The sequence below is a fragment of the Temnothorax nylanderi genome, unplaced genomic scaffold (genome assembly GCF_030848795.1).
Source record: "Temnothorax nylanderi isolate EJ_2023f unplaced genomic scaffold, tnyl_v1.0 TNYL_tig0817_pilon, whole genome shotgun sequence".
NCBI classification, from domain to species: domain Eukaryota; kingdom Metazoa; phylum Arthropoda; class Insecta; order Hymenoptera; family Formicidae; genus Temnothorax; species Temnothorax nylanderi.
Genome location: NW_027249879.1, coordinates 629 through 64,287, shown reverse-complemented (window position 1 = coordinate 64,287; position 63,659 = coordinate 629). Strand labels below are relative to the sequence as shown.

The 63,659-nt window shown below is 37.1% G+C and overlaps 5 protein-coding genes and 1 long non-coding RNA gene across 13 annotated transcripts; 3 read left to right on the top strand and 3 right to left on the bottom strand.

The window, feature by feature from the left end:
* Positions 1-9,426: 9,426 nt before the first annotated feature.
* LOC139785509 (UDP-galactose transporter senju-like) lies at positions 9,427-13,190 on the top strand. The gene is made up of 8 exons (XM_071724667.1): positions 9,427-9,603; positions 9,744-9,858; positions 9,949-9,995; positions 10,101-10,240; positions 10,324-10,467; positions 10,570-10,776; positions 12,423-12,543; positions 12,790-13,190. The coding sequence occupies exons 1-8, from the start codon at positions 9,516-9,518 to the stop codon at positions 13,188-13,190; spliced, it is 1,263 nt and encodes a 420-aa protein (XP_071580768.1). The 5' UTR covers positions 9,427-9,515.
* A 7,829-nt stretch (positions 13,191-21,019) lies between these two features.
* Positions 21,020-22,813, top strand: LOC139785510 (uncharacterized). The gene is made up of 4 exons (XM_071724668.1): positions 21,020-21,433; positions 21,515-21,771; positions 21,853-22,015; positions 22,105-22,813. Exons 1-4 carry the CDS (start codon positions 21,394-21,396, stop codon positions 22,257-22,259), a joined length of 615 nt encoding a protein of 204 aa, XP_071580769.1. The 5' UTR covers positions 21,020-21,393; the 3' UTR covers positions 22,260-22,813.
* Positions 22,814-22,970: 157 nt separating this feature from the next.
* Positions 22,971-24,347, bottom strand: LOC139785508 (putative nuclease HARBI1). Its single transcript, XM_071724666.1, has 4 exons — positions 24,298-24,347; positions 24,053-24,193; positions 23,703-23,970; positions 22,971-23,504 (listed from the first exon to the last, which is right to left on the bottom strand). The coding sequence occupies exons 1-4, from the start codon at positions 24,318-24,320 to the stop codon at positions 22,971-22,973; spliced, it is 966 nt and encodes a 321-aa protein (XP_071580767.1). The 5' UTR covers positions 24,321-24,347.
* Positions 24,348-32,505: 8,158 nt separating this feature from the next.
* On the bottom strand, positions 32,506-34,161 carry LOC139785507 (uncharacterized). Its single transcript, XM_071724664.1, has 6 exons — positions 33,828-34,161; positions 33,389-33,647; positions 33,258-33,320; positions 33,034-33,172; positions 32,803-32,974; positions 32,506-32,717 (listed from the first exon to the last, which is right to left on the bottom strand). The coding sequence occupies exons 1-6, from the start codon at positions 34,159-34,161 to the stop codon at positions 32,506-32,508; spliced, it is 1,179 nt and encodes a 392-aa protein (XP_071580765.1).
* Positions 34,162-37,692: 3,531 nt separating this feature from the next.
* On the top strand, positions 37,693-42,914 carry LOC139785505 (uncharacterized). 8 transcript variants are annotated; one of them, XM_071724662.1, is made up of 14 exons: positions 37,693-37,801; positions 37,869-37,987; positions 38,116-38,240; positions 38,309-38,466; positions 38,901-39,016; positions 39,082-39,191; positions 39,257-39,378; positions 39,465-39,835; positions 39,910-40,273; positions 40,352-40,543; positions 40,638-40,956; positions 42,133-42,293; positions 42,396-42,475; positions 42,626-42,914. In XM_071724662.1, the coding sequence occupies exons 3-9, from the start codon at positions 38,122-38,124 to the stop codon at positions 39,931-39,933; spliced, it is 1,020 nt and encodes a 339-aa protein (XP_071580763.1). In that variant the 5' UTR covers positions 37,693-37,801; positions 37,869-37,987; positions 38,116-38,121; the 3' UTR covers positions 39,934-40,273; positions 40,352-40,543; positions 40,638-40,956; positions 42,133-42,293; positions 42,396-42,475; positions 42,626-42,914. The 8 variants fall into 8 exon arrangements, with proteins under 8 accessions (XP_071580763.1, XP_071580758.1, XP_071580760.1 ...); XM_071724657.1 differs by having other exon boundaries at positions 38,061-38,240; XM_071724659.1 differs by lacking the exon at positions 37,693-37,801 and having other exon boundaries at positions 37,833-37,987; positions 38,061-38,240; positions 40,638-40,843.
* Positions 42,915-59,650: 16,736 nt separating this feature from the next.
* LOC139785511 (uncharacterized) lies at positions 59,651-62,792 on the bottom strand. Its single transcript, XR_011721970.1, has 5 exons — positions 62,763-62,792; positions 62,277-62,627; positions 61,602-61,768; positions 61,214-61,525; positions 59,651-60,840 (listed from the first exon to the last, which is right to left on the bottom strand). It is a non-coding gene; the product is annotated as an uncharacterized lncRNA (long non-coding RNA).
* Positions 62,793-63,659: the final 867 nt, after the last annotated feature.

Here is a 63,659-nt window from a genome sequence, read left to right as displayed (position 1 = left end):
TCATTGCAACGTTATACAATCTTAATTCTCATTGCACTATACATGTGGAACAAAGATACTCTTTTCGCTTATCAAGGAATACATTATCTGTTCCTAAATATAAATAGAAAAGGATTCAATTAAAGTATAAATGATCTATTCCTAAATGTAGATAGAAAAGGACTCGACTTAGCTACTTATAATTCCAGCCAATCTATTTTCAAGGATTCAGATTTTGGATTCAAAGGGATAAAGAGGAATTCCAAATCTTGAATCCCTGCCAATCCTTTTTTGTTTGCTGGGTGAATTCCGAACCTACGGTCCGGGTCGAAGTTATGAATTTAAACGCTTAATGAAATTTCACAATTATTTATTGTATCGAATATTTCAGAAAGTTTTATGAATATGTATTTTGTGAAATGTAAGTAATTAATATTCGAAAAATATATGCAGTACAATAGTTATATAGAAAAATAATATTACCTTCACGTGATAAATAAAAGTTTTCAAAACTTCAGACTTGTTCGGATTCCAGCATTTTCCAACCTTTGATCGACTCGTTAATTTCGTGATTTTTCGAAAAATGCACGGCAGTACGATTAAGGCAAATAAATTTTTATCCTTTGAAGAAGATAAATTTCCATTAAAGAATTTTACATATATTAATAACCCATTAAACGAGATCGCATACAAAAATTTTGAATGCGATTTGATACTATTCCATGCAATTTCTATTCCTGCATGATATCTCACATGTAAATGTGATGCACGCTTTTATACGAGCACTAAACGTACATAACCTAACAAAAATGATCAAAGTGAATTTTTAAACGATTTAGAATTCAAAACGTTCATACAGTGTATTCCTTAGGAAACGATGAACTCTGATACAACAAAAAAACAAATCTTCGATTACATCGATTACATCGATATGAATTAAAGACATTTAATCGTTAATTGAGGATTTTTTTTCATTATGTGAACGCATGTGATCGCATTAATTCGAACTTACTTTTCTCTCGAATTACAATGGCGTACAAAAACATAAGAAGTCAAATACGAATTGCTGGAAATGAATGCGATCGGGAAAGAAATTACATGCAAAATTTTCATTTTGAATGCGATCCCGTTTGTTGGGAACTTATTTACATAGAGTTAACGTAATTTACCGTCTTTCACGACGTTTTCTGTTTTTTTTAACAGTTCTTTCAACTCTTTGTCGGCTTTTGTTCCCGCAAGACGTAAGATTTTTTGGGCGATTGGTGGCCAATTTTGAGAAAATAAATTTTCTGGTTTGTTGAAAATAGAGCAAAAATCAGCTTCTAGCTACAAATGAAATATAATTATTTCATACATATACAAATAATAATATAACAACAAAAATAAAAAATTGACCTACTAATATGTATCCAAGTGGATTCCTTAAATTGATGAAGGTAATAAAAATTGTTTTAAAGTCATTTTTTTTCGTAATATGCAATCCTTTCATTTTGGGACGTACTTATCCATTTTTTTTATACTCTTCATCTATTACTTGAACTGGATTTTGAAGCTCTTGTAAGCCAATAGATAAATTTTCCTCTAAAATAAAACATTAATGTTCTTTTGTTCGGTACATAAATCATAGTATGGGCAATGGGAAATGAAGAAGAGATTTATATTATGAGTTTATGAGTACAATATTCGTAACACGAGCCGAACATCAGTGTTGAAAACATTGTACGAGTTGTTTTGAGTCTCCTCCTTCACGGGGCATATGATATTTTATGAAACAAACGCGGAAAATAGAGTTTATTGTCCTTGGGAGGGATGACAAGTTCTATTATATTGTATAATGCATGTCCCAGCAAACGGAAAAGAATACAAAATTTCAATTCTTCCAATTGAGTTATTTGACCGAAAGTATTGAAATGTACTGAAAATAATTGAGAATATGAATTTATTTTTATTCTATCCATTCTCCAAATAGGACGTGACATAAAGAATAGAAAATAAAAATTTTCTATTCATCACAAAAAATTGGGATGAATAGAAAAAGGCATCCATAACTGCATGTATTTACAGGAATTCAAATCATAATCGGCCAATTCCTTCAATTGGATTGAAAGGAATTATAAATAGAAAAGAATTTCAAAATGTCAAATAACTGAATTCAGAACCTGAAGTCTGAATTGTATACAATACATTTCAATCTTTTTTCGTTTGCTGGGGTATCACATAATAGTATTTTATGTAACAAGAGCGTAAAATGCCATTTTTCACACTGACATGTAACACATGATCAGATTGGACAGTGCGTAAAATTCGGATCCATGACATAACGTCCCAAAAAAAATATCCCGCGACAGAACATCCCACGTCAAAACGTCACAAGACATAATGTACCCTCGGCAAAATTTCCCACATATTCCCTCCAGTACATTACCATTTTCACGCGTCCGGCACGTGATAGCGCGTGCGTACATATTAACCAATGGCACGCTGATGGAACATTCAAGACGGTACCAAGCATATTTACCCAATTATACACGATTCACGGGCTTCATGAGAATACAACAATTCCATTGGTATACGCACTCACCAAAAAAAAGTCGCACGAAACTTACATCGAAATTTTGAGCGCGTTAAAAAATCTGCAACGAAGACTCAAACCAACCGCCATAACAACGGATTACGAAATCGATTTCATACAGGCGTTCCAAGAAATGTTTAAGGACAGTACAGTGCATGGATGCTATTTTCATTTTTCGCAGTGCATCTGGAAACATATTCAAACGTACGGATTACAAACAAGGTATGCGCAGGACGAGGAATTTGCACAGCAGCTAAAAAAATTAATTGCACTAGCATTTGTTCCAGTCAATGATGTCATTTCCACTTACGAACAACTCATTGACACCGAATTCTATACTTGCAACGAGGTAATATTACAACCTCTACTTGATTATTATGAGGAAACATGGATCGGAAAACAGAATCGAAGAGGAAAACGACGAGAAGCACGCTTTCCAATTGTACTCTGGAATGTCTATAGCAGAATTCGGGAAAATCTGCCACGTACCAACAACGCAGTTGAAGGGTGGCATCATGGATTCGCGGTACGTTTGCAGGGACATCATGTTACAATCTGGAAATTCATCTGGAAACCTATTCGAATATAAGTATGTAATAAATAAAAAAAGTTTTAAAATAAAGAAAGCTGTAAATGAAACCCATGTGGCTCTTCGTCTCGCGTGGACGTCCTATCGCAGGATATTTTGTCACGGGGATATTATTTTTTTGGACATATTGTCGTGGGATATTCTGTCGTGGGAAATTTTTTTTGGGACGTTCTGTCTGACTACCGTAAAATTCGTGTCTTTTTTTGTGGGTCATTTATGATGTCACACACGTGCGATGACCGCGGCAAAAATATATTTTACGCACTAAAAATGTTGCTTTAAATTGAATTTTACACTTACTACATCAAAAGTACTATTAATATATTCTACATGTCATCTTCAAATATATGAAAATTTAAAAATTTGAAAAATATATGAACAGTTTTGACCTGATTCTGAGTAGTTTCGTTTTCTTATGTTTACTTTGCCGATCGCTATGGACTTTTCACGGAATCTGTTATAAAACATTTGCAATGCACCGTGGGCATTACTGTCACTGCTTCCAGGACTATAAAAGGTTTCTTTTAGGTAACCTTTGAATAGGTCTGCTGCACTTGCCGCCAGTAATTCCAATCTTGAGGGTGGTATGCTGCACAAAAATGTCAAAATATTGGAGAACAATCGTCATATTTGTAATGTAGTGGAACATGGGGAACAGTGAGACACGTTTTTTTGTTGGTCCAATCTAGCTTAAAAATGGACAATTGTCCAAATTTCGAAGATGGATTTCGTTGTACATGCATTAATCCAGTTTGTTTTTCGTTACATGTCTTTGACATTCTCAAAAATGATTGGGAATAGTGGGACACTGCAAAATTTTTTGCAGCATCGATTGACACTCCTATTAATTACCAATATTTTTTAACGAAATTGTCCTTTCTCCGCTCGTCTGATTAAACTTAAACAACTCGAAATTAATAAATGTTATTGTATTTTTCAAGGATGTTAAATATAATAAAATAATTGCCATTTACAATGTTACAATAAAAAAATAGATGTTTACTTAAAAAAAAAAAGAGTGCTTACTAATATGATTTGGTACGTTTATATTCGTGAAAAATTAGCAATCTTGCTACGGCGTGAACGTCAAAATATGTACATTTCTTTCTTTTCAATAATGCAGCACGCTTCTCTGGGTCTTTTTCATAGTTAAACAGTTCTAATAGAAACATTCCTTCTCCAGATTCACTTAAAACTTGATAGACATAATTGTCTTCGGGTGAACAATCTAAAACAATGAAGAATTTTGGGTATCTAAGAAAATGAATAAAAAACAATTAAAATTCATAATAATTCACAAAGTGTTATTGCAAACATATATTAAAAAAACCTTCAACATTTATGAACTCATCCGGTGAAGAAATTTCTGTTGAAGACAATAATTTCTGCAAATTTTCGTCTACGATTTTGAGCACATGTACGGAAGGCTTTTCTGCATTCGGAGCACTTTCTGGTATAACAATATTGCCTGTTAATTAATAACAAAAAGTTCTCATTAATTGCAATAAACAAAAAACATATATGCCCAAAAATATTCATTGTTTGTATTCATTATATATTATATTAAAAATGTTCACACTGAGAAATATGTTCTATTAGACACATTAAATAATTTTGCATGCGGAGCAAATTTCTTCAAGAGTCCCAACAAAAAATACGATGATTATGGAATGCTCCTCTACATTCAATTGTACTCTTCGGTACACAATTTCAAATAATCTCAAGCTGAGCTTAATCAATTACTACTGCTGAAGTTAAACAACACCTTTCCCTACATCCGGTGTTAAAAAATTCACATGGTAGAAATGACTGGACTCATGTAGTCTGAAAAGAGATTAATGCTTCTATTGTATGTACAATTAACCTGTTTTGAAGCCAATCGTGTCAAATATGGTACATTCTGAAATTGTTGAAATATTCTGAAATGATATAAAAAGGATATGAACGAATTGTGCTCTATAAAATCTGCATTTTGCAGTTGAATGTAGGCAAACTTAAGTAACAATTTACTTCGCATACCTACATATTCAGATTGAATACAGCTTTGCCTACATTTTATATACTTGCACTCACTCGATGCAATGAAAATGAGATTAAAATGATAGGAGCAAACCATTAACTGTAGGATCGGTGACATTTTGGAAAGAACTCGAAAATGATGGAATTACATATTCAACTACCATTCCAGTACTATGGTCGCCGCTGACATTCATGCTTGGCTTTAACTATACGTAAAAAAAAAAAATATTTTATAGTAAAATTATTTTAATATATGCAATATATATGCGAAGATATTCACAATTTTAAGTAATGCGCGGTGATATACATATAACCTCAAAATTGAAATCAATGTAGATTTATGAATGCTTACTGCGCTATACTATATACAACCACGCTGACCGCGGGGGGACGGATACTGATGAACTCGGACTCGGACAAAAAGTCAATCCACGCGTTTTACAGTCTCAGACTGTGAATGCGTTAGGATGGAAGTATGGCTCCGATCACACTTTTGCAGTGATATTTGGTAAGTATCACACCTACTGAGTGGCGGTATTAAACCATACTCTGCTAGTTCCTATCCTTACGAAAAAACTACACTAGGGTATTTCGTATCCTGAATTCGGAAACCAGTCAACAACAGTATACTAGCGAGCGAAAGCGGTTGGTATGATTGTAAATAAGTAACCTACAGTGTGAAACTTGAACAGTTCTCTCCGTGTAGCCATTTCTGGCTTTCAGCAGAAAAGTGTTGCATATATATATATATTCAGAAGAAGTTTATTTAGTGCTATTTTACATATCTAAATAGGTTTTAGCCCAATATTCGCAATATAAATGATTGTTGGCAAAAAATAAGTCAGAGTCACAAGATGTGATTTTAATATGTACTGTCACGTCTTTTTCACTCCCGGTCGTACCCGGGGCGTGCGACGGATCAAAAGGGGTCCGGGGAGAGAAGGGTGATGGGCCTCTCCGACGACTCTTCGCACGGCTCGGTAACCCGACGCGAAACTTTAATATTGGGCGCCAGACGCGTAGACACGCGTCCACGAAATACTCCAATACCGCGAAAGTCCGGAAACACAAAACGCAAGAGATCCGGCGTGCGAGAAAGCGGCCAGCTCGACTAATGATTGTGGGCGGGGTTGATAAAAGGGCAGCGCCACATTCGGCAGGGTGACGCATAAATCACACACTCACGTAATTAATTAAGTTGGAGAACAATGTTTATTGTAGAGAGTCGGGTGGTTAATGAACAAAAAAAGGAATGAAATTATGAAATTCAGACATTAATCGTATAATTAATAGGCAATATATAAAACTCGGCCGTTAGATGATTTGACCGGTTTTGAGTGACGAAGTTAGACAACGTAGCATGACAAGATATTAATCTCGAGCTTGGATGAAACATGATAGAATTGGACAAGACTGGTAATGCGGGCGTCAAAATAAACGGAACAGATTAAACAGTAAGTTGATTTGCAGTAAACGCGCCGGCTGCGCCGTTATCAAGTAAAAGAACAATAGTAACAAATTAAACGCACAAATAATATAGGGTATCGGCGAGAGACATAACCGAATACGAAATAACCGGAGTAAGCGCGAAATAATAGTGTCAGCAACACGAAGTGTCGCGAAATAGTAGTGGGTCACGCTCGGAGCGCGTAAACGCCACGTTCCAAGCCACGCAGGGATTCTGCCGCCAAATTATCTTAATCTAACGCAAGTGTCTTAATTCTTAATCTAACGCGAGTATCATATTCTAACGCGAGCGATAATTGTAGCGCAAGCAACGTCCAAGCGCTACACGCTATTGCCAGCAATACTTTAACGCGAAGAATGAGGGGCTGAGGCCCTCGACATAACGCAAAATACTGTAGCTAACGCGAAAATACGAAATTTTCGCGAGTAACAACGCAAGGTGCTAGAACTAACGCGAAGAGACGACATTACCGCGATTAACAACGCAAGATACTATAACTAACGCGAAAACACGAAATTACCGCGAGTAACAACGCAAAATACTGTAACTAATGCGAAAACGCGAAATCACCGCGAGTAACGAAGGAACGCAATAATGAACGCGAATGCCATTCTAACGCGAAACGTATCCTAACGTAAACACGGACTGAGCGCAATCCTTCGCACACGAAAATCGAACGGAACGCAATAATAGGTCACCGCGAATCATACGTTAACGCAAGGAACAGCCAACGATTAATTTCTAACGCACTTAATATCCTAACGCCAAAATCCACCGAACGCGAGTAACCTTCCAACGCGAATAATCTCTGAACGCACTTATTCTAGCGCGAGAAACGACCAAATGCAATTACTAATCTAACGCGAATAATATCTCAACGCAAGTACCATCGGAACGCAATTACTCCTGCGCGAAAAATTACCGAACGCGAATGATACTCTGACACGAATATCCTAATGCACGAAATTTGCCGAACATGAAATATTCGAACGCAATTACTGCCGCGTGGGGAATCTAAGTCCCGACCGTGCGAGTTACGACGCATAAGGAAACGCGCGGTCGCGAGAAGCGGCGAATTCCCGATATCGGAACTCGTCATCGACGCATCGGCCGCGATCTCCAGAGGCTCGCAAATTTTTGGTCACGATCCCGTGGCCACGAGACCATTCCGGTGCCCCTCGCTGTCGTTCTCGATCGCGAAATCTACGCCTGGTCGGCGAGCAACGTCGACATTGAATTATTCCCGAGCGAGAGCGCAACCCGGAGGGCGGTGTATCGTGGCTTTACATGCTGAGTATTACCGAGGCAACCTTGCAGCCGCTCACTTCGGGTAAGCAGCCGAGAGCGGGTGACACTCTGCGGGAAACGCGTAAGAAGGCGGAGGTAACGACCGAGCCGACTTTCGACGGCGGTGGAAGCCCAGGCAGCGGCGTGGGCGCAGAAACTCGCGTATTCCATTATGTCCCGTTTAGGAAAAAACGACGCCTGCGCGACAGCGAACGCATCCGGTGCAAGATGAGAACAAATCGCCCGGCGAGCACGAAAGAGAGACTCGTCGTGAGGAGTAGGCGTCAAATCCAGGCGACCATTCGGATTACTTATTCCCCCTTAGACTAAGACTGCGCATTGCCCATATGGCTATTTCTTCTCTTATTGGCATTTAAGTATCGCGTTAGGCCCATATGGCCATACGGGGTTATAGGCCCATTAATAATTGCGCGCGCGGTCCACGGGGCCAATCTAGGTTAAGTATTTTGTTGAGTAGACCGCTGACCGGTTGACACATTTAATCTTGACGGTTCACTGTTTTGGATAAGGTTTGTTTTAACGCACAAAGGTCGGCACGGTAGTTCGTGCGTATATTAGGTGAACCGCGACAATCTCCAGGAATAAGGTTCGGAGGACCATCAGCCGGACCTGGGAAACACACCTACAAGGTCGGCGTTGTCGGCGGGACACAAGTTCCGAAGGGGAACATCTTCCCCGAGAACAGAGGCCCAAACCACAATCCGTGAGACCTGGGACACCAGCCCATAAAGTCGGCGTCGTCGGCAGGTCACTGGTTCCTATGTGGAACATCTTCCACAGGAACGGAGGTCCGAAACCATATCCGAAGGACCTGGTAGACACCGAAATGGGGTCGGCGTCGTCGGCAGATAAGTGGTTCTCTTTTGGGACATCTTCCACGAGAACAGAGGTCGAAATCGTAGCCAGCGGGACCTAGGAGACACGGCCACAGGGGCGTCGTCGTCGGCAGAACATTATTTACCATCCGTAACGTCTTCCACAGGAACAGATGTCCGGACCGATTTTCCGAGGACCTGGTACACGCACCCAGGGGGTCGGCGCCATTGCCCGATCACCAGGGTACGGATCATGAACATTATAGACAATAGACAATAGACTGCAGGGAGTGGGCGATCTAGTGAAATTCATTAGTCTATGGTCATGTTTGTAGTACCGTATCATGCATTTTTTTCCGGGTGCGGCACCCGGCACCGAATGACAGCCATTCACAGCTCAACTTATCGGAACTTATAGACAAGGATAGACGTGGTAATAGGTTATAATTTTCAATCTCAATTTCAAAGGTACGTTATTGTTTGTGCACGTCTTCTGAAGAGTGGGAACATTTCATTTCGTACATATTACTTATACAACTGTTTATATTAGAAAATGAGGTGACAGCATTTTTACATTTTTTCAATTATTACTAATTATTTTACATTCCCACTCTTCGTAGTAGTATCAGCCAGAGTATCCGGCCAGCGGCCTTTGCTGGTGCGCGTTCACGTTGACGTGCATACGTAAAAAACCGGAGAAGGAATGACTCTCAAACATGATGGCCCAAAATTGTTCAAGCTGAAGTGACCAAGAAAAGTCGAAGGATGGGAAGGATAAACTGGGGCGAATTGTTTCCGGGAAGGTGGAGTCCTGTTATTTTCATCTCCTATATAGCTCTCTGCATAAACCAAGGTACGTTGAGCCACATGTTTTGTAACCAACTTTCATCTTGCTTGCTGTAAGCAACAAATGAGAAAAGTAAAACAGGAATTTTATTAATTAAACGTGAATTGCCACTAAATTTGACATCGAAATGCAATAATCTCCTGCAGGTATTCTCGTGACGTGGTCTCAGAAAAGCGGCCGCTACGAATATAATATTGTGGCAGTTGTGCTGATGACAGAAGTTCTAAAATTGGTCATATCCACAGCGCTCTACTGCAAAGAGTAAGCAACTCGAGAATTCGTAGTTTGTTTACAGAGCTGGACTTCATCTTAGCTTGATTTTTCTTATCGGTATTAATTCTGAATTTGCAGTAATAGCATCCTAACGCTTCTCCAGGAGACGAGGAAGAATAAAAAGGGTGAGATTAAAAAATAGAGATAAAGAATTCCAGGAACTTACTATACAAATGCCCAGCATGATCAATTTCCAAAGGATACTAAAGAAAACTTGTGTCAATTTTTAGTGCTTCTGCTATATATGATACCTGCGCTTTTATATTGCCTGTACAACAATCTAGCATTTGTCAATCTGGCTAGATTCGACCCCACGACTTACTACGTCTTGCTGCAACTCCGCGTTGTACTTACGGGAATCATTGTCCAGGTATCAATAATATTGCTTTCAGTGTAGGAATAGAGAACAACGACGTGTTGAACGGATAATGTAAGAATTCTGATTTCTTCTAGGTCATATTTAGCAAAAAGTTGTCCGCGACGCAGTGGTTTTCCCTAGTGATCTTGACAGTCGGCTGCATGGTAAAGCACTTCGACGCCCACGTCCTTGGCACGGAATTCCACGTAGATATTTTTCTACTTCTAATTCTTGCACAAGTGAGTCACCTATCATTGATATATATATATATATATATATATATATATATATATGTGAATGGAGACACGATATGTTATCTCGAAAAACATCTTGCTTTACAGACAACATGCTCCTGCTTAGCCGGGGTGTATAACGAATATTTGCTGAAACGGCAGGGCGCGGACATCGACATTTTTATACAGAACGTATTTATGTACATCGACAGTATTTTCTGCAATATTGTGGCGATTGTCCTGTTAAGCGCGTTCACGAACGGCGTCAACGAAACGCTGACCAATGTCGAGATCGGTACGTTTCTGCAGCCGAAAGTAATACAGACATATGTAGGCGTAATACAGACATATGTGGGCGTAACTTTTCAATGAGGTATTAAACCATTCCCTTATTTAAGCGGAAAAGTTCTGTGAATTGTGATTCGCACATAGCAAATGGATCACTTACGTCTCTTAACAAATGCCTCTTATTCCGATATGTTAAAATATCCTGACGCCTATCTTCTTCTATTTCAGCAAGAAATAGGGCATTTAAAATATGCTCTGGAAGCATTTCTGCAATGTACATTTACAGAGATGCAAATTCCAAAATTCACACATATTTTCAGGATACTTGAAATTTCAATCCTTTCTTTTACTTGGCTGTGTACAATCATAGAATATAAAAATAATAAATGAAATGATGATATACATACCTATTAAAGTTAACAAAAAACTCCTCAACAAAATCTTTAATCGTATACTTTTTTCGGTAAGAAAAAACTTTACAAAAATTATAAATTTAAAAGGTTAACAATTTAAATATACCAATTTAAATGGATAACAATTTAAATCCCCGCCTTCCCAGCAAACAAAAAAGGATTGAAAGCGTCAAAACTTGGATAGACAGGGATTAAGAAGGATAGTAGGAATTCACCGAGTTGTGAAGTGAGTCTTAATTCAATCCTTTTTTCTGTCTATCCAAGTTTTGACGCTTTCAATCCTTTTTTGTTTACTGGGAAGGTGGGGATTTAAATTGTTATCCATTTAAATTGGTATATTTAAATTGTTAACCTCTTAAATTTATAATTTTTGTAAAGTTTTTTCTTACCGAAAAAAATATACGATTGAAGATTTTGTTGAGGAGTTTTTTGTTAACTTTAATAGGTATGTATATCATCATTTCATTTATTATTTTTATATTCTATGATTGTACACAGCCAAGTAAAAGAAAGGATTGAAATTTCAAGTATCCTGAAAATATGTGTGAATTTCGGAATTTGCATCTCTGTAAATGTACATTGCAGAAATGCTTCCAGAGCATATTTTAAATGCCCTATTTCTTGCTGAAATAGAAGAAGATAGGCGTCAGGATATTTTAGCATATCGGAATAAGAGGCATTTGTTAAGAGACGTAAGTGATCCATTTGCTATGTGCGAATCACAATTCATAGAACTTTTCCGCTTAAATAAGGGAATGGTTCAATACCTCATTGAAGAGTTACGCCCACATATGTCTGTCCCTGCACATGGAAGATCCGTAGCTCCAGAATTGAAGATATTGGCTGTGCTTCATTTCTATGCTACAGGAAGCTACCAGAGGTCAATTGGGCAGAATTTTCTGTTCCCAATCGCTCAGTCAACGATGTCGGGATATGTCGCTATGGTGACCCATTTGATATGTAGACACCTAGGGCAGAGGTGGATTGTGTTCCCGACTGACCGAAGGGTCATTGAAGAAAAGAAGAGAACATTTCTTCAATCATTCGGATTTCCGGGCACGATAGGCGCAATAGACGGGACGCATATTGCGTTGATAACCCCAGCAGAAGAGGAACATAATTACTTGAATAGAAAGGGCTTCCACTCAAAAAATGTGCAAATTGTAAGTTAAATATATACGCAAGCGGACATAAAATGAATGACTTCATTACAGGCTTATTTATCATAAAAACAATATGATATATTGTAATATATTGCAGATCTGTGATGCTGATTTAAATATTCTCAACGTGAATCCGCGACACGCAGGCGCAACACACGACTCCTACATATGGAGGAATTCTGCAATTCTTGAACATTTACGTAACAATTACGAGCACGGTAAGGTACAAAAGTCATACATACATATACATATACATATACATATACATATACATATACATATACATATACATATACATATACATATACATATACATATACATATACATATACATATACATATATACATATACATATACATATACATATACATACATATATTTTACATACATATATTAACACAAACGATTAATGCATTATAAGTGTATATACAACTTTCAATGACGTGTATTTAATTTGCTGTAGGAGACACCAACACGTGGCTCATTGGCGATTCTGGATACCCACAGCAGCCGTGGTTGATGACTCCTATTGTCAATGCCCAACCAAATACGCCTGAAAGCCGCTATACAGATGCTCTTGTTAAAGCACGTTGCTGTGTAGAAAGATGCATCGGAACTCTCAAATCTAGGTTTCGGTGTATCCTCAAAGAGCGAATGTTACGATACAGTCCTTTGTCGGTTGGAAGGATTATTGTTGCCTGTTCTGTGCTGCATAACATTTGCAATAGTGGACGCCTTGATGTTTTGAATGATATACATCCCGAAGGAGTGCAAGAAAATAACGTACAAGAAAACATGCAGAAAGAAGATTTGGCAAGTGGCCAGCAGGCCAGACAAAGATTAATTAACTTGCATTTTCAATAAACAATATTATTTTTTCATCCATACAGGGAAAAAAAAATATATATATATATGCATGTATACATATACATATATACGTATACAATCCCACAAATCCACATTTATTTTTCTATAAATTATACTAAATTATTTACAGCGTTGATATTAGCAATAAGAGTTTTGTCTTTTAATTAATTCGATAAAGGAATTTAATATAGTGTTTGAGTTACTTTGTTGTTAACTTTTTATTATATGTATATATATATATTTCCGCGCGAGAGTTGACATGCCGCGCGCGCGGTAGATCGTCGTTGTTGGTCGTTGTGTCAGTGACAGTCGCGCGTGCGACCGCATCGTCCAGCGTTCGCCGCATCGTCTCAGCGTCATTGTCGCCGGCGTTGTAGTGGTGGTGGTGTCGGTGGTGGTCATCGTCGTCGTCGTCGTCGTCGTCGTGGTGGTCATCGTCGTCGTCGTCGTCGTCGTCATCGTCGTCGTCGTGGTGGTCGTGGCCGTCGTCGTCGTCGTCGTCGTCGTCGGCGCGTCGAGGAATCGGCGCGAGGACGCCGTCGAGTCGGTAAAATGGTCGCGCTCCCCCGCTAGCTTTTCTAACCCCCCTGTCGCTATTTATCGCTCCCCCGCGAGAAACGCGGCTTGGTTAGGTTGCTCGAGGGTCCGCGCTGATCCTATGGCACCGGAACTCCGTCACGCGTGTTCCCCGTGGTTGCCCGCGTTGACAATATGACGTGCCGTTGGGGAGTTTACGATTTAGTTAACCTCTGTATTCACGTGCCTAAATTGTTTTATGGAATAGGTCTAGGTAAAACAATTATTTTTTAATGTTTCGCATAAAAATTTTAAATAAATTTTTATATTTTTCTCTTAAAAAACAATTATTAAAATGTATCCTATCATTTTTCAGGATTAGCTGTACGTATATGTATTGAAAATGCAGTGTGACTGATCAGCCCCGGGGGGGTGACGCTTAAACCCCGGCATTTTTGAGATTTCAATTTTTGCACCGTTGTCGTTTTTGCTCTATACCGGTTAAACAAAGCGACGTAGATAAAAATTTCCTTAATAAATTTTGTAGCTAAAGGTTCACTCTTTACAGTGGTATACCACATTTAACTTCAATTATTTATTTTGTTGTTAAAAATCGGCTCCGAAAAAAAACTGACCTTTTAGCCCCGGTCTCCCCAGTAATGAATGTATACTGCAAAAAGGAACAATGTAATCGTACATTTTTCATTAATTCCATTTTTCAGAAGTCGAGCGGTTTCAACTATAAAAGTTGTGATGTCGACAACACATACCACAAATTTACTAAAAAACATCTATTGTTTACTTGAATTAAAATAAATAAGTATTAAAATTATAGAAGGAAAAGTAGAGAGAAAGGGAGACAGACAGACAGACAGACGTACGTACAGAGAAAGAAAGTGAATGTTTATCAAATTATAGTAGGTGAAAAAGTAAAAAATAAGTATTTCTTTACGAACATACTTCAAATTCCAAGCCGTATTCCTGTAGCCCTTCGTCCCCATCTGCTGCAGTCATGCCCATTATATTTAGGAGGCGCATCTCCTGATCTGTAAGGTTTTCCATCACCGGGGCCCCACCTCCAGTAGCTGTGAAGTCTTTCTTTAATTCAGCATACTGCTTCTTTACCCGGCATTTCCAGTCTGCGACAACTTGTAAAATCCATATATCCATATATCCATATATTCAATGAATGCTCGCTGCGGTTACTATGCAGCTAACAAAATTGTCAATTTATATATCTTTTTAGATCATGTACTAAATAAAGCTATTGTTTATATAAAATCGTGTATACTTCATTTATATATATATATATATATATATACACATACATATATTATCTTTGAATATTATTATTGTATAGAATTATATTATTGAGCCTCAAATGTTAAAAAATCTATGAATAATTATAATTTATTATAATTGTTTACACACCTGTTTCCATTGTTTTACTGTCCTCGTCTCAGTCTGCAGGGCATTCAAAACGTCCACCAACTTTTGCCACTGTTGGTGCAAATTTTCTTTGCCCCTGGCTCCGACAAATTTATTGGTTATGAGCTCGCTATGTTGCTCGCTATAATCGAGGATTATTCCGAAATGCTCTTCCGTGGTTCTCATCTAAAAACAAAGAAAAATTTAATTTATGTATAAATCACCAATCATTAATAATATAAGTTAATGAAAACATTGAATCTTCAAGTTATTAAAGAAACCGATGTATTGATCGTATAAAAAATTTATCTCACATAAACAATAATATTTTCATGTGAATTTTGTAAAGTTTTCAGAATATACAAACGTAAAATTGTTTATAAAATTATAACTTTACCACAGCGGTTATTATTTCCTTTAAGTTGAGCTGTCTTCTTCTTCTTCTTCTTCTTCCGCTTATTGGCACTTAAGGGGATCCTAAATACCGACAAAACAGAGCTCGTTCTTTAAAACGGCTTTATAGATCGCAAAATCCTTTTACAGGAGTAAAGTATAGGTACTAATGAAGAGTGGGAATGTAAAATAATTAGTAATAATTGAAAAAATGTAAAAATGCTGTCACCTCATTTTCTAATATAAACAGTTGTATAAGTAATATGTACGAAATGAAATGTTTCCACTCTTCAGAAGACGTGCACAAACAATAACGTACCTTTGAAATTGAGATTGAAAATTATAACCTATTACCACGTCTATCCTTGTCTATAAGTTCCGATAAGTTGAGCTGTGAATGGCTGTCATTCGGTGCCGGGTGCCGCACCCGGAAAAAAATGCATGATACGGTACTACAAACATGACCATAGACTAATGAATTTCACTAGATCGCCCACTTCCTGCAGTCTATTGTCTATTGTCTATAATGTTCATGATCCGTACCCAGGGAGTTTGGCGAGGACCTTCGCCGAGAACAACTACCCGGGGAGGCATTGTAAGCGCCCCGGAAACACGTCTAAAAGGTCGGCGTCAACGGCAGGCGATGACGAGTGCACCCGGACATCTTCCACGGGGAATTGACCCAGAACCGTCATCAGGAGCATCTCCGACGAGGTGCGCACGAGTCGGCGTCAACGGCGCACGAAATCGGCCAACCGAGGAAACCTGGTGCAGCGGCACCGATAGAGGAGGATCACCACGTCGCGGCGCAAGTGGAAATTTCCACGGGAAACCGCGTATAACGGTCTGGAAACATGTCAGGTGGCGAGTGCGTGATAGTCATGTTGTTTTCGCGTGATCGCGCTGGGCGTACGTGCCGAATACAATAGGCGAAAAGAGAAAGTTCTGACGTCACAGCGAGCGGCGAATAACAACCGGAGAGTAGGGATGGTTTAGCATAGTGGGGAGCCAAAGCGAGAGCCATTGCTCGAGGCAGTCTCTCGAGTATAGCCATAGCGAACAGACGTGTCTAGAGATAATAGCGTGTAGCGCGAACATAAGCTACGACATTAGCTATACTTAACTTAGGGATACTTAACAATCGGGAACTACCGCGTAATTGCGCGTTAAATACTCGCTCGATAATAGCGAGAGGTACTTATTAGTTACCAAAGTAACTTTCAGTGATAGTCGAATATAGCGGTGACGAATAAGTGCGTATCGAGTACACTACCATCGCGGACATCGATTCTCGCGACTACAAGATATTGTACGAACAATGTTGCTAGTTGTATTTAATACGCTGGGATCAATAAAATCAGCGATTACGGGAAAGCTCATACCTAAAGCGCGATCCACATCGAAGCGCGGCGACACCATTGTGAAGCACCTTTATGAAATTGTGAAACGACCTGTAGAGTTGAAATAACGATCTGAAATTAAAGAATCGTTAATTCTGAAACGAAGTCTCAAGATTAATTACACAGGACCACAAAAAAAATCGATGAAAGGTTCCTTTGATCAGACCAGGTGTATTATATGTTTTTGGGGTCGCTGAACATGAATCTGAAGTCCGTTTTGCTCCATCACGTCAGGATTTTTTCCTAACCTTAAAAAACATGGCGGATATTGACGGATTTACTTAAATCTTGGTATCCAGGGGTTTTTGGGGTCGCTGATTACGAATTTGAAGTCAGATTTTCAAAATCCAAAATGGCGGCTCAAATATGGCGGTCGAATTTTTAAAATATGATTTAATTTTTATGAAACTTGATATCTAGGAGTTTTTGGGGTTGCTGATTACGAATCTGAAGCCAGATTTTCGAAATTCAAAATGGCGGATTCAATATGGCGGTCAAAATTTTGAAAAATGTTCAGAACTCGATGAAATTGTCCGTACAGAGATTTTTGGGGACGCTAAATCCAAATCTGACATCAAATTTTAAAAATTCAAAATGGCGGATCCAATATGACGGACCGATATTCGAAAAACAAGAGAAAAGTTCGATGAAATCGTACATTATTACGTTTTTGGCGTCGTTGAATCCAAATCTGTTGTCAAATTTTTAATATCCAAGATTGCAAATCAAATATGGCATCTAGAATGGTTAAAAGGTCCGGAACTTGATAAAATTGGTAATATCATGTTTTGAGGTCACTGAATTGGAATCTGTCATCAAATCAACACCTTAGAATTCAGATTCTTAAATAAAAAAAACTTTCCAAAGAGGTAAATATTGTCTTATTCTACTCTCAGCATGACCCAGAGAAAACGACGTGGACGTGGTAGATTTCTTTCTCCTTCGGGGTACTTGTTTTGAGTGCGCCCCCTTGCCTCTCACTGTTTGAGGTGTGTAATTAACGTCAGTCCCCTTGCCTCTCACTGATCGGGGTGCTTGATTTATGTGAGTCCCCTCGGCTCTCACTACTCTTAAATGAGCTTATGACTTTGTAAACAGATATTTTATGTGACTTGACTCTTAGAGTGATAACGAGTTCTTTTATTTGCGAATGATCTCCGTAGTGCTTTTCTTTTATGTTGGTTTGGCGTGTCTCTGTTCAAAGACCAGCAATAGTCTGCCAACATGCGGCCATCCCAAACACCCTGATACCATGACGGCATAAGGAGCGTGATCCAGGGACTTTGCCAGATCACGGAACAACTCCGTTGCCCGCCGTCACCACGTGGAGGTGCCCTGGATGCAGACACACGAAAAAAATGTGAGATTCGGGGTTTCGGCCTCACGTGCATGGAATCTGAAAATCTGACTTCAAATTCGTAATCAGCGACCCCAAAAACCCCTGGATACCAAGTTTCATAAAAATTAAGGGTGCGGTCCAGTTGTTGCTTCAAACGCTACAGAGCATTCGTAGCAGCGCTATGGATAGTCCACATGGCGCTTCAGAGCGCTCTCGGCAAATCTTACACGTCATCAATGACGTCACTGTTTTCGCTTCCACCGTGCTACAAACGCCTCACCTCAAGAGGTAGGTTATCGGAAGCATTTCGGCCATTAGCGGGAAATATTAAAAGTGTGGCCGTGATAGGTGTAAAAATTTATTTAAAATGCCGGAATTACAGCTTATTGATGAGGAAACAGGTGTCACATATCTGTTTAACCTCACTGAAAATGAATTTGCTCGTGCTTCAACAGGTTAAATATTATATTATATTATATTATTAGTATCTTTCTAATTTGGAATATATTTATAGGTTATACTGTAACCGGACGGTACAATTTCGTGCCCGATTCACGCGGCTTTGTGTCCTTTTAACGGTCGCCACTCGGTTTGACCTATGTTCACCGAGAAGGTATAGGTAAGTGTTTCCTAACTATGTTTTATGAATGTGTCATCGAACTAATTATTCCCCTTTTTATTTTCAGGTTCCCGCCACGGATGGACGACTTCCAGCGTCGCCCCTTGGATCATCGACTCCAATCGCCGCCGTATCTCCACGCAGGACGAAGATGGCGGACCACCGCCTCTTCCGGTAAGTATCGGTACGTCGGTCAACTAACTCCTAAATTTAAATAAATTTTCAGGTTCCCGCGACGGATGGCGCGTCTGTGCCGTCTCCCCAGTGATCACCGGTAATGACCTTCGATCAGGATCAACGAACGGCCGAGATGTCTGACCATCACCCCGCATGGGTAAGAATCTGTCAAAGAATAACGCAGGTGTCCTAAGGCCAGCTCAGCGAGGACAGAAACCTCGCGTAGAGCAAAAGGGCAAAAGCTGGCTTGATCTCGATGTTCAGTACGCATAGAGACTGCGAAAGCACGGCCTATCGATCCTTTTGGCTTGAAGAGTTTTCAGCAAGAGGTGTCAGAAAAGTTACCACAGGGATAACTGGCTTGTATACGTATGTTGGTCAATCAACTATGTTAATTAATCAAAATTTTCAGGTATTCGCAACGGATGCCTCGTCAGGGTCGTTGCCCGGTGGATCACAGATGATTTCCAGCGCCCAGGATCAACGCCCGGTCAAGATGGCTGACCTCCGTGCACCTGAGGTATGTATACGTAACTCGGTTAGCTAACTTTTTAACGACCGCACTTTTCCAGATTATTCGAACGAATGGCCGATCTCCATTCCCCAACGATGAATCACCGACGATAATCTCCGCTCTGGGTCAATGATTCTCCAAGATGGCTGACATCCGCTTGATCAGGTATAAGGGAGATAATCAACTGACAATTCCTTTTATATTTTACAAATAATCAATTTGTTTATTCGCAGGCTTCGGTTTACACACACTTGGATGTTCACAATATTTCTTTACACAAGATGGCGTCGCACATTCGCTAAACGCACGTAAGTCCTTTGTTTCGGTAACACAGTACCGGTCGTCTTTCGTATCGACGATAGTTAACGCGTTTCGCGGGCGTTCCCGATTGTTAATGGATGTTGGCAACGATTGTTTAAACACTCGACTTATGTTCGCGGGACTTAGCGCGATCGCGGGTGCTTCTATCAGAGAGACTAGTTACCGTGCCGACGATCCTCGAGAGACTGCCTCGAGTATCGTCGCTCTCAGTGGCTCCCCACCTACGGCCGTTATCCCCACTCCGGCTTCACGGCCGCTTTCACCTTCTGGAATGTTCGTCGCGGCGCAATAACAACTTTCTCTTTTGTGCGCCGAACGTTCCAGAAGTTGTTGACGGAAAATTCCAACGGGAGTACCTTGAGGTTGACCCCCACTCTACGCTCCCGGGTAGCGGTTTTCCAACTCGCTCATTTTTTGCGATTTTACGGCGCCGACCCGTGCGCTCGACCTATTCCGCGTCCCTGAACATGCATCCGGGCCGACTTCCCGTGGAAGACGTCCGGGTATACCTCGCGTCGTCGGCCGTCGACGCCGACCCCCGGTGACGCATCTACGCCACCTTCCTAGTCGGAAACCGTTGTCCGTTCCCGGCGATGACGCTCGGTTATCGAGTTCGCGGGCGGTCACGTAACCTGACCTTCGCGTGGTCGGACCTTGACGCCGACCCGGTTTTCGGGTGTACCAGGTCCCGTGTGACGATCATCGATCGTTTTTTCCCACGGATTACCCATGTCCGCTAACTTTGCATCCGGGCGTCCGATCGTGACGCCGACCGGCTGTGATCGTTCTCTCGGTCTCGCGGGTGAGCCATTTACCGCTCTCAGTCGCCTGAGACCCTCGGTTCCGTATTTAGCGAACGCGTTGTCGGATTTGACCCGGGGTCGCTCGTGACCCCTCGTGGGTCGCTCCGGTGCGCCATTGATGGCTCCGCCGATTGTGCACGCGCCTGATCGCGATTTGTCGGGCGCGCCGACCAACCGAAGATTGCGTGTGGCCTATGCCTTGTCGCGCTTTAAGCGTCGGTTCGCGCAACGGAAATAAACAGGCGCTGTGTGCGCTTAGGCCGAAAAACTCAAAAAGGAAATCGAACCGACGAAACTTATTTGTCTAGTTGCGGGCTCGGAAGCTAAGGCTCGCCCGTCTTGTTGCTGTCTTACAAACTAATTGTGCCGGATGGGCTTACCAGTATCTTAAATTGAACTTATAATCTAATTCTCCGATCTTACGCGCTACTATTAGCGCCTCGGGTTGCGCCGGTGGCGCTTCTGCTTGTCCTCCTGCCAGTGTTGGGCTCGTCCGGGTCACGGCTGCTGCCGCCTCTACCCCACGGAGGACCAGACGGGGTGCCCCTTTAAAAAGGGGCCGCGGCCTGGAAGCATGCGGTTGCAATTTGTTTGCAAATTGTTGGTATCTTTTTTATTTTTTCAGATTTAACATATACCACGCAATTGCTTGAAAAAGCAAAAGCAGAAGAGAATAATAATAATAATAGCATGGAAGAAGAAACGGCCAATGTCGGTGAAGCCTATAATGGTAAGTACTTTATGTTTCCGTATGTATGTCACGTTAAGTTTTGATGAATGAAATTTTATACAATGTAACATTTACTTTTAGATGGATTTAGATGGATTGACGAAGCTGTTAGATTGTTATTGGCAGAATATAAGCAGCATGAATACCTATTGAATACAGGGAAAGTATCTGTAAAAAAGTTTTGGGAAATAATTTCTCAAAAATTGCAGGAACAATCATACAATATTACAGGATTGCAATGTAAAAGCAAATTTAACGGTTTACGAAAGACATACAAAAATATCAAAGATCATAACAATAAAAGTGGTAACAATAGACGTACTTGGTCGTACTTCGAGGTAAAATAACTTTACTATTTATTTATTGTAAAATTTAGAATAAAGTGTGTGTGAATAGGATTATGAGCTGGTATTTCGCAGCTTATGGATGAAATGTTTGGGCACAAACCATGGGTCAAGTCAGTTCTAACTTTGGATACTTCTGATAGTATACTGCCGTCTCCTGGTCCTTCGTTTAGCAACAGCAACAGCTCTCCAGGTCCAAGATCACCATCTCCTTGTATTTCTGAAAAACCTCGAAAGCGTGAGAATCATTTATAGTCAAAATTAAAAGATTTCACAAATTTAATTATTGTTTATAATATGACAATTTTTGTTTTCTTTTTTATTTAGGTCAAAAAGTAAATGAAGAGACTGCATTAGAAAAACTTATTACAATTGTGCAGGAAAATAAAGAAGAAAGAAGGAAAATGCACGAAGATACTTTGATAAGACAAGACCGATTATTAGGTCTTTTAGAAAAAATTGCTAACAAAGATAAGCAATGAAGAACTTACTGATACGTTTTACTTTTCTGTGATGTAATTTATTGTGATGCGATTCTGTGATTTGTTTAGATGTAATTTTAATATTGTATTTTTTGTTTTTATTTATCCTTTGTGGAAGAATGCCACCAAATAAACTGTATTAGACTAAGATTACATACATCCGACAACGACATTGTCGGACATAGGCGATTGGCTGCAGAATAGAAAATTTTTAAAAACTCGAGAAATTTTCTATCTTACAGCCTATCGCCTATGTACGACAATATCGTTGTCAGATATATGAAATCTCAGTCTTATACTTCTTATTTGCCGGCATTCATCCGCAAAGGGTTAATAGTAATTACATTAACAATAATATATCGCAACCAGTGGAATTATTTCGTGATTATTTTTTTTTTATTTATTTTTATTTTGTTACATCACAAGAAATAAAATTTATAATAAAAAAGAAATACAATTTTATAACATAAATTGCGTATAAAGGTATCACCTAATTTAGTAGTATTCTACACTAAAAGTTTATTATACAAAGTATTGTGATATCAGAGTGAATAGTTAAGTACATATTAATATTATATTTCAAGTTAATGTAAAATGCATTTAAAAATAAAATTAGTTTTTGATAATTAAAAAATGTGATTTTATTTCATTAATATTATGTAATTTTTTTTACATTATAATCATTTATCACAAACAAAAAATATAGATCATCTATATTTCTCTTAAACGAAGTCTTGCACATATTAGATTCCTCTTTGCTTCAACTTCAGCTCTGTTATGTACTCGACCTTCTATTTCTTGTAGAGGATATGCTGCTTCTTCATTAATCACTAGCAATGCCTCCAGGTCGTCATTTTTGATCAAACATATGTTGTGCAGTACACAACATGCTAGAAAATAATAAGGAATTTGTTTGACAGATCCCATTGCCAAATAATGAAGAATGCTTCTCCAGCGTCCCTTGAGCAAACCAATAGCTCTTTCCACAACCATGCGAGAAGAAGACAGACAGAAATTATAATTTTTTTCACGTTGCGTGAGATGACCGTTGTCTGTATATGGCACCATCAATTGAGTTAAAAGAGGGTAAGCAGCATCTCCTATTAGATGGCTGTCATTAGGAAATTTAGCTGGGTCTGCGATGTAATTTTGCAATCCTGATAATCGAAAAACACGTGCGTCATGTACGGATCCAACATTTCCAACATATACGTGTGTGAAGAGACGCGTATGATCACAAACTACCTGCAATCAAAAAATAGTTAAAGTATATCTGTATAGATATAAGCGCATAAGCATATGCATAAAGGTCTATTAGCAAATGCATAAGAAAATAGACCAATCCATTTTCTCATGTATATGTTTATGCGCTTGCACAAAAGTCTATGCTCAGAGGCACTCAATTCTTTACAAGTAATAACAATGAAAATAAAAAATATTAACTTGGGCTTGAATGGAGTGATGGCCTTTTCTATTTACATAAGCCTCAGGATTTTCTTTTGGAGCTGGTATATTGATATGTGTGCCATCAATTGCTCCAATAGTTCTTGGAAAAGCACCAATTTCGGAGAAACCCTGCATAATTCTTTCAATCCTCCCTTCTGACGGCCATTGTATGAATCTCGATGCAAGACAACATAACGTACGAGTAACTCGACGTACTGCTCTAATGGCTGTGGCTTTTCCCACTCCAAATCTGGTGTGTATTGATCTGAAATAATGATTCAAGTTTAAAAAATGACGATAATGTATTAAAATAAATATTAGTAATATAAGTGTAGAGTAGTTTATACCTATATGAATCTGGCGTTGCCATACGCCACAAAGCAATTAAAAATTGTTTTTCTGGAGATATCATTTCATTCCCACTTGTAGTCCTTTGTAGTTGCTCTGCAATCTCTCCCAAGATGAATTCGAACGTTTGTGGCAGCATTCTAAAAAGTAGATGGTGATAATGAAATAATGAGAAATGATTCTTGCATAATGATGATTATTATTATTATTGTACATGAGAAATAAAAGGAAATGAAGACTTTACCTGAAATGACTCTTGAATTCCATTGCACTAAGTAACGGTACAATACGTTCTACGTAACCTTCTATTCTCGGTATGTTGTATCGAGATTTACGTTTTAAAGCTTGCGAGTTTATAAATGCAAGCATAAATTCTTCGTCATCTTCGTATACATATGATGGAATATCACAGTAAATGTCCGAAATATTTATTAACATTACCGGTAAATCCATCTTTTTAAATCAAATTCACCGTGGATAATGGAACAAGATGATCTGTGATCTGGTCCACTTGCGTAGCGTTAGTAGCATTGGTAGCGCTAGTGGACCGTTTTATGATAGCGTTGGAAGCGAAAGCATTGGTAGCATTTAAAAGTAGCAACTGGATCGCACCCTAAATCATATTTTAAAAATTCGACCGCCATATTTGAGCCGCCATTTTGGATTTTGAAAATCTGACTTCAAATTCGTAATCAGCGACCCCAAAAACATATAATACACCTGGATACCAAGATTTAAGTAAATCCGTCAATATCCGCCATGTTTTTTGAGGTTAGGAAAAAATCCTGACGTGATGGAGCAAAACGGACTTCAGATTCATGTTCAGCGACCACAAAAACATATAATACACCTGGTCTGGTCAAAGGAACCTTTCATCGATTTTTTTTTGTGGTCCTGTGAATTATACAATTATTCGTACTTACCTTCTACTTACCTTATCCATCGGCGATGATCCATCGTTGTCCAGCGGCGATCCGGTATGCGATGAAGCGAGGATCCAGGGAAGTCCAGCAGCGGCGATGATCCATCCGGGGCAGGAACCTGAAACAAAAGAAGAGTATTAGTACATTAATAATAATAATTAGCGAGACATATGGTGATCCGGTATGCGATAAGACGAGGATCCGGGAAACCAGAGCAGCGGTGATGATCCATCCTGGGACGTCATCCTAAAACAAATAAAATAGCGGCGCTTGGAATATGCAATAATGTATTGTGCTTGCGGGAGCAAATTTTACAACCTCCCGACGGACACTTGTTGGCGATATGCGCCGTTGAACGCAAACAATTCAAACATACCTTGCGAGATCGAATATTTTCTATGCGCTGAGCAATAGTTAAAGCTAAAAAACAACGTTGTTCCTGTTGATACAATTTTTCAGTTTTATCATTTTATCGTTCATATAATATGTAAACACGGCAGAAACTTGATTTAACATTTAACATTAAAAAAATGGTGCAAGTAGAAACTTGCACATTGCTTCCTCATAGAGGAAGCAGAGATTTCGTCCAATTGTTAGTTAACGTGAGAAATATATAAAGAAATATATGGGACATTCCATGTCAACCGGAACAGCGCCACGCCCAAAATTTGAGAGGGTTTAAAAATTTGTTTTGGGATGCAAAATTTATGTAAACATATTAGCTTTCGAATACCGAGTGCGCATTTTAAAAAAATCAAAATGGCGGACTCAGTATGGCGCCTAGAATAAAGAGAGTCACACAATAAAAAGTTATAACTTGAAAAAAAAATTATAAAACCACAGAGTAAAATTTTGTTTTGCATCTAAATTGTGTGTTCATTCGTGTACTTTACGTTAGGTATATTGGATTTAAAAAAATTCAAAATGGCGGATCCAATATGGCGGACGAAAAATCAAAACTTAAAATTTGTAATTGAAAAAAATATGGTCATATTCTGCGTCAAATTTAAAGTATAAATGCCCTCTTGCGATTTTTCGATATAACGCATCCTTTTCGAGATAAAAATTCATTAATATCGAAGTGCTGATTAAACTTGGAAGACACGTAACTTGTGCACGTGATAGTAGGTTTTGGGGTCACTGAAAACAAATCTGATATGATGAATAATATGAAAATTCAAAACGGCGGAGTCAGAATGTGTGTGTGTGTGTGTGCGTGCGTTCGTGCGTGCGTGTGTGTGTGTGTGTGTGTGTGTGTGTGCGTGCGCGCGCGCGTTTGCGTGTGCGTGTGCGTGTGCGTGTGCGTGTGCGTGTTTGCGTGTGCGTGTGCGTGTGCGTTTGCGTGTGCGTGTGCGTGTGCGTGTGCGTGTGCGTGTGCGCGTTTGCGTGTGCGTGTGCGTGTGTGTGTGTGTGTGTGTGTGTGTGTGTGTGTGTGTGTGCGCGCGCGTGTGTGTGTTTGTATGCGCGTGCGTGTGTGTGTCTTAGCGCGCGCGAGAGAGCATGTAAATGAAAGCGCATATTGATGTCCTGATGTAAGGACTTCACTCATTGAAGCTTACGGCAAAACCAGCGATACTACCCAAGAAATATTTTTAGCGAAAACAAAAGTTTAAAAAATTGTTTATGAATCAATAAAATATTTCTTTATGCTGACGTGAAAAATGGCATTTGCAGTTTTCGATAGTATCGCTGGTTTTGCCGTAGGCTTCTGAGTGAAGTCCTTACATCAGGACATCAATATTCCTGGCGAAAATAAGAAGCTTTATAAAGCGTTGACAACCGTTCAATGAGGGTTTTTTGAGAGTTTATACGCTTTCAAACTTTATAAGAACGCTTACACAACGCCGTTGGGTTTTTCAAACGCTGCAGCGTTGCAATTTCCGCTCTACGAACTCTCTACTGACCGTTTCTAAACTCTCAATGAACTTCCGCAAACGCTCACTTCTCATTTTCGTCAGGGATGCGCTCTCATTTACATGCTCTCTCGCGCGCGCTAAGACACACATACGCACGCGCATACAAACACACACACGCATACAAACACACACACGCACGCACGCACGCACGCACGCACGTACGCACGCACGCACGTACGCACGCACGCACGCACACGCAACGCGCACACGCACACGCACACGCACACGCACACGCACACGCACACGCACACGCACACGCACACGCACACACACACACACACACACACACACACACACACACACACACACCACACACACACGAACGCACGCACACACACACACACACACACACACATTCTGACTCCGCCGTTTTGAATTTTCATATTATTCATCATATCAGATTTGTTTTCAGTGACCCCAAAACCTACTATCACGTGCACAAGTTACGTGTCTTCCAAGTTTAATCAGCACTTCAATATTAATGAATTTTTATCTCGAAAAGGATGCGTTATATCGAAAAATCGCAAGAGGGCATTTATACTTCAAAGGAGGAGGGTCCTTAAGGCCTGTTTTTGGCACCCTTCAAAATTGGACCAAAATGGCTGGAATCACTTCCTTATAACCTTGGGAGTAATATTTAGTCAATTCCAGCCTAAACGGAAGTATTTAGAGTGTATACTTCAAGTATACATGGTGCATCAGCGTGCCCGTACCAAGCATTTCTTTGGAAAACTAAGCGTTTTTGAGAAAAATGTTTCAGCTAAAAGTTGTATGGTTTCAAGGGGGACATAAGATGGTGTCATTGGTTTGACCTTGAATAGTCATTTGAAGGTCACGTGAATGTCGATTTCAATATTTTATATAGAACCTGCTATTTTTACATATCTTGTAGCTTATCTCGAGAGCTTTCCAAAACACTATCGTAGATCACGTAAAAACACTTATGACAAATACTTCTGAAAGAAATGACTGACGTATTTTCTGCCGCAAGGCTAAATACGAAGTTTTGAAAAGAACTGTTTTAAGAACTGTATGCACCTTTTTAAGCAACTACAATCCCTTAAGCTTTTAATTCAATAGACCAGGTTCTGCTTATGTCCATGGCCTTATATCGGACCCTATCTCACATCTTAATGTCAGAGATACACAAAATGCGTGTATGCGTGTACCCAGGGACCTGGTTACGATAAAAATAAAACTAGTTCTTGTCAGAGCTGCTTCTCGAGATTTTCTTATTACGCAAAAAGATATCTTGTTATTTTTGAGTTTTTCTTATTTATTTTTTCTCCTTCTTTAGTTTTTAATCTTGCATAATTATTCAGATTTGTTCTACAGTGAATTGCAATTCATAATTAGGCGTTTCCAATATGGCAGAAAATATTAATGTTCCTGCAAACGAAACAATAACTATTTCTTTTAGTAGACCATCTATGACACATAAATGCATTATCTGCAAAGCTAAGTCGCCGCTTGTTGTTGTACCTTCCCTGGCTAAACTTCGGGTTTTTGTTAAGCGTGGATTGATAATTCACGAAAGGGCACGATGTTGCAAGAGACATTTAAAAGGCAGTTTTTTTAACGTCACTGATTCAAATCGTATTAAAGCAGTTTCTGATACAAGTACATTAAGTGCATCACAGATAACTGATCTGCTAAATGACCTTCGTGCTTGTGTGGAGAGAGGGTTCTTAGATTTTGAAAATCCTGGAGCATTGAGTGATATTGATTACCACCGACTTACCGGAATATCTGGCGCAAACTTCGACAATCTTTTCAGTTATGTGAAAAGTGAAATCCGTAGTACGCTTGCAAGAAGTGCACGTACTTGTATTACAATTCTTCTTATGAAACTTAGAACTGGACTATCCCACTCAATTCTTTCAACCCTCTTTGGTTTGCCTAGAAGAACAATAGGTAAGGCAATTCACTCTGCTAGAAAAGAACTTTTGAAGTGCTTTGTTCCTATGCATCTCGGTTTGGATCACATAACGAGAGACGATTTCATAAAAGAGCATACTAGGAATTTGGCTAAGGATTTATTTGCAGAAGGCAAAGATGTAGCAATCTTAGTAGCAGATGGGACATATGTTTACATCGAAAAAAGTAGCAATTACTCTTTTCAACAAAGGACTTACTCTCTACATAAAGGAAGACCTCTAGTCAAGCCTATGATGATGGTCAGTACCACTGGGTATATTTTAGAAGTATTTGGCCCTTACTTTGCGGATGGGAAAAACAATGATGCAAGTATACTGAACAATTTGGTGAAGCAGACACGTTCTCGCCTTTTGCAATGGATAAATCCTGAAGATGTGCTGATTGTTGACAGAGGATTTCGTGATGTGATTATGACTTTGGAGGAGTATGGATTAATTCCAAAAATGCCAAACTTTTTACAACAAGAAAGTCAACATGATACTTTGAGTGCAAATGAATCCCGACTTGTGACCGCGATACGTTGGGTTGTTGAAGCTGTAAACGGGCTACTGAAAACGTGGAAAATGCTTGCTCAAGTTATCCCCAATAGTCAAATTCCCTATATTGATGACTTTGTAAGGATTGTGGCTGCACTTTGTAATGCTTATAGACCGCCAAGAGTGGAAGCATCATCACCAGATGATGAAATAATTGCGCAAAGAATGCTTGCTCGAAGTAAGAAAACGAATGATCTCCAAAAATATATAGAGGACAATGGATGGATTAGAAGGTCAGTTATTTGGAGAAAAGTTGAAGCGACTTCAATTGCAGATTTTCCACGTTTGACATTGGATGATCTTCACAAAATCACCATTGGAGTATACCAACTAAAACAAGCATCATCTTATGCTAGAGAACATATGTCGGATGATGGTAATTACATTCTCTATGTGCACCAAGAAGAATTGGACATTTTAAGAGTCAAATTGCAATCACGGCATACATCCTCAAAACAATACCAACTTTGGATTCGGTACGAAAGAGACAGTTTTGACCCTATACTAGGTGCGCAACTAAGTTTCCGGGTTTTTTTGATCAATAAAAAATGGAAAATTTCAAGAGAAATACAAAAAATGGTTTATTCAAAGTATCGTCCCTCGCTAGCTATACATTTTCGCCATCTCTCTGGCAATACATGAATACCGCGACAATAAAACGACGCGTCTTTGGACCGAAACCATTCATCCAACCAATTTTGCACTTCTTCGAAATTGATCAAGTGTAGCCCAGCCAAGCCATGCGCCATCGACCGGAACAAGTGATAATCGGAAGGCGCCAGGTCTGGCGAATACGGCGGGTGCGGTAGCAGATGCCATTTCAGCGTTTTGATGGTGTCCTGGACGATGGAACTGCGATGGCACGGAGCGTTGTCGTGCTGCAATATCACTCTTTCGTGTCTCGTGTCCCATTCTGGCCGTTTTTCGAGCAATGTATGGTTTAAATTGATCAGTTGTTGTCGGTAGCGATGCCCATTGACAGTTTCGCCCGGTTTCAGCAGCTCATAGTACACGATTCCTTTCTGGTCCCACCAAACGCAGAGCATTGTCTTCTTTCCAAAACGATTTGGCCGTGCCGTCGATGTTGATTCTTCACCAGGTGAAAGCCACGATTTTTTGCGTTTGGGATTCTCTAAATATATCCACTTTTAAATTTTTTCCATGGCATGTAAACGTTTGGAAATACCTTGGTGAGTCATGTTTAATGCCTCCGCAAGTTGATCTTGTGTTTGCGTATCATCTTTAACGTTTAAAGCGTTTAAACCAATCTTCACAGGTAGTTTTCGATGGTGCATGTTCGCCGTAGGCCTCCTCAAGCAAACGACGTGCTTCAGCTGCATTTTTTTTCAAGTTAAAGCAGAAAAGCAAAGCTTCCCGCAAATGCTGTTTATTTGGCACAAAACTCGACATCTCCGTTGTTAGAAAAAATATTTTTGCGTTGCGATATGTGTTTATATAACGACTGGTTATTGTTAACAGATGTCCAAGCTATGGGTGCATTCGGGGAGCACGCTATTAGCACAATTATCGTCCAAAACTGTTCGAGGAGACGCTTTGTGGCGCTGTGATATACGATGATGACGTCGCTGTAAAGGCAGCGTGACGTCATCACTCGCGCTATTTTCGCTATTATTTTCGAGGTGAGGCACGAAATGCTATTGGCACTTAGGCTGCGTTCGGGAAGCGCGCTATCGCTATCGCGCTATTGGCTCCTCGAACGAAGTTCATAGCTTTTGCGTTTATAGCGTTAATAGCGTCTCCCCGAATGCACCCTATAACTTCAGACAACTTCAGACATGTAAGTCGAGTACATGTGTTATTGGTGCCATCTATGTGTGAAACCCGGAAACTTAGTTGCGCACCTAGTAAGAGGCTGGTACTGCAAAAATGGTGCGCGGACGGTAGGATGCTGCGCACACATTGCATCTGTATTGTGGTACCTAGGTTATGACAGGCATCAAGTAAATGCACCACGATATCACAGTGACGTGTGCCCGGATTATTTGTTAGACGCAGCCACTTGGTTCGGAGACCGAGGAATCAGAAGAAGAAGAAGATGAAGAAGAACAATAATTCAAGCACCCCAAATGGTGAGAGGCAAGGGGACTCACCTTAATCAAGCACCCCAAAAGGTGAGAGGCAAGGGGACTCACCTTAATCAAGCACCCCAAAAGGTGAGAGGCAAGGGGACTCACCTTAATCAAGCACCCCAAAAGGTGAGAGGCAAGGGGACTCACCTTAATCAAGCACCCCAAAAGGTGAGAGGCAAGGGGACTCACCTTAATCAAGCACCCCAAAAGGTGAGAGGCAAGGGGACTCACCTTAATCAAGCACCCCAAAAGGTGAGAGGCAAGGGGACTCACCTTAATCAAGCACCCCAAAAGGTGAGAGGCAAGGGGACTCACCTTAATCAAGCACCCCAAAAGGTGAGAGGCAAGGGGACTCACCTTAATCAAGCACCCCAAAAAATGAGAGGCAAAGAGACTCACGTAAATCCAACACCCCACTCTACGTGGCTTCTTAAAGGAAGATTACGTTTACGATTTTACTGTTCACGTGTGGAGAATCAACAAGAATAAATAATATGATTTCAATCTCGGATCTCCTTAAATAACGTTTCTACAAATCTATCTGTAAGAAGCCTCATAACTCGCAAAGTATTTAATGAAAAATGACTTAGTTATAAGTGTTTTGGAAAGCTCTCGAGATAAGCTACAAGATATGTAAAAATAGCAGGTTCTATATAAAATATTGAAATCGACATTCACGTGACCTTCAAATGACTATTCAAGGTCAAACCAATGACACCATCTTATGTCCCCCTTGAAACCATACAACTTTTAGCTGAAACATTTTTCTTAAAAACGCTTAGTTTTCCAAAGAAATGCTTGATACGGGCACGCTGATGCACCATGTATACTTGAAGTATACACTCTAAATACTTCCGTTTAGGCTGGAATTGACTAAATATTACTTCCAAGGTTATAAGGAAGTGATTCCAGCCATTTTGGTCCAATTTTGAAGGGTGCCAAAAACAGGCCTTAGGGACCCTCCTCCTTTAACAAATTTTTATAATTTATATTACAATTACTATATATTATTATACCTATTTCTTTACTTACCATTTTCTGTCAAATATTCATGCTCGTCGTTTCGGGTTATCCATTCGCCGGCGTCGATTGAGTGAAACTTCCTCATTTTCTTCCTCACTTTCTTCATGAAGAGGAGCTTGTCGTCGTTTTCTATTGTAACGCCATTTTCTAGTTTTAAGGCTTTTTAAAGCCTTCTCCAAAGCGTCATAAAATTGGACCTTATTGGGGTTGGGAAAATGTTTGTTGGCGTTTATGGCATCTGGAAAAATTTATGAGAAACACCTTAGTTATCGTCATGTATATTCAATGTAGAATATAAACACGAACGGTATTTTTTTACGAACCTTGACATGCTTGAGCAAAGCGACTGTCTCGCAATTTGCATCCCCCTGGTCCTGTTCTTCCATTCAAGGTGAGGTATGTAGAAACCTCCTCATCTTCGGGAAATACGCTGCGAAAATACTCTGCAGCGCAATCGACTGGATTGGTCCGTCCAAGATAAACAAAGTATCCCACCTGTAACAAAATTTTTGTAGTAAACTGAATTAAATACATATTTAGAAAAAAATTCTTACCAAATCATTATAAATATCTTCGTCAACTTCTTCGAAGGCTAAGAAATCGTCCACAGTTCTAAATAAAACTCCTTGTGGCTTCACTGGTCTTCTTACTGCAGACTCTCGCGTCAGTTGTTTGATGGCTTTGACATTTTCACTGCAGGAAAAAATAAAATTATGGAATTAAAAATTCATTTATAATACGTTGCTTGCTATTCTTCAGTAAAATCGTTAATACTTACTCGATTTTCTTTTCAATCGAAATTTGTCGCTCTTCCATCCGATGTAGTTGCTTTATAATCATTCTGAAATAAAATTAATGTCTTTATCCGTGCACTAGATGACTATTGTTGTAATCCTTCTTGAAACTTACTCTACAGATCGTATTATATCACAAGATGTTTCCCCGTCTTTTGTCCACTCTTCTTCATGTCCTTGTCTGGCTGGAGATAGGCGATTCCGTTGTACAGATGATGGTGGTGGTCGTGATAACGTTTGTTTATGTTGTGGTGATGGTTTTGATGGTGGATGACTGTTTTGTGTAAGTGATTTTGTGGCTGGTGAAGGAGAGCGTGATAATGTTTGTTTATGTTGTGGTGATTGTTTTGATAGTGGATGACTGTTTTGTGTAAGTGATTTTGTGGCTGCTGAAGTAGAGCGTGATAATGTTTGTTTATGTTGTGGTGATTGTTTTGATAGTGGATGACTGTTTCGTGTGAATGATTTTGTGACTGGTGAAGGAGAGCGTGATGACATTTGTTTATGTTGTGGTGGTGGTGGTTTTGATGGTAGATGAATATTTTGTGTAAATGATTTTGTAGCTGGTGAAGGTGAGTGTGATGAGATGAGTCTATGCTGTAATGGTGCTGATGGAGGGGGCATGTGTTCATGTGATTGTACAGGTGAGAATGATGATGATGATGATGAAGTATGCAGGGATGATGATGCTGGGGATTGTGAATGTTGCTGTAATGGTGCTGTCTGTCTTTGTGTAGTTGTGATGTTTTGTGTCATGTGTCTTTGTGTGTTCTTTCCGCCTTCCTGCGAACGGGATGTGCGATATTTTGCAATATCCGCATCCAGCGATTGCAACTCTTGGAGTTTGTACGTCTTGTCCGCTCCTCTTCCTCTCCCTCGTTGACTCATCTAAATAATACATTGAGAAAACTCACCTAATGAAGGCATCTTAATCTCTAGTATGTAGAATGACTGCAACTATCCAGACGTCAACAATAGGATCTGTATGGCCTTCAGTGTGCCAATAAGGCATGCAAAAACATTTACTCTCCACTTCATTAAGATCTATTACATTGACTTCATCAGATAATAAAGAACATCGGAAGACACCTACTGATGACGATGGCAAACCAACATCGAAAAAATCTTCAACTCTGCAAAACTCTTTAACCGCCAACTGATAATGCTCACGCGAGAGAATGATGCTCTGAACAAGACAAACCTTCGAATTCTGTAATATTACCGTATTATCCTGATTCTTCACCGATATACGAAATTTTCTTGTGTCTAAGATCTGAAATTGACGACTATCTAGGGGAGTATCAAAAACTACAGGACTAACCCAGGGTCTACTGGAACGTACCACTTCTTCAGTTACATGTACGATATTTTGTGTAACTTGTAACTTTTCAAGTCGCCTATTTACGATTTGCTGCAAATGTTGATGAGGCTTCCGGCAAGCTTTGCGGAAATACGTCATATTATTTTCATATGGAAACATGGACAATTCATTCAATGAGCCAAAGCGTCTCGCGTCATCTACGAGATGTAAAAGACAATGAGTAATGTAAGAAAGAATTTCTGGACCATATATATCTTCTGCTCTATTTACAAAAATGTTTATTGCTGTGTGTGCAAAATCAAGACGGTCTTCTGATAAGGAAGAACTGACCAGAATTCGAATGGCGGAATGTAATAGAAGAAAATGTTTATATGCAGCATGATTTATAAGTCCATAATAAACAACTGGGGCAGTATACAAAAGAAGTTGGCGATTTTCCGTAGCTTTAAACCCTCCATATTTTTTCATTAATTGCGGTTTTCGTGAAAATTCTTTAGGGCAGTAATTCTTAACTTGCTGTAGACGTGTAGTAATAATGTCAAGTAATCTGGCTGAAAGTTTTAAATTTCGGTTATATTTTCCATCAACAAAAACGCTATTTATTTTTGGGACGACACCAAGAAAAACAGTGTGCATCAAGTCGAAAACCGTTTGAGTTACCAACCCTATCCCTAAAGTAAGCAGAGCAGAGTCAGAATCTGTATGATGTTCTCCATCAATGCGTTGTCTGTACTTTTCGTCTGTACGGGGCCTGTGCTGAATACCACGATAAGCTACTACTCCACGACGAAGCCAATTTCCCTGAATCCAACATTTTGAACACGGAAATATACTGCCATGGCCTTTATGACCCAATACAAAAGCTCGCGCAGGAGAATCAACTATAAAACATCTCAATTCAATTACTTTCAATTAATTATGAAAAATAACATCCTGATACATTTAATTTATGTTTAATACATCCTGAACTTCATCCACAAAATATTGGAATAATTCCTGCGCATTACTTTTGATGACCCTCGCCAGACGCCTACAATTTCTGGTTTACTTCGACGAATATTTGCAATCCTAATTTGTATTGGCCACATTTGAATTTTGCCCTGTCCATCTAGTGTTGCACCATCTGTGCTAAAGTCTACCATCAAAGTGTCAAGTGGAATCAGTTCCGGAGAGGTTTGTTGAAGAATGGAAAGAATTCCTGTCTCAAATCCTAAATGGAGATATTCACCCCCTGCAATGTTAAGTGTGGGATGCGTGGTACGTGGAGTCTTTAAAAGCGTTCTACTATCCTTTGGCAATGTAGATAAACAAGAATGTGTTCGAACAACCTGTAAAACAGCATTTATTTGCGAATGAGACATATCACTGCGTACAAAGACTTCAGCAAGGCGTTCTTGAAAATTATCAATAGTATCTCGAGGCTCAATATCCACCGCATCATCATAATCTGAAATGGATTCAGCATCGTCTGAAGAACTTAATACTTCATCGACCTCATTAAAAGCACATTACACATCATTAGCTGATGCATCAGAAGATACAGAAATTTCATCTTCCTCAGTCTGACTGCATTCTGCAAGAATTTGACCTTCGTCAACAAAGTCTGAATCGGCTCTAGCATTAGCAACATCTAAATTCTGCTGTTGTAAATATTCGTATTCATTACGTGCAGCTCTTTCTAATTTTTCCAAACGACGACGATGTACTGCAGATAGTAAATGATAAGGCTTGCGACTGCGCTTGTTTGCCAAACGCAACATATTGATAAAATGGAATATGAACAAAAGAAATAGACAAGATGAAAAAAATTACAACTCAAGAAAGGGTAAATAAAGTCCGAGGTGAAAAAGCCTAAACCCAAAAAGACAAGTTTTTTCTGATTAACATAAAACTCAATGATATGTAATAAAAACCTGAAAAGAATATAAATGAAATTATGTATACCAATGTATTTGCAAGTGATTGACGAAAATAATTTATTATTAGGAGTCTTTCTGAAAATAGTCTTAATAAATAAGAATAAGATAAATAAAATACCTGCAGCAAATTATACAAACCTCGTCCGTTGTAATTACTTCAGCAATCTGACCTGTAGATTAAGAATGAAACGGTGTAAAACATAAAATGATTGAAAATACGTACAATTAAACAAACACATTTGTTAAATTAAGTTTCTATTTAACCATTAAATCATTATTACAAATTAAAAATTTATAATAGTGTATTGACAATATAGACCGAAAATTAAACTATCCTGTACTATGAAATCTTACAAGGGAAGGCTTAGAACTGAACACTGCCAAATTTGATGAAACTTGACAGGATTACAAAGAAAATTCCCTCGAATGTAATAATACCCCTATTTAGATGCCAACGGTCAACCTTTTCCGATATTTTAATAATCAATTTTAATATTTAGTAGCGTCTTTAGAGTAGAGTTCATTAGGACATTCACAGATAAGTATTTGTAGCGTAGTGGATATGGTAACTACCCTCATAATCAAGAGACACGGTAGTGTCTCGCGCCAAGTACACGCGGAGCGAGACCGACCGTGACTCTTTTACGCGACGCGACGAGTTGCGAGTACTCGAGATGTTGAGATCTCATATAACGAGTGAACGGATCAAGTTTTAAGTAGGCTTGATCGATAGCTTGGGTCGATTTGGGGGGGGGTTTCTCTTATAATATTCCGCTACGTGCCCTACGAGCGGAAATATTGCGACGCAAAGTCCAAATGTGAAAATTTATTTTTAAGATACTACTTCTTCTACTTCTACGTCGACCGTCTCTCATGCCATGCCATCATTTCATTGGCTGGAGTCGCGTCCTTTTCACTTTTTCGACACCAGGGCGGTGCTAGTATCGCCAGCACATCGCCAGCACATATGTATACGTGTGTGTACTGCGCGAGTGTAGATAGTGCGTTTAGCGCGCTGTCAATCAGTTCATATATATCACGTGATCAGAGAAAATGTCCCTTTCACTTTTTCGACACTGGCGGCGCTTTCGCGCAGTGCAGATATAGTGCGTTCATACGTGTGTGCTGTACTGCGCGCAGTGCAGATAGTGCGTTCAGTGCGCTGTCACGTCACAGTCAGTTCACTTAACCTATATCGTTGAGAGAACGGTAGTGTCGTCGGAGCGAGACCGACCGTGATGTGATAGTAACTTACGATAATTTACTCGTTTACGCGGATTAATTCAAGGTAATTGTTTTAATAATATAATTATCCTATCCTATATATAACTACGTTTACGCGAGTGTTTACACAGGTTAACCTAGATTGTTGTGCATAACATGGATCTTTCTTATTTACTCGCATGGAGGAAACGATCGTCGCTAATCAGAGACTGTTTTTTCTTCATCATTGAGGAATATAATTATATCTTGGGTGAGTTTATCTTAGATTTTAATTATTATACTTTACTGCAAATTTTCAAAACGTTTTATTTCATGTATCTTAGCACGTCTGAAAGAAACGAAGAGATATTAACGGAAATGAAATTTATATTATCACAGCTTTTGATGAATTTATTGAGAAAGTTATGCACCGGACGATCATTCGATTTGCAATTAGGGCTATCGGTTCTCTTTATGTTATCAGAACAAGAGGCGTGCAGTTGGCTTTCCACCGTTTCTACATCGTAAGAAAATAAATCTATTTTTCGATAATTAATTTTCGATAATAATGTGTAAAGATTTATATTTGTAGATTTCAGACCGATCATATTCAGCATTGTACAATCTCAACTTTGGGATATGAATATTCGCGCTTGGGGCAAAATCGATCATTGACACAAACGTTTGAGAGTTACAAGCTATTGCATATTTGGGCACAACGACTGTCACGTTATTCAATAACTTCTAAAGGTACGCTCATGCATTATCATTGAGTCTATTTTTATATTAAACGCAAATCTTGTTATACATATGTGTCAATGTATATATTTTTAATACATTTACAGAAGTTTTAACAAATAGTGCTTCGAGCAAAAGAAAAATTTTACAGCAGATCATAAACAGTACCTAATAAAGAGAACGTGATTCCTTTATTAAAAGATTATTGTTGTAGCTTCGGATTTAATTTCAATGATTGCCTTTTGAATTATTTACAAATATTACTAAAAACGTGGAATCCAACGATAACCGTTTCGAATACAAGCGTGAATAAAGGCAAATGATATAAGAAAATAATATGTATTTGTGACAATTAATTTAATATTTGGATATTTACATATTTTTATACGTAGATCATTTTCGTATGATATTGAACACCAATTTAATAATCGAGTAATATATTATAGAGTTACTTATCTGTAAAGATGAAATCGATGAATTAAGAAAGAAATGTAATGGAGTTGTTGCGCAAATGGAAGATAAATCCATGTTGAAGCGATGTATCTCTACGTTATGGGAACACGTAAGCTATAAAAATGTTGGATAGTATAGTTTCTTATAATGTGAATTTTACATTTAAATTTCCAGATTACATTTTACCACTATGAAGTGTTTATTATACTAATGGATCTCATAGGAGACAAAAATATGGAAAAGAGAAATTATCTTTGCTTCTTGCAAAATTACACTCGGAGCGGGTAAATTATAATAATTTCGCATATATTAATTTTGAATTTAATAATCATACTATCAATCATGACAGGCTTCCTACACCAATGGAACACGATGAGTGGATACAGCTTAATCCTGGACATAGTACGTTGCCGCCGATAGCCCAATGGAGACTTCCGTTCTTGCTTAAAGTCGATATTTGGAAAATCATTAGTAAATATATTTCAGAAATAAATTTATGGCCAGCACTTGGATGATTACTTAACTTAATTTCACATTTTATTAATTCTCGTTACTAGCACCTGAGTTGAATTTAAGAACATACGGCAAGTGGCTTGACATCGCACCCGTACTTAATTTGGAGGCACATCTCATATGCACATTAGCTATTAAAGGTGAAGTGACACAAGTATGGGGAAATAATTCTACTGCATCGAAAAATACTGCATGGTCGCTTTATCCGAAAAATACCACGTTGCTCAAAGATATCAAGAAATGTATACAACGGATGACAGATTCAGATGGATTCTATTATGGTACTGCAGCATTGTACTATGTCGTAAATCATACACCTCCGGGTGCTGATCGCGTTGCTGCCGCGAAAGAATGTTACGAGTATGCTCAGCTGGCGGCACAGAATTCCACTAAATTCGAAGAAGGAATGTTAGAAGTACGGTAATCTCTGTGTAAAGTACGTGTCTATGTTGTAAAAAATATATTGACTTCTATGGCTTTTACTTTCAGAAAATTAAATCCAAATATTTTTGAGATTTACGTCCGAGCATATTCTACGTACGTACGGATTGGAGAAAGATGAGTATCTTGCTCTAATTGAAAATCCGTGCAAGCTGGTGTATGAATTGTATAACGAAGAAAGCATACCATTACGATATCGAACTGCAACCAACTACAGACCCGATATTAACGCTGCTGTTAACGAGCTGGGTAAACTGTTCTCGTTGAATACGATAAAATTGCGTATGGATTTATTGGAAGAATGGCTACAATCTAATGCCAGGTATACCGAATTGTCTCAAAGCTTTACAGAGACGTTTCTAGCGACGAAAGAGTCTGATCAGAATACCAACTATGAAGATAATTTACTTAGGTAATATTGTTGGTACACCATTTTTTTTATATTCAATTTCTAAATCAACAATTGATTGTGAAATATACTTAATTGTAGGATATGTTATATGCTGGAATATGGAGATATGGATTTGTTTGCACAATTTCTTATAAACATAGGTTTCGGCAATCGTCATGGCGAGACTGAATATAGTTGTAACGTACGATATCGAGTATTTCGAATATTGCAGACTGTCGTTGATACTACAACGTTAGAGGAATTGACCAAGCAAGATATATGTACCTTTAGGTATAAATAATTATAATAAATTATTGTTTATTTTATCGGCAGAATATAAATTTTTCTTGCATATTAAAACGTTGATCTCACTTCAATATTTCAGAAAGTATATGAAATCGTTACAGTACACCGGCAAATTGGAATCTTTAGAATTATGTTACAGCGTTGATACATTTGACACATGTTGTAAACGAGATATTCAAAACTTGAGAATATCAATCCGTGATGTTAAGATACAGTTAAAAGGACTTTGCTTCTAAATTTTAGGATATTGATAATTATGAAGTGAGCGAAATGTAAATCTGTGAGGTAAATGAGAAATAGTCAAAAGAGAAATATGTTGATTAGTGCCAAGAAGAAAACGTAGCAATTAATTGGGCTGATTGAATTGGCAGATCAAAGTGGCATTTTTTTCGTATCAAGTAATGAAATGGTTTGATGTTTATATGACTAGCGTCTATGTATTATATTATAAATTATAATCTTACAATATCATAATATTTTATGTGTCGAAATATATTGACCAGTAGTCATTTTTTATGGCACGTTTATAATACCAATTGTCTGTGGTAAGCAGTAAAATGACGTGCGATAGATGCAGGCGCACATTTGACTCGAATTAAAAATACAAATAAATTGTAATAATGTTATAATATGAAGTTTGTAGTTCGTGGTTAGTCTTTTGAAAGAGAGAGATAAATATTAACTTGACATTGTTTTCTGCTGAACGCACCTGATGACATACATGATGTCCGTTGATTATACATTGTACCCATGTTCTTTAAATTACGCCAACTACAAAGAGAATATATATATTGCTTTGAAAAATAATTGTAGTGCAACTACTCTTAAAAAATAAAACAAAATTGTGTTACCTAACTCAACCCAAGTGGTATGTATCTTTGTATTCCTGAGGATCTTTCTATCAACCCAAGTGGTAGTAGTTTTAATTCTCCTTGATAAAATTATAATATTACAAAGAATTATTTAATCATTTTAATCACAAAGAATTAAAGAGGTAACATTATAAAATAAAAATATTTAATTAAAATAAAATAAATAAATTTTTCTTGTAATATGTATTTACGGTGTATTCATAGAAGATATCCATATGTATTGTAAAAATTGCAATTTTTATTTATATATATTTTTAAATATGATTTTGAAAATACGTATTATTAGCAAGCTATTTTTTATGTATTTTTACAACATGCGTTTTGTACAATGCAACATTAAACATTTGCTATTTTATTACTTGGTCAAATAATAACAAATACCTAATCATAAGTTAAAAATTTACATATCTAAAAAATATATTTAAGTGTTATTATAAAAGTATAAATTATCCTCTAGAATTATAATATTACATATCATTATTTATATTTAGTTTCAAAAGAAGAAAATCATTATACTTGTATAGTTAATCATAAAAGGCATGGTGATAATAGTTTATCGCTGCATTATTATATATCATAATTTAAATAAGACTTCATTATGTATCACATTTCTGTTACTTGAAAAAAATGCTTTTTAATTTTAATTTATGTAACATACATGTACACGCTTATAATATATTAATTGACTGTATTTTTTCATAGATTGAGAACAGTTCTACGGCGAAAGATGGAACAGGAAGTTTCGAAGAAACAATCGTATCATTAGACGAAAGATTTACTAAAGTATTGACACGACTTCTAGATCGAATTTGTGATTTGGGTTGTGATAATAACAATGAGAAATTACTTAATGTGTTATGTCGGTAAGAATTTTATTTATATAATTTTTATGCATCCTTTTTTCTCACACAATTGATATAAAATTAGATACTAATTAATTTCTAAATTATTTATGTTTGAATTAGACTTGACTTCAACATGTTTTACACCGACATACTAATACGTCGAGGGAAAGAAAAGACCGTCCCGCAGCAAGATATATCTGGCTAGTAATATATTATTTCTCATTTATGCGTACATTGCACATGCAGACGTTGTACGCATGCATGCATGAAAGATGGAGTGGACAATAATCTGATCAATATTACATGTTTTTATTGTTTTTTTATTTTACAAAAAGAAATGATTATTTCAGGGTATATAAGAGTACATAATATAATGGAAGTATATATATAATATAATGGAAGTATATAATATAATGGGTATATGGAATCTTATCTATCTATACTGTCTGCCTCTGCCTCTGCCTCGTCTAATGCCCCAATGATAGTATGGTGATGAAAGTCTGTACAGAAAGGCCATAAATCTTTCTTCTTGCCGCCGTATCCCCGTGGCTCTGCCTCTTGGTCTTTGAACTGTAAAATAATATGTATATTGTATAAGAAATTTTATGAATTAAATACATATAATATGAATTAAATTTATATATAACGAGAAGATATTTATTAATTTCGATAAACATATTACCTTGTCTATTATCTTCGGTATAAATTACGGTACTGCACAACTTGTATCAGTTGTATTGTGGAGTCCACTCTTATAATGTGGCATACTTTTGAATTGATAGTATAATTACTGTCATTAATAACAATTCTTTCCACTGAAATATTATTTATGGTAATAGGAGAGAATAAATTATATATAAATAACCAGTACGTTATAGTGAGCTATGTTCTCTTCTAGCTATATTAATTTTTGCCATCATATTGTGACAGCAGGCCATGCACCATTTCTGCTGTGTTTCTGCTGTTATTAGCTCATATGGCTCATGTCCAATTCTTGCTACATTTTTACTATCACATTGTGACTGCATGTTGTGCACGATTTCTGCCGCGTTTCTGCGATTACATTGTGGGCAGCAGATCGTGCTGCTAGAAAATAAGCTTAATGAGGACGCAGGGGACAGGAATCTGCTCGATGGTCATGCTCGGATCTGCTGGCATACTGTCGGCATTCTGCTAGCATTTGGCTATTAGGGAATAGTGTAATAGTAATAGCATAATGTTAAAGCTAAATGGCGCGCGCGAAGCGCGCGCGTCTGTAATGTCTAGTGTCATATATTGAGAGACCGACGTATCTACGAAGAAGTATCTTAATAAATAAAATTTTTACATTTGTTTGGACTTTACGTCGTAATATCTTCGCTTATTAATTTACCTACTAGATCGATCGATAACAATGCGAGCGCGATATCGAAACTGGCGATACTATAGTATCGCCAATGTCGAAAAAGTGAAAGTTACATTTCTCTGATATATATATATATATTGAGATATATTGAGAGACGTCGACGTTAGTAGAAATATCTTAATATAAAATTTTCGCATTTCGACTTTGCGTCGCAATATCTCCGCTCGTAGGACACGTAGCGGAAAAATAAAACACGTTGGCCTTTGGCCAACTCGAACGTGCGTATCCCATACGTATAAAAGTAAAGTACCAGTTCAAATACAGATAGCGAATTGGTTTCAGTCATAAAATGTTCCATAATTTATGTGCTTTTAAAATATGCACAATGAGATTTCCGTGCTTATTCCCTTTCGCCGACCTGAACGTGAATACCCCATACGTACAAGAGTAAAGAACCAGTTTAAATACAGATAGCGAATTGATTTTAGTTTTAAAATGTTTCACATATTTATGCTTTTAAATTATGCATAATGAGATTTCTGTGCTCATCCCTTTCAGCCGATCCAAATGTAAGCACCCTATACATACAAGAGTAAAGTACTAATTCAAATATAGATAGCAAATTGGTTTTAGTCTTAAAATGTTCCACAATTTATATGCTTTTAAAATATGCACAATGAAATTTCTGTGCTCATCCCCTTCAGCCCGACCTAAACGTAAGCACCCTATACATATAAGAGTAAAGTACCAGTTCAAATACAGATAGCGAATTGGTTTTAGTCTTAAAATGTTCATAATTTATATGCTTTTAAAATATGCACAATGAGATTTCTGTGCTCATCCCCTTCAGCCAACGCAAACGTAAGCACCCTATACATACAAGAGTAAAGTATCAATTCAAATACAAATAGCAAATTGGTTTTAGTCTTAAAATGTTCCACAATTTATATCTTTTAAAATATGCACAATGAGATTTCTGTGCTCATCCCCTTCAGGCCGACTCAAACGTAAGCAACCCTATACATACAAGAGTAAAGTATCATTCAAATACAAATAGCAAATTTGTTTTAGTTTTAAAATGTTTCACAATTTATATGCTTTTAAAATATGCACAATGAGATTTCCGTGCTTATTCCCTTTGTCGACCTGAACGTGAATACCCCATACGTACAAGAGTAAAGTACCAGTTCAAATATAGATAGCGAATTGATTTTAGTCTTAAAATGTTCCACAATTTATATGCTTTTAAAATATGTACAATGAGATTTTCTGTGCTCATCCCTTCAGCCGACTCAAACGTAAGCACCCTATACATACAAGAGTAAAGTATCAATCCAAATACAAATAGCAAATTGGTTTTAGTTTTAAATGTTTTACAATTTATATGCTTTTAAATATGCACAATGAGATTTCCGTGCTTATTCCCTTTTGTCGACCTGAACGTGAATACCCTATACGTACAAGAGTAAAGTACCAGTTCAAATATAGATAGCGAATTGATTTTAGTCTTAAAATGTTCCACAATTTATATGCTTTAAAATATGCACAATGAGATTTCTGTGCTCATCCCCTTCAGCCGACCCAAACGTAAGCACCCTATACATACAAGAGTAAAGTACCAATTCAAATACAGATAGCAAATTGGTTTTAGTCTTAAAATGTTCCACAATTTATATGCTTTTAAAATATGCACAATGAGATTTCCATGCTTATTCTCTTTCGCCGAGCTGAACGTGAGTACTCCATACGTACAAGAGTAAAGTACCAGTTCAAATACAGACAGCGAATTGGTTTTTGTCTTATAATGTTCCATAATTTATGTGTTTTTAAAAACACTACAAAAAAGCGTGATATTCGTACAAAATTACCTTTTTCAAAAAAATGCGCAAGTACACGCATAGTAGTATATATGTATTATGTTGTTACCTCGAAAAAAACAAAGTGGTAGTATTATACCTCGAAATAACATCCTGTACATACTGTTTATAAAATGCGTAATACTACAAAAAGGCGTGATATCTATACAAAATTACCTTTTTTAAAAATGCATATTTACCCTATATATATAAATAAAGCAATTATAATTTGAAAGAAAAAATTTAATAATATTTTTAACTGTAGAACCGTAAAAAATACGTTTCTTAAATCATGATTTAAATCATATTTTAAACACATTTTTGTTCAAACGTTTCTTAATGGTTCTTTACGGTTATGAAACTAACTATATATACGTTCAAAAACGTATAACTAATATTATGTGCTACCTGGGTTTTTTACGAGCAGAATCAATCACTATTTGTACTTGCGTTGGGAATAATTTGTACTGTAAAAATATAAAGTTTTATTAGTAGAATCAATCACTACTTGTACACTCGGGATAATTTGTGAAAATATAAAGTTTTAGATTTTGTATCCTTACCGTTCGTTCGGAACTACCCTCGATTTTCTCTACTTTAAAGTATTTAAAAAAATTTGAAGATTTTAAAAGTAGGGGAGACCGGGGTTAACTCGACACTATTTTTTTCAAAGGTAATTTTAATATTTAATTAAAATTTTAGGCAAATTTAATGGTATATATTTAAAGAGTGTTCCTTCAGGTACAAAATTGATTCAGAAAGTTTTGCTGTACGTCGCTCTGTTTGCCGCCAGGAAGGAAAAATGACGCAAAGACAAATTTTCGAATTGAAAAATGCCGGGGCAAACTCGACACCCCGCCGGGGCAAACTCAACACTTTGTCTGATCGACACAATTTGATTTGGAACTTATTTTTTACTGTCTGAAAATAAAAATACATTTTTTATTGTGTATTTAAAAAGTACAAAAATTCGGAATAAAGTAGCTAGAACAATCATTTGAAATCATGAGAACAAAAATTGTTGAACTTTCAATTATCTTCATCTAAACTCATGTCTGAAAAACAATTAATGCAGGTAAACTCACGATCGGACATACGCATACATTTGTCATGATGAGCCATACGGCTGCATGACAAGCATCGTTTGTTACTGGGAGCCGATAAAACGGCGTGGTATTGACTTTGCCTCGGACGTCGTTTTTTACTTTTGTCACTTCAAAAATATGAAAATTTTGAAAATATCTAAAAACGATTATCGGATTCATATAGAGCATCAAATTTTCCATGAAAATCACTTACATATAGGTTTGCAAGATTAAAGCTTGATGAAAGAGTAGAAATTTTCGAGAGATCAGAAAAATTACTTTTCACCATCAAAAATGCTTATGTCGCGCTAAAAATTACACCATAACTCAGAATGTCATCAAATCCTGTTGATAATACTAGCACATAAAGACGCATTTACAGTAGGAAAGGCAAGTTTTTACGATAGATTTAAATTAGCAAAAAAGTCTAGTGTCAAGTTTGCCCTCAATGTCGACTTAGCCCCGGTCTTCCCTACATAATTTTAGAGTTATTTTAACCGACCCAGCAACTAATTCCTTTAATATATTTTACTTCTGTCATGATGCTAATACCCCCATTCTTTATTCATTTGGTTGATATTCGTAGTCGGATCTCATTTTTATGATCGTCTTAAGTACAATCTTAAGATAAGTCAATCACAAAGCATTTTAAGACATTACTTAAGATGGTCTTGAAATAAGATTTGACTATAAATAACGGGCTATTAAATTAAATTGTATTATGTAAATATATATTTTCTTTACAGGTCTTCTGGGAAAAAAAAAAAAATATATATATATATATAATCCGGCTGCTCTTTGGCGCTATATAACGGCTGCCACAAGCGCTGGCAAACATTGGCTGCTATTAGCGCTAAATTTTGGCTGTTACGGCTATAGTTTTTAAAAAAGCTGCATTAGCAGTCATAGAAAAACATCTTATTTTTAACAACTAACATGTCTGTACACACAAAAAAATACATTACTTTAATGCCTACAGACAGAAATATAATTGTCCAGGCCAATGGCTGATGGACATACATGTGGATCATTTCCATCGACTTTTACAAAATTGTTCCGATTATAGACCGGTAGAAACACGGCAATTGCCTGATACGATTCATCTGTATCACAAGATAAAAAACACATTCAAATATTGTATAGTAGTTCGTCACATTGGTGTGTAGTTATTATGATTGGAAAAAGTTGGTAAGAAATAATTTATACAGCAACATAATATAGATGCATATTTACATAAAAGCAATGTCTGACAATGTTTATATATATATTAACAACTTCAGACACATGTCTTTAATAAGGTGTAATTTTTTTCTGTTAAGATTAAGATGCGTAATACTACAAAAAGGCGTGATATCCGTACAAAATTACCTTTTTCAAAAAAAGGTAAAAAAAAGGCGCCAAGTACACGCATAGTAGTATATATGTATTATGTTAGTTACCTCGAAAAAAACAAAGTGGTAGTATTATACCTCGAATAACACCCTGTACATACTGTTTATAAAATGCGTAATACTACAAAAAGGCGTGATATCCGTACAAAATTACCTTTTTTAAAAAAAAGGTAAAAAAAGGCGCCAAGTACCGCATAGTAGTGTATATGTTGTTACCCCTCGAAAAAAAAAAAAACAGTGGTAATATTATACCTCAAAAAATCTAAGTAACAAGTGGTAGACCCTAATCTTTGTATCTCGAAAAATCTCGAAAAAACCTAAGCAGTAGTATCTTACCTAAAAAAACCGAAGTAACAAGTGGTAGACGTAATCTTTGTATCTCGAAAAATCTTGAAAAAACCTAAGCAGTAGTATTTTATTTAAAAAAAAATTATAACTCAAGTGATACACACCTTATTAAAGATGAGTCGCGCTTCAAGTGATCTATTACAATTACAAAAAAGAAATGATATCTCTTTTAATTACAGCGCCAATTACAGAGAGAATATACATTGAGAATCTTTGTATTTCGAAAAATCTCGAAAAAAACCTAAGCAGTAGTATTTTTATTTCCAAACATGTTGTTACCTAGAAAAAAACAGTGGTAATATTATACCTCAAAAAAATCTAATTATATATATACCTTAACAAAATTATTATTATATCACGAAATTGCGTTACCAACTCAATCCAAGTGATATATATTCAAAAAATTATCTCACAAAATTGTCTCACAAAAATTGTCTCACAAAATTGTCTGATAAAAATTGTACTCACAAAATTGTCTCACAAAAATTGTCTCACAAAATTGTCTCACAAAAATTGTCTCACAAAATTATTAAATTACAAAATTGTTACTTTATTCAATCCAAGTGATATCTACCTCGAAAAAACCTAAATAACAAGTGGTATCTATTTAAAAAAAAAATATGTGAAATCTTTTAATACTGCGCCAATTACAAAGAGAGAATATATATATTATATATATACCTTAACAAAATTATTATTATATCACGAAATTGCGTTACCAAACTCAATCCAAGTGATATATATATTTCAAAAAAATATATGAAATCTTTCTTTAAATTACGCCAACTACAAAGAGAATATATATATTGCTTTGAAAAATAATTGTAGTGCAACTACTCTTAAAAAATAAAACAAAATTGTGTTACCTAACTCAACCCAAGTGGTATGTATCTTTGTATTCCTGAGGATCTTTCTATCAACCCAAGTGGTAGTAGTTTTAATTCTCCTTGATAAAATTATAATATTACAAAGAATCATTTAATCATTTTAATCACAAAGAATTAAAGAGGTAACATTATAAAATAAAAATATTTAATTAAAATAAAATAAATAAATTTTTCTTGTAAAAAACTTGGCGCTGCTTTTTTAACCCTTAAATGCCACACCTCTCAAGAATCTCGTAAATGACACATGGGGTCTAAAAGACCCCAGCATGAAAAATGTTTCCTTACTCATTGATTTTTTTATATTTAGTTATGAAAATTATTTTCAATGTTGTTCAAGGCTTAGAAAAGAGAATAAAATGCTTATATTATTAAAATTTCAATTTCAACATAGTATAAAAAATTTAAAAAATTAAATAAACTGAGTACTGCTAAGTGTACAACCGGGTAGGTCAATCACTCAACTATCATCAATGGGAGCATGAGCTCCATTTTTGGGGGAACATTTAAAAATATATTGTAAAGTAATAAACGTGCAATCGAATTTCCCGCGTAGCGAGCGCTGTCCCCGAGCTAGCGTTGAGATCATCACGCCGCCGGAAGATGTTGTCTAAATAGGTAACTACGGTTGCTAGACGGCCACGATTGGTCGATCCGAATTAGGAGGAGGATCACGCGTTAACACGTGATCCTCAGAAGACGGTTACGTGCAAGCTCGTGCAGGTTCAAGCGCGATCGGTGCCGAGCCAGAAAGTTCGTTGTCGAGTAAGCGATAGGACGTACGTACGGAGGGCTCTAAGCCTATGTGTACTTCCCGGCGTTATATCGATTAAAGTTAAGTCCGTGCAAAGGACTTCATGCGGTAAAAGTATTGAGGGAAATATAGTGATTTACAGAATCTGTCGTTTCCTTTATTTAAACCGCTCATATCCTACGTGTTTCACGCTTCGCTTTGCGTACGGATTCCTGCCATCCTCACCTCTCACCAGAGAGTTTTTAACGATAACGAACTAAATCTTACAGTTCAGAAGTGGGATAGAAATCCGCGAGTGCAGTCATCAGTGTCGTTGGATCAGTGTCCGTTTTACGACACTTGACTTTCGCCGCGGTAACCCTCGCACTCTGTTCTCGCAATTCAGCGAGATTACACCGAGAGGTTCGTAGACACTCTCGTTAGACTTTTCGCAACCGTGATAAGTGCGGTGCGATATAATATTCGCGTTCGTGACGCCGCGGATTACGTTAAGTGCGAATACGCATTTACGCGTCGGACACGTGCTCATAAGTAAAAGGCGCGTGCGCGGCAATTGAACGGTCGCGAGTGTAGTGAAAAAAAAAAAGGGGACGATGGATGCTATAAGCATTCGAGCTCGTCTGGAAAGCCTCCCTTTGGAAAAATTACAGGAAGAGGCTCAGAAGTACGGCATAAGACCACATGAAGACAGGGGCCAGTGCGTGCAAGCTATTATGACACATCTGGAGATAAACGGCCCGCTCAGTGATTTTGGCGCGGAGAAAACAGCCCCCGCCCAAGCATCTCGTACGGGGCATCACGAGCCGAGAAACGTTTCGACGGGAACATCAGACATCATGCAATTTTTGTCCGAACAACTAAGACAAGAAAGAGAGCTGATGCAACAACAAAATCGCGAAATGATGCAGCAGATGTTCACAATGCTAAATACGGGCACGAGAGGCAATACGCAGGTGCCAATCCCGACGTCGACGGACCAGTCAGGCCGCTCATTTGTCTCAACGGTGCCGCCAGCACAGGCGGTGAACCTTTTGTCATCTCAATTACCAAGCTATGGAGGATCTGAAGATGAAAGCGTTACCCAGTGGCTTGAAAAGGTGGAAGCTGTAGCCAGGATACACGGCGTAACACATGAAGTGGCACTTCTCGCAGCTACCAGCAAATTAACAGGAAACGCTCAGCGATGGTTTTCACACAATACAGGCACAATTAATCGATCGTGGACTACTTTCAAAGAAGCCATCACGCGAAGATTTAAGAGGAAGGTGTTGTTATACGTATCAATGAGAAAAATAGAAGCGCGTACGTGGAACTTTTCGAAAGAATCCTTCATGGATTACGCCATGGACAAATTGGACCTTATGCAGGGTGTAAATCTACCAGAGGCTGACAAAATACAACTTCTGATAGACGGCATTCAAAGTAATGCATTGAGGGGCACTGCCACCGCGCTAGATACCGAAGATGTAGATAAATTCCTTGATCAGATGCATCGCATCACCTCCTCGTATACAACAAAGAAGAATACAATTGGTAAGCCGCAGAAGGGAAAGGACTTTATCTCGAAGAAAGAAAATCAGTCAAGAATGTCGGTACCTGTGAAATCTGAATCGGTGCCTGTGAAATCTGAATCTGTGATTAAAGATAAATTTTGCGCTTATTGCAAAGTTAAAGGACATGTACGCGAAGACTGTTTTAAATTGAAAAAGAAGGAGCAGTCTCAGACGGTCGCTCCGGCAGCATCATCAACAACGGTGTCAGCTGTGGAGATCGCTGATTCGTCTACGGAGGACCAGCCCAAGGAGGCAACTACAGTAGCGTGCGTAGCAGAACAGGGAAGAACTCTCGAGATCAACGATTCCAAAATTAAGGTCGTTTCTCTAAATGATATTCCGTCCAATTTAACGGCTCTGCTTGACACGGGTAGCCCAATTTCTTTTATTCGTCCGTCCGTCTACAAGAAATATTTCGGTTTATTAGATAGTTCGAAAAAGGATTTAAAATCGTATAAGGCGTTAAACGATTACCCGATTGAAATAAAAAGTTCGGTTTCTTCTAAGATAATTTTAGCTTCGTTGCCAGAGTTGTCAGTCCCAATTGAATTAAATGTTTTGAATAATGATACTTTTTCTGTAGATCTGGTAATCGGTATGGACTTCATAAACCAGCATAAGATTAAAATAGTATATAATCCATCCGATGATCCAGAAAGTAAATTAAAACTGTTTAAAGAAATAGCTTACGCGGAAGAGGTCTTTGATTCATCAGAAGTACTAGAAGAAAAATTATATTCAATCGAAATAGATTTCGATAATAAAGTAAAGCAGCAATTAGTTGAAACTATTAAGGAAGTAAATTCAGCTGACATAATACCTCCCGGAGAGGATTATTCAGTAAGAGTGGATCTCAAAGATCACACGGTTTATGCATATTCTCCTAGAAAAATCTCTTGGACCGAAAGGTTACAAATGAAAGAGATAACTGATGATCTCCTTAGAAGAGGCATAATAAAACCTAGCTCTTCACCTTATTGTGCACGAACCGTGTTGGTCCGAAAAAAAAATGGAAAATGGCGTCTATGTGTAGATTTCAGACCACTCAATGAACGAGTAAATAAACAAAAGCATCCGTTCCCGGTAGTTGATGATTGTTTAGTAAATGCCGGCAAAAAAACGGTGTATACGTTGTTAGATCTAAAGGATGGGTTTCATCAAGTAAAAATCCATCCGGACGATACTAAGTACTTCTCTTTCGCAACGTATGAAGGCCAGTTCGAGTACGTCTATCTGTTTTTTGGTTTCAGCGAATCTCCAGCTGAATTTTTTAAAAGAGTGAGAAATCTTCCTACTCTAGCTGAATTGATTATCAAACGTAAAATTATTATTTACATGGATGATATTTTCATAGCGACTGATACAATCGAAGAGAACTTAGAAATTATTAAACTCGTGCTCATGGAGCTTAAACGATATAAATTTGAAATAAATTTCGATAAATGCCAATTCCTAAAACTAAAAGTTGAATTTTTGGGATATATCATATCCGCTGACGGCATAACTATCAGCGAAAGGCATACAGATGTAATTCGAAAATTTCCTACTCCTAAGAAGGTTCTCGATATCCAACGATTTTTGGGTTTAACCAACTATTTTAGACGATTCATTCAAAATTATGCTTCTAAAGCGAAGCCATTAACCAATCTCCTACGCAAATCCACCAAGTTCGTTTTTAATGACGAATGTAAGCAAGCTTTTGAGAATTTGAAAAGAGACTTAATCTCGTTTCCGGTATTAAGACTTTACGACGCGAATTCAGAAACTCAGCTGCATACAGACGCAAGTCATGTAGCAATAGCTGCAATTTTGATGCAGAAACAAACAGATGATGCTTTCGCCCCGGTAGCTTATTTCAGTCAAGCAACAAATAAAGCCGAAGCAAACTACCATAGCTTTGAACTTGAAATGTTAGCCATCGTTAAGGCTATGGAAAGGTTTCATGTCTATCTTTACGGATTAAAGTTCACGGTGGTAACGGATTGCCAAGCACTAGTCTATGCAGTCAACAAAGCACATTTAAACCCAAGAATTGCGCGTTGGACTTTGCGTGTCCAAAATTATGATTTTAAAATTATGCATCGCTCTGGTGTAAAAATGGCACACGTGGATGCTCTCAGTCGTATTGTGGCGTACATCGATCCTATCCCAATTGAAAGGGAGTTAGAGTGTAAACAATTAACCGATGTTAAACTTAAAAATATAGCAGAAGAATTAGAATTTAAAGACGATGACAAGTTCGAGCTTATTGAAGGCTTAGTCTATAAAAAGGATAGCGACAAATCTCGTTTCGCAATACCTGAATCTATGATTAATAATATAATTCGCGCTCACCATGACGACATGGCTCATTGCGGCGTAGAAAAGACAGTTCAAGGAATCATAGCTAATTACTGGTTTCCGTCCTTAAGAAAAAAAGTTCGAGATTATGTAGAAAACTGTCTGATATGTCTAATGTCTGATCTGTCGGTAAATTCTCGTGAAGGTGAACTTCAAATAACCGATGTACCATCAGCTCCTTTCCAAATACTACACACCGATCATTACGGTCCGTTAATCGAATCCATCGGCGGATTCAAACATATTCTATTAATTATAGATGCGTATACGCGGTTCACGTGGCTGTTTCCGGTCAAAACGACTAATTCAAAGGAAACAATAAAGCATTTTGACAGTCTTTTCCAAATGTTCGGTAACCCGGATAAAATCGTGTCCGATAGAGGAACGGCTTTTACGTCACATGAATTTACCGAATTCCTGAATACTAAAAGTATTAAACATCGTAAGGTAGCAGTCGCAGCCCCTTGGGCGAACGGTTTAGTTGAGAGGGTGAATAGATTCTTAAAATCTTCTTTGAAAAAGTTAGTTGAAGAACCTCGTAAATGGAAAGATAGTTTAAGTACGGTTCAGTACGTAATTAATAATACCTATCATTCAACTATTAAAAGTTCTCCCTCTAAACTACTCCTCGGGTACGACCAACGAAATCATACAGATGCCAAATTAGTAAGCTATCTTAATCAGCTGGCTAAGGTCGAGTTCAATTTTGAAAAATATCGAGAATCTGTTCGTGAAGCTGCATTAGATTCTAATGAAAGCATTAAGAATTACAATAAATTATATTACGACAAACGGCACAAAAAGCCAACTGATTATAATCCCGGTGACCTGGTGATGATTCGTGATACAGTGATTAAACAGGGTGAAGACAAAAAGTTGAAACCTTCATATAAGGGTCCTTATCGAATTGCCAAGGCTTTAAATAAAAATCGTTATGTGGTAGAAAGTATCCCCGGTTTCAGCACTACCACCCGTTCTTATAACTCAATATTATCACCAGACCGCCTAAAACCATGGATTAAAATGGTTAATCCAGATATTCCTACCTAAATTAAAGATAATCCATTTTATAATTAAAAATTGTTTGCGTTAAAATTAATCTAAGTTTATATTGCGTTCTTGTGTTCCTTTTACCAAAGAGTAATAATTGTACACCATTAATCTTAAGTTCTTTAAATGTGACAAAAAAGTACAAATTTAGTATTTAAGTGCGAAGTTCAATATGTATTTGTTAGTTTAAGGAAAATATACAACATTCGGGTCGAATGTAACTTCAGGCTGGCCGACTGTAAAGTAATAAACGTGCAATCGAATTTCCCGCGTAGCGAGCGCTGTCCCCGAGCTAGCGTTGAGATCATCACGCCGCCGGAAGATGTTGTCTAAATAGGTAACTACGGTTGCTAGACGGCCACGATTGGTCGATCCGAATTAGGAGGAGGATCACGCGTTAACACGTGATCCTCAGAAGACGGTTACGTGCAAGCTCGTGCAGGTTCAAGCGCGATCGGTGCCGAACCAGAAAGTTCGTTGTCGAGTAAGCGATAGGACGTACGTACGGAGGGCTCTAAGCCTATGTGTACTTCCCGGCGTTATATCGATTAAAGTTAAGTCCGTGCAAAGGACTTCATGCGGTAAAAGTATTGAGGGAAATATAGTGATTTACAGAATCTGTCGTTTCCTTTATTTAAACCGCTCATATCCTACGTGTTTCACGCTTCGCTTTGCGTACGGATTCCTGCCATCCTCACCTCTCACCAGAGAGTTTTTAACGATAACGAACTAAATCTTACAATATCATTGTAAAGGGTCTGGGGTCCGCTGGACCCCGGGTGGCATTTAAGGGTTAATAAAGTCTATCCAGACAAACTTGCATAGGTGCATAAGCATATGCATAAAGAGATGGATTGGTCTATTTCCTTTTGCACATATATCTGAACCAATCAATTTCTTACGCTTATGTTTATGCGCGATGCAAATTTGTCTGGATAGACTTTAAAAAAGCAGCGCCAAGTTTTTTACAAGAAAAATTTATTTATTTTATTTTAATTAAATATTTTTATTTTATAATGTTACCTCTTTAATTCTTTGTGATTAAAATGATTAAATGATTCTTTGTAATATTATAATTTTATCAAGGAGAATTAAAACTACTACCACTTGGGTTGATAGAAAGATCCTCAGGAATACAAAGATACATACCACTTGGGTTGAGTTAGGTAACACAATTTTGTTTTATTTTTTAAGAGTAGTTGCACTACAATTATTTTTCAAAGCAATATATATATTCTCTTTGTAGTTGGCGTAATTTAAAGAAAGATTTCATATATTTTTTTGAAATATATATATCACTTGGATTGAGTTTGGTAACGCAATTTCGTGATATAATAACCTCGAAAAAACCTAAATAACAAGTGGTATCTATTTAAAAAAAAATATGTGAAATCTTTTAATACTGCGCCAATTACAAAGAGAGAATATATATATATATATATACCTTAACAAAATTATTATTATATCACAAAATTGCGTTACCAAACTCAATCCAAGTGATACGTACCAACCTAAGTGGTAGTAGCCTTATTTCTCCTTAACAAAATTATATCACAAAATTGCGTTACCTAACTCAACCTAAGTAATGTTATTTCAAAAAATATATGAAATCTTTAAATTACGCCAACTACAAAAAGAATATATATATTGCTTTGAAAAATAATTGTAGCGCAACTACTCTTAAAAAATAAAACAAAATTGTGTTACCTAACTCAACCCACGTGGTATGTATCTTTGTATTCCTGAGGGTCTTTCTATCAATCTAAGTGGTAGTAGTTTTAATTCTCCTTGATAAAATTATAATATTACAAAGAATCATTTTAATCACAAAGAATTAAAAAGGTAACATTATAAAATAAAAATATTTAATTAAAATAAAATAAATAAATTTTTCTTGTAAAAAACTTGGCGCTGCTTTTTTAAGGTCAATCCAGACAAACTTGCATAGGTGCATAAGCATATGCATAAAGAGATGAATTGGTCTTTATTTCCTTTTGCACATATATATGAACCAATCAATTTCTTACGCTTATGTTTATGCGCGATGTAAATTTGTCTGGATAGACCTTAAAAAAGCAGCGCCAAGTTTTTTACAAGAAAAATTTATTTATTTTATTTTAATTAAATATTTTTATTTTATAATGTTACCTTTTTAATTCTTTGTGATTAAAATGATTCTTTGTAATATTATAATTTTATCAAGGAGAATTAAAACTACTACCACTTAGATTGATAGAAAGACCCTCAGGAATACAAAGATACATACCACGTGGGTTGAGTTAGGTAACACAATTTTGTTTTATTTTTTAAGAGTAGTTGCGCTACAATTATTTTTCAAAGCAATATATATATTCTTTTGTAGTTGGCGTAATTTAAAGATTTCATATATTTTTTTGAAATAACATTACTTAGGTTGAGTTAGGTAACGCAATTTTGTGATATAATTTTGTTAAGGAGAAATAAGGCTACTACCACTTAGGTTGGTACGTATCACTTGGATTGAGTTTGGTAACGCAATTTTGTGATATAATAATAATTTTGTTAAGGTATATATATATATATATATTCTCTCTCTGTAATTGGCGCAGTATTAAAAGATTTCACATATTTTTTTTTAAATAGATACCACTTGTTATTTAGGTTTTTTCGAGGTAGATATCACTTGGATTGAATAAAGTAACAATTTTGTAATTTAATAATTTTGTTAAGAAAAATGAAAGCTACTATCACCTAGGTTAGAATAGATTTTATTTATTTTTGAATTTAAAATTAATGATACTACCACTTGGTTTTTTTTTCGATTAAATAGATACCACTTGTTATTTAGGTTTTTTCGAGGTAGATATCACTTGGATTGAATAAAGTAACAATTTTGTAATTTAATAATTTTGTTAAGAAAAATTAAAGCTACTACCACCTAGGTTAGAATAGATTTTATTTATTTTTGAATTTAAAATTAATGATACTACCACTTGGTTTTTTTTCGAGGTAACAACCACGCGTGTACTTGGCGCCCTTTTTTTACCTTTTTTGAAAAAGGTAATTTTGTACTGATATCATGCATTTTGTAGTGTTACGCATCCTCTTCTAATTAAATAGCGCGCGCGTCTATAATGTCTAGTCTTATAAAGAGTATATCTTACAAACAGTATGTACAGATTGTAAAGCTAAAGATGTTACAGGCTATTATTTCTAAAGAAACAAAATTTCATAATTTGCTTAGTTTTAGAAATAATAGTTTGTAACACCTTTAGTTTTATACCCTGTATACAGGGTGTTCCTCAATGTTTGGTACTTTTTTTATATTTAGATAGAGCGAGCCAAACTGAGTCGAAAAGTCATGTACCATTTTGCAATTTTCGCAATAGTTGATGAGTTATTAATGATTAAAAATCGCCGTATTGGCCCGGCCCACCGCCAAATCCAAGCGCGCGGCGAGATGCGGCCGCCCCGCGGTCGGCGCGCGGGCAGTTGTTTTCTACAAGCGTCGATGATTACGCACGAGCGGCGCGTAACGCCGGGCCCCCGTTCTGAGCGATGATAGTTTCTCGCCTTTTTTAAATAGAAATAAAGTTTTCTAACAACATAGAAAAATTTTTTGTGCGTACGTATGTACATACGAGTGTACATGCATACACAGGGAAATATCAATTGTACTGCTTAAAAAAGCGATTACTCAATTTACTTTTTTTCTTTTAGTAAGTAACGGTTGTCTTTAAGAAAGAATATTTTCTTGATAATAGTCTTAAAATGTACAAATTTTAGAAAGAGTCTTTATCATGTACTCGAAAGAAGAATTTATACTCCTTCAAAGAACATAATAAAATTTTATCAAAGAAAAGTCAAAATAATAAATAAAGTAATATGAGGACCCTCGAGATTAAAATAGGAGAAGTCAAGGCTATGAGGGTCAGAGGAAGATCACAGTGCGTAATATCAGAAATAACTGATTTATTCGTCGTTTTGATACATTACATCGATCCGTACGTTTCGGCTCAGTTTTGAGCCATCTTCAGCGGCAGTTACAGAAATTAAGTTACACGTTCTCCGTACCGTATGGTGAGTTTACCGATTCAAAGTATCAGAAACATAGATTAATTGATCCATATCTGTAAATTTGTTTAATTAATGTTGAGATATTAAAAAGATTCCTTAGGAAACTCACCATTCGGTCTGAATAACGTGGAATACAGAGCCATGTACATAATGAATACTCTCTGCGAGAAGACTTGACGATCTTATTGCGAAAATTGCAAAATGGTACATGACTTTTCGACTCAGTTTGGCTCGCTCTATCTAAATATGAAAAAAGTACCAAACATTGAGGAACACCCTGTATATTTAGCGATATAGGACATAATCGCATTCTAACGTGATTAATACTAATAAAGTAAAAAAATTTCACCACCACTCTCATCGTCTTTTATCATTAAAATATAATCATTGATATTCGATATACAATAAATAGTTTTAATACCTTTGATACAATAAATAATTTCTTTCTGTTGAAAAGATATAGAAAAGATAGAGATATCAATAAAATTCTCTTGTACCCTACTCCTTCATTAAATTTTTTTACATTATCTCGCGTGTTATCACACATCTTTCCTTAAGAGGAAAATTGTACAATTTCCTACTGTACGTTTTCTTCCCATCGCATACCTACAGCAAATGATTATTGTATATTATACGCATGAAACTATTTATGTGAAATAAATTATAAGGACGAGGATCTCGACGTAATGAAGGAAATAAAGTATGTACGAAGATTATAACACATTCTATGACCTGTTCGCTGTTTTATTATTACACCCGCGACATCATTGTAATAAATATATACTCCCGAGGAGCAAACTTTTTATTGTATTTACATTTCATGATACGTTCCATGTACGATTTGCCACGGCCACGGAATTAAATCGTACATTTTATATGGATATAACAGTCTCAAGAAATAATTGTTAAAAGTATTTAGTCTCGAAGAAAAGGCACGCCACACTTACTTATTAAATATCCTCTAACTAATTGGATTATAGGTAGAAATATATATATTATCGTTCTCTTTTAAGAGCCCAGTCTAGTCAAAACAATCGCCTTTGTAAAAAAAAAAAAAAAAACATAGCTAAATAAGGATATGAAAATGGATTTTAACTATTTACGAGATATATCAGGAGATAACTCGATATACGAATGTTTATACTAATCAACGATAGAAATTTGTTAACCGAAGTTTGAAACGATAATTGTCTAGATTGCGGCCTTATTGATAAAAAAAACTAATGTATAGATTAAGCTATAATAAAGCGTTTTTCCATGCTCAATCTCGTCTTTTTATGCCATGTAAAGCGAATAGCGCATAACTTTCAATCATAAATAATCGATTGTTACACATAAAATGCTCGTTTTCCGTAAATTTCGTAAATCGATTAGTGTCGCTTTGAAATCACGAATATTATTATGAACTAACATAATATCGATGCATAAAACATGACAAAATGTACATTATATGCCACACATGGGTGATACATATCCCAACTCTTAATTCGTCACATACGAGAAATATTGTCTTTTATTAACGCGTTTCACTTCAAACATACTTGCTACGTTTATATTTGCGTTTCAATTCAATATTAAATTGCACAATATCTGTTGCAAAACTGGACTGTATCTAGGCAAATATGAACGAAAACTATTGCTATTTAATCTCACAATCAGCTATAATTTTTGTTCAATCTTGATATAGACACTATCAATTTGATATTACGCACGTTAGCGTAATTCAATCGTAGTCTTGCATCGATTTTAACACTATTATAATGTTTAGTATAACATTATCGCTGCGGCTGTTTTCTCTTCAAGTGCAGGTATTGGTTCCAGACGATCATCCTTTTCTCTGCCTGAGCCCCAGCCGACTAATGCTATACTAATGAGATGTACAACACCGGCGCTAACCACAAGCCTAAATGGAAAAATATTCAGACGATAAGAATAAACTACTTATTCTAAATTTCAGAATATTGAATATAATTCAGTAATTAACTCAAGAATAATACAAATGAGAAACATGCTACGTAAAAGATAAATTTTAATTTTTAAAAGAAATTTATTTCTAATTGCACAAAAATACAAATATTTGCGACAGTTATAATTAAACATTGATTCAGTTAGCTAATTCAAATAGCACATTTACTTATCTATACAAGTTGTTTTCTTTAATCAACGACTTATAATTACGATACAAAAATAAGAACATCGAAAAGTCTTACGAGTCTCAATAAATGCTTAATTTCAAATGGCAATTTTATCATATAAATATAAAGAGTATATCGTACCAAAATAATAATAAAATAATTGTGATGATTGATATTTCTTTTTGTGACTAACAGTTATATCGTTTATATTTCGTATCTTGAATTTCACTGGAATAAATCGTAATATTGTTGCAGTTTTTCTACAATCTGATACTTAGTAGACACTTCAACTTTCGCGGGATTGCGTAAGGATGCACGTTGCAACTTCAGCACCTTCTTTGTCATCGTTACTGAAAATAGTAACGTCCTTCTTTCTCGTGGCATTACTCTGAGAATTTTATCAACCTCTACCTCGAAATCCATGTTCAAGATGCGGTCTGGCTCGTCCATCACCTTGCGAATAAAACGAGAGAGAGATTAGAATCAATGTAATGATTGTCAAAATAAATCCATATGCTTATATAATTACCAGAAACTTTAACTGTCGTAAATTGAAGCCTTTTGTATACTCCAAGTGGTCGAATAATCTACCAGGTGTAGCGATGATAATATGAGGTTTCTTTTCGAGTATTATTCCTTATGCATGCATGTCCATCCCACCTACTAGCACTACAGATTTCACACCCATACTGGAACCTAAAATAATTGTAATATGATATTATTATAAAATTTGAAGATTATATTTATCACATGGAATGATACATTGTTCTTTGTAGAAACGATTAACTCGTCTCAAATTTGGTTTCAACATTCATCCATGTTATAGGTCTGTTTCTTATTGTTACACTAATATACACTCACATTAAAAATAATATATATTTAAAATTTGGGAAAAGTGAGAAAGAAAGTGTCAGCCCGATAAAAAAAACAGGCCTTATAATTCGGTTTACAAGCTGATTAAAAAGTCAAAATGGTTTTGAGTAAAAGAACATGAGGGTAAGCTTTAGAAGAATATGAGATCGTAACTCGTTTCGGGAACAATAAACATACATATTGTGTAATTTATTTTTATATTACATCAATAATCTTTCACGCAAATTATTACAGACAGCGTTACTAGCAACGTGCACAACTTCATTTGAGGTTATAATTGGGTACAACATTCATCGCACGATACTTTTATAATTGCAAATCGGAAACGTACCTCGAGTCCTCCTCCAGCTCTTCTGCGATCATCAACGAAGTCGGGATCGAACGTGTCAGTCGTCACTTTCTGCCAAAAGCGTAGAGAACCTTCTTTTCCGGCAGCGGTGGTAATACGATGTAGGGCAATGTAGGGATACGAAATCTCCAGATAAGCACGAAACAATTCAATTTTCAGTATATCGCCGGCACGATTACGGTGTTACTGCCGTTTCGCGTACGCGCGTTGTCGCACCTTACCTCGCGACAGCGTGCGGCTCGTGCAAACGTTAACGCGCGGCCGCAATCGCGCGGCAGAAACGCCTCGTGTGAACAGGCTCCTTGACTCCTTGATCTCAGTATCAGCTCTCTGCTGTCAATATATAAATGAATATAATAGGTTATTAACCTATGTAAACACTCACGTAAACGTAGTATAAACAGTAAAATAAGTAACAGTAATATATAGAATAGATAATTATATAGGATAATTACATAAAACAATTACCTTGAATTAATCGTCGCGTCGCGTAAAGAGATCACGGTCGGGTCTCGGCCATCCTGCGCGTACTACCGTGTCTCGTCATGAGCATAGGTTTAACTGATGCAACTGACTGATGACAGCGCACGCCCTTAAACGCATACTGATCGGCACTACACCTTGCCACTCGCGGATACTAACGCCCGTTAGCCGCCCGAGTGTCGGAAAAAGTGAAAGTGACCATTTCTCTGTTATAGTATAGTTATATTAAGATGAGAGCGGTCGACGTAGAAGAAAGTATCTTAAATAAAATTTTCACATTTGGACTTTGCGTCGCAATATCTCCGCTCGTAGGGCACGTAGCGGAATATTTATAACAGAAACCCCCCCCTAATTCGACCCCAAGCTATCGATCAAGCCTACTTAGAACTTGATCCGTTCACTCGTTATCGAGATCTCAACATCTCGTATACTCGCAACCCGTCGCGTCGCGTAAAAGAGTCACGGTCGGTCTCGCTCCGCGTATACTTGGCGCGAGACACTGCCGTGTCTCTTGATAATTTTGTTAAGGTATATATATAATATATATATTCTCTCTTTGTAATTGGCGCAGTATTAAAAGATTTCACATATTTTTTTTTTAAATAGATACCACTTGTTATTTAGGTTTTTTCGAGGTAGATATCACTTGGATTGAATAAAGTAACAATTTTGTAATTTAATAATTTTGTGAGACAATTTTTGTGAGACAATTTTGTGAGACAATTTTTGTGAGACAATTTTGTGAGACAATTTTTATCAGACAATTTTGTGAGACAATTTTTGTGAGACAATTTTGTGAGATAATTTTTTGAAATATATATCACTTGGATTGAGTTTGGTAACGCAATTTCGTGATATAATAATAATTTTGTTAAGGTATAT

Excerpts from the sequence above, each read along its gene's own strand:
- LOC139785509 (XM_071724667.1), top strand. The coding sequence starts at position 9,516 with ATGGGAAGGATAAACTGGGGCGAATTGTTTCCGGGAAGGTGGAGTCCT. Across the intron at positions 10,777-12,422 it reads GTACGTTTCTGCAGCCGAAA|ATCTGTGATGCTGATTTAAA; the intron begins GTAATACAGACA and ends AATATATTGCAG. Across the intron at positions 12,544-12,789 it reads ACGTAACAATTACGAGCACG|GAGACACCAACACGTGGCTC; the intron begins GTAAGGTACAAA and ends AATTTGCTGTAG.
- LOC139785510 (XM_071724668.1), top strand. The coding sequence starts at position 21,394 with ATGGAAGAAGAAACGGCCAATGTCGGTGAAGCCTATAATG. Across the intron at positions 21,434-21,514 it reads TGTCGGTGAAGCCTATAATG|ATGGATTTAGATGGATTGAC; the intron begins GTAAGTACTTTA and ends ATTTACTTTTAG. Across the intron at positions 22,016-22,104 it reads TTCTGAAAAACCTCGAAAGC|GTCAAAAAGTAAATGAAGAG; the intron begins GTGAGAATCATT and ends TTTTTTATTTAG.
- LOC139785508 (XM_071724666.1), bottom strand. The coding sequence starts at position 24,320 with ATGGAATTCAAGAGTCATTTCAG. Across the intron at positions 23,971-24,052 it reads GCAACGCCAGATTCATATAG|ATCAATACACACCAGATTTG; the intron begins GTATAAACTACT and ends TCATTATTTCAG. Across the intron at positions 23,505-23,702 it reads ATCACTCCATTCAAGCCCAA|GTAGTTTGTGATCATACGCG; the intron begins GTTAATATTTTT and ends TTTTGATTGCAG.
- LOC139785507 (XM_071724664.1), bottom strand. The coding sequence starts at position 34,161 with ATGAGTCAACGAGGGAGAGGAAGAGGAGCGGACAAGACGTACAAACTC. Across the intron at positions 33,648-33,827 it reads ACCTTCACCAGCTACAAAAT|TTACACAAAACAGTCATCCA; the intron begins CATTTACACAAA and ends CCACAAAATCAC. Across the intron at positions 32,718-32,802 it reads CTTTGCTCAAGCATGTCAAG|ATGCCATAAACGCCAACAAA; the intron begins GTTCGTAAAAAA and ends AAATTTTTCCAG.
- LOC139785505 (XM_071724657.1), top strand. The coding sequence starts at position 38,095 with ATGAAATTTATATTATCACAGCTTTTGATGAATTTATTGAGAAAGTTA. Across the intron at positions 38,241-38,308 it reads CTTTCCACCGTTTCTACATC|ATTTCAGACCGATCATATTC; the intron begins GTAAGAAAATAA and ends TTATATTTGTAG. Across the intron at positions 39,192-39,256 it reads CAAAATTACACTCGGAGCGG|GCTTCCTACACCAATGGAAC; the intron begins GTAAATTATAAT and ends CAATCATGACAG.